The sequence below is a fragment of the Triturus cristatus genome, chromosome 7 (genome assembly GCF_964204655.1).
Source record: "Triturus cristatus chromosome 7, aTriCri1.1, whole genome shotgun sequence".
Lineage (NCBI taxonomy): Eukaryota > Metazoa > Chordata > Amphibia > Caudata > Salamandridae > Triturus > Triturus cristatus.
This window is the reverse complement of record NC_140590.1, coordinates 325454927-325527015: the sequence shown is the minus strand read 5'-3', so window position 1 is coordinate 325527015 and position 72089 is coordinate 325454927. Positions and strand designations below refer to the sequence as shown.

The 72089-nt window shown below is 45.9% G+C and overlaps 1 protein-coding gene and 1 pseudogene across 1 annotated transcript; both read right to left on the bottom strand.

The window, feature by feature from the left end:
• Positions 1-17252: 17252 nt before the first annotated feature.
• On the bottom strand, positions 17253-58415 carry LOC146809583 (T-cell-interacting, activating receptor on myeloid cells protein 1-like). The gene is made up of 6 exons (XM_085616426.1): positions 58370-58415; positions 57486-57521; positions 49993-50283; positions 39005-39292; positions 32127-32438; positions 17253-17696 (listed from the first exon to the last, which is right to left on the bottom strand). Exons 1-6 carry the CDS (start codon positions 58401-58403, stop codon positions 17572-17574), a joined length of 1086 nt encoding a protein of 361 aa, XP_085472552.1. The 5' UTR covers positions 58404-58415; the 3' UTR covers positions 17253-17571.
• LOC146809584 (28S ribosomal RNA) lies at positions 35406-36860 on the bottom strand (annotated as a pseudogene).
• Positions 58416-72089: the final 13674 nt, after the last annotated feature.

Sequence of the window (72089 nt, the reverse complement as noted above, 5' to 3'; positions counted from 1 at the left end):
ATGATCCAAGCTATAAACACAAACAAAGTGCTCCAATGTCTTTCTCTGTGTGATTACACTGTCGGGGCTCAGGAGGAAGAACGGGAGGGGGCCGCAATTCCTGCTTTCTCCATGATTTGAGTGTGCAGTGTGGAAATTGCGTAATGTCATTCCTATCTTTGGCCTAATAAAAACACTGCAGCTGCAGTAGGGCTCTTGCTTCACGTCCTGGTCAAGGGCGTGCTGTGCTTTATCGCAGGCATGGAGGGAGGGAGGGACGGTCTCGGCTGCAGCTCCGGCCTCATACAGTGCACCTGTTATTACTAGTGAGCGAGAGGTGTTGAGGTGGTGGTATTGGTGGTGGTGGTGGTTTGGTGGTGGCAGTATTAGTGGTGGTATTATTATTGGTGGTGGTGGTGATATTGGTGGTGCTGGTATTGGTGGTGCTCGTATTGGTAGTGGTATTGGTGGTGGTGGTAGAGGTGGTATTGGTGGAATTGCGGGTGGTATTGGGTTTGGTGGTGGTGATATTGGTGGTGGTATTGGTATTGGTATTGGTGGTGGTGGTACTGGTATTGGCGGTGGTGGTATTGGTGGTGGTGGTATTGGTGGTGATGGTATTGGTGGTGATGGTATTGGTATTAGTGGTATTGGTGTTGGTATTGGTGGTGGTGGTATTGGTGGTGGAATTGGTGGTGGTATTGGTGGTGGTGGTATTGTGTAGGTGGTGGTATTGGTATTGGTGGTGGTGGTATGGTGGTGGTATTGGTGGCGGCATTGGTTGTGGTATTGGCTGTGGTATTGGTATTGGTGTTGTGGTATTGGTGGTGGTGGTGGTTTTGGTGGTGGTGGTATTGGTACTGGTGGTGGTGTTGGCAGTGGTGCTATTGGCGGTGGTATTGGTGGTGGTTTTGGTATTGGTGGTGATGGTGGTATTGATGGTGGTGATGGTATTGGTGGAGGGGATGGTATTGGTGGTAGTGATATTTGCAGTGGTGATGGCATTGGTGGTGGTGATATTGGTGGTGTTGGTGGTATTGGTGGTGGTATTGGTTGTGGTTGTGGTGGTGGTTGTGGTGGTGGTGGTGGTGGTATTGGTGGTGTTGTTGGTATTGGTGGTATTTGTGGTGGTGGTATTGGTGGTGCTTGTAATGGTGTTATTGGTGGTGGTGGTATTGTATTGGTGGTATTGGTATTGGTGGTGGTATTGGTGGTGGTATTGGTGGTGGTGGTATTGGCGGAGGTATTGGTATTGGTGGTGGTGGTGGTATTGGTAGGTGTATTGGTGACAGTGGTATTGGTGGTAGTGGTGGTGGTGGTGGTGGTGGTATTGGTACTGGTGGTGGTGGTATTGTTGGTGGTGGTATTGGTGGTGGTATTGGTGGTGGTGGTGGTGGTGATGGTGGTATTGGTGGTAGTGGTGGTATTGGTGGAGGTGGTGGTATTGATGGTGGTGGTATTGGTGGTGGTGGAATTGGTGGTGGTTGAATTGGTATTGGTGGTGGTGGTATTGGTAGTGGTGGTATTGGTGGTGGTAATGGTGGTGGTGGTATTGGTGGTATTGGTATTGATGGTGGTGGTATTGGTGGTGGTATTGGTGGTGGTATTAGTGGTGGTGGTATTGGTGGTGGTGGGGGTATTGGTGGTAGTGGTATTAGTGGTGGTATTGGTGGTGGTATTAGTGGTGGTATTGGGGGTGGTGCTATTAGTGGTATTTGTATTGGTGGTGGTGTTGTTGGTATTGGTAGTGGTGGTGGGGTGGTGGTATTAGTACTGGAGGTATTGGTGGTGGTATTGGCGGTGATATTGGTATTGGTGGTGGTGGTATTGGTGGTAGTTTTGGTGGTGGTGGTTGTATTGGTGGTGGAGGTAGTGGTGGTATTGGTTGTGATGTTATTGGTGATAGTGGTGGCATTGGTGGCGGCATTGGTGGTGGCATTGGTGGAGGTGGTGGTATTGTTGTTAATAAAACAAACTTTTGAAAACAACCCGTGAGGTGTCTTTAGTACAGATGACATGTAACACAGATGTGCTGTTGTCAGCTTCAGCCCATTAGCACACAATTATGTGCTACGTGGAATTCACTTCACTTAATTCGCTAATCATTTCTAAATACATTTTACTGGGCAGTGGTGGTATTGGTGGTAGTACTGGTGGTATTGGTGGTGGTGTTGGTGGTATTGGTGGTGGTGGTATTGATTGTATTTGTGATGGTCTTGGTGGTGGTGGTGGTAGTAGGTGGTGGTAGTAGGTGGTGGTGGTATTGGTGGTGGTAGTGGTATTGGTGGTATTGGTATTGGTGGTATAGGTTTTGGTGGTGTTCGTATTGTATTGGTGGTTGTTGTACTGGTGGTGGTGGTATTGGTATTAGTGGTGGTACTGGTTGTGGTGGTATTGGTGGTTGTGGTATTGGTGGTGATAATGTTGGTCATGGTATTGGTTGTGGTGTTATTGGTGGTGGTGGTACTGGTGGTGGTATTGGTGGTAGAATTGGTGGTGGTATTGGTGGTGGTATTGTTGGTATTGGTGGTGGTGGTGGTATTGATATTGGTGGTTGTACTGGCATTGGTGATATTGGTGGTGGTGGTGGTATTGGTGGTGGTGGTGGTTTTGGTGGAATTGGTGGTGGTATTGGTTTTGGTGGTGGTGATATTGGTGGCAGTGGTACTGGTATTGGCTGTGGTGGTATTGGGGGGTGATGATATTGGTGGTGGTGGTATTGGTATTAGTGGTATTGGTGGTGGTATTGCTGGTGGTGATATTGGTAGTGGTAGTATTGGTGGTGGTGGTATTGGTGGTGGTATTGTGTAGGTGGTGGTATTGGTAGTATTGGTGGTATTGGTGGTATTGGTGGTGGTATTGGTTTTGGTGGTGGTGGTGGTGGTGGTATTGGTGGTAGTGGTATTGGTATTGGTGGGGGTGTATTGGTGATGGTATTAGTCGTGGTGTTACTGGTGGTATTAGTGGTGGTAGTACTGGTGGTGGTATTGGTGGTGGTATTGGTGGTGGTGCTATTGGTGGTATTTGTATTGGTGGTGGTGGTATTGGTATTGGTGTTGGTAGTGTTGGTGGTATTGGTGGTGGTATTGGCGGCGATATTGGTATTGGTGGTGGTGGTATTGGTGGTGGTGTTATATTGGTGGTATTGTTGGTGGTGGTAGTGGTGGTAGTGGTGGTATTGGTTGTGATGTTATTGGTGGTGGTGGCATTGGTGGTGGTATTGGTGATGGTATTGGTGGAGGTGGTGGTATTGGTGGTGCTGGTATTGGTGGTGGTGGTGTTGTTAATAAAACAAGCTTTTGAAAACAACCCGTGAGGTGTTTTTAGTGCAGATGACATGTAACACAGATGTGCTGTTGTCAGCTTCAGCCCATTAGCAAACGATATGTGCTACCTGGTATTCGCTTGACTTAATTTGTTAATCACTTCTAAATCCATTTTACTGGGTGGTGGTATTGGTGGTAATACTGGGGTATTGGTGGTGTTGGTGTTGGTAGTATCGGTGATGGTGGTTTTGGTTGTATTGATGGTGGTATTGGTGGTGGTGGTATTGGTGTTGGTGGTTGTATTGGTATTGGTGATATTGGTGGTGGTGTTGGTACTGGGGGTTGTATTGGTGGTGGTGGTATTGGTGTTGGTAGTATTGGTGGTTGTATTGCTGGTGATATTGGTATTGCTAGTGGTGACGGTATTGGTCTTGGTGGGGGTGGTATTGGTGGTAGTTGTTTTGGTGGTGGTATTGGTAGTGGTGGTATTGGTGGTGGTTGTATTGGTGGTAGTGGTGGTATTGGTGGTGGTGGTATTGGTATTGGCAGTGGTATTGGTGCTGGTGGTGGTATTGGTGGTGGTCGTGGTCATGATGGTATTGGTGGTGTTGAAATTGTTGGTGGTATTGGTGGTATTAGTGGTGATATTGGTGGTAGTACTGGTGGTGGTGGGGATAGTGGTGGTGGTATTGGTATTGGCAGAGGTATTGGTGGTGGTATTGGTGGGTGTATTGGAGGTGGTGTAATTGGTATTGGTGGTGGTATTGGTGGTAGTGGTGGTATTGGTGGTGGTGGTAGTGGTATTGGTGGTGGTATTGGTAGTGGTGGTATTGATATTGACAGTGGTACTGGTATTGGTGGTGGTGGTTGGAGGTATTGGTGGTGGTGGTATTGGTGGTATTGGTGGTGGTGATATTGGTGGTGGCATTCGTGGTGCTGATATTGGTGGTGGTATTAGTGGTGGTATTGGTGGTGGTGGTGGTATTGGTGGTGTTGGTGTTGGTAGTATCGGTGATGGTGGTTTTGGTTGTATTGATGGTGGTGGAATTGGTGGTATTGGTGGTGGTGGTATTGGTGTTGGTGGTTGTATTGGTATTGGTGATATTGGTGGTGGTGTTGGTACTGGGGGTTGTATTGGTGGTGGTGGTATTGGTGTTGGTAGTATTGGTGGTTGTATTGCTGGTGATATTGGTATTGCTAGTGGTGACGGTATTGGTCTTGGTGGGGGTGGTATTGGTGGTAGTTGTTTTGGTGGTGGTATTGGTAGTGGTGGTATTGGTGGTGGTTGTCTTGGTGGTAGTGGTGGTATTGGTGGTGGTGGTATTGGTATTGGCAGTGGTATTGGTGCTGGTGCTGGTGGTGGTATTGGTGGTGGTCGTGGTCATGATGGTATTGGTGGTGTTGAAATTGTTGGTGGTATTGGTGGTATTAGTGGTGATATTGGTGGTAGTACTGGTGGTGGTGGGGATAGTGGTGGTGGTATTGGTATTGGCAGAGGTATTGGTGGTGGTATTGGTGGGTGTATTGGAGGTGGTGTAATTGGTATTGGTGGTGGTATTGGTGGTAGTGGTGGTATTGGTGGTGGTGGTATTAGCACTGGTGGTATTGTTGGTGGTGGTATTGGCACTGGTGGTAGTGGTATTGGTGGTGGTATTGGTAGTGGTGGTATTGATATTGACAGTGGTACTGGTATTGGTGGTGGTGGTTGGAGGTATTGGTGGTGGTGGTATTGGTGGTATTGGTGGTGGTGATATAGGTGGTGGCATTAGTGGTGCTGATATTGGTGGTGGTATTAGTGGTGGTATTGGTGGTGGTGGTGGTATTGGTGGTGGTTGTGGTATTGGTGGTGGTGGTGCTGGTTGGTGGTGGTAGTATTGGTAGTGGTGGTGGTGGAATTGGTGGTGGTGCAATTGGTATTGGTGGTGATGGTCGTGGTATTGGTGGTTGTGATATTGGTGGTGGTGGCATTGGTTTTGGTGGTATTGGTGGTGTTATTGGTATTGACGGTGTGGTATTGGTGGTGGTGGTATTGGTGGTGGTGGTATTGGTGGTGGTGGTACTGGTGGTAGTGATGGTATTGGTGATATTGGTGGTGGTATTAGCAGTGGTATTGGTGGTAGTACTGGTGGTGGTGGTATTGGTGGTGGAATTGGTGGTAGTATTGGTGGTTGTGGTGGGATTCGGGTGGGATTGGTGGTGGTGCTATTGGTGGTATTTGTATTGGTGGTGGTGGTATTGGTTTTGGTGGTGGTGGTATTGGTGGTGGTGGTATTGTTGGTGGTGATATTGGTGGTGTGGTTATATTGGTGGTATTGGTGGTGGTGGTATTGATGGTGATGGCATTGGTGGTAGTGGTATTGGTGGTGGTGATGGTGGTATTGGTATTGATGGTGGTATTGGTGGTGGTGGTGGCATTGGTGGTGGTAAGGGTATTGGTGATATTGGTGGTGGTATTGGTGGTACTAGTGGTGGTATTGGTGGTAGTACTGGTGGCGGTAGTGGTATTGGTGGTGGTACTGGTGGTGGTGGTGGTATTGGTGGTAGTATTGCTAGTGGTGGTGGTATTGGTGGTGGTGCTATTGGTGGTATTTGTATTGGTGGTGGTGATATTTGTGGTGGTGGTATTGGTGGTGGTGGTATTGGTGGTGTTGGCATTGGTGGTGGTGGTGCTGTTGTTAATAAAACAAGCTTTTGCAAACAACCTGTCAGGTGACTTTAGTGCAGATGACATGTAACACTAATGTGCTTTTATGAGCTCCAGCCCATTAGCACACAATTATATGCTACCTGGAATTCACTTGACTTAATTCGCTAATCATTTCTAAATCCATTTTACTGGGTGGTGGTGGTATTGGGGGTAGTATTGGTGGTATTGCTGATGGAGGTGTTGGTGGTATTGGTGGTATTGGGGGTGGTGGTATTGGTTGTATTGGTGGTGGTGGTATTGGTATTGGTGGTGGTGGTGGTATTGTTGGTGGTATTGGTAGTAGTGGTAGTATGTGGTGGTGGTATTGGTGGTGGTGGTTGTATTGGTGGTGATGGTATTGTTTGTGATGGTATTTGTGGTGGTATTGGTGGTGGTGGAGTTGGTGGTATTGATGATGGTGGTATTGGTGGTATTGGTGGTGGTGGTATTGGCGGTGGCATTGGTATTGGGGGTGGTGGTATTGGTCATGGTGTTATTGGTGGTGGTGGTATTGGTGGTATTGGTGGTATTGGTGGTGGTGGTATTGGCGGTGGCATTGGTATTGGGGGTGGTGGTATTGGTCGTGGTGTTATTGGTGGTGGTGGTATTGGTGGTCTGGGGAGAGCAAGATGGACCCTGTGTGATTCCTCACTTTACTGCCGCCTGCGCCACTGTTTTTTTTGGCCATCTGCTATGCGGCCTGAGTTCGTGACCACACAGCGAGATCGGACTTTGTTGGTGCTGACGCTGGCTACTAGCTGCTGTTCCCGGCGCCCCTGCGGTTCTTTTCTTTTTCATTTGGAAGTGCCGCGAAAGCTGCCGAGTACTCTCCTGAAGCCTCGAAAGAAGTTGATTGCTTCATGTTAGAAGGCGACCCCAGGGGAGTCAGGGAGGTTACCTGAACACTCTGAGACCTACCCTCGGGGTATCGTAGCCGGGCACTGGCGGGAGACTCCTCAGGGGGAAGAGTCTCGTATCTAGGATCGCACACACGGCACCACACGACACAGAGATACCACACGGTAGGTTCTTGGGAACAGATCTTTATCTTTTCAGTTTCGTCAGACCTTTATGATCACCAAGGTAGACATGTACAAAATAGAGCTCGGGCTCAGAGAGTCTCGGTAGGGAAGGGGGTAGCGGGACAGTCTTTGGGGGATCCGGATAGATGCAGGGGCGTACCCAACGCACAGCTCACAATCCTCGAGCCAGGGGATACGCTGCGGTCCAGCCGGACCAGAGGAGTCTTTAGGAGCCACGAGTCACTCAGCGGGGCTCAGGCCCAAGTTCGGAGGTCTTACGATCTTCAGGGGAGCCGCGAGTCACTCAGCAGGGCTCATCACAAGTTCGGAGGTCTTACGATCTTCAGGGGAGCCGCGAGTCACTCTGCAGGGCTCAGCACAAGTTCGGAGGTCTTACGATCTTCAGGGGAGCCGCGAGTCACTCAGCAGGGCTCAGCACAAGTTCGGAGGTCTTACGATCTTCAGGGGAGCCGCGAGTCACTCAGCAGGGCTCAGGTGTTCCAAGGTTGCAAGGGAACCGCGACCACGTCAGCAGGGCTCTCGTCGTTCCAGAGTTGAATCTGCCAGATAGCCCCAGAGCACCCCTTGATATAGGTCAGCTCCTCTTTGATGTCCGGGGTCCGTGTAGGCAGGGGTCTTAGCGCCTGGGGGCCGCTCGTTGGAGTTTCCTGCCAGGTTGTCCTTTGATCCTTTCAGGGCCGGGTCGGGAGGAGTCCCAGACACCCAGCAGGCGTGGAGCCAGCCCTCAGGGAGGCCAGAGGGCTGATCGAAACCCATCTCCCGAGGGGAGGCCAGAGGTGTGATGGAAACTGCTCCTCCCTCTCTCACTCTATGGGAGCGCGATGTTCCCCTGCCGGGGTGGCGCCTCTAGGCCGGGGTTGTGCTGGGGCCGGGCGGCCATCGTGGGTGCAGGAAGTGGGCACGCGGGCCCGGTGGTGCTGGGAAGATGGAGGGCACGGACAGGGAAGTCCGGGTCGGGTGTGTGTGGGTCCTGGTGGGCAGGGCCGGCTAGGCCGTGTACTGGGGACTGAATGAGGTGTACGGGTCCGGGGGTGTGGCCAGGGGTCAGGGATGGCCATGCCACAAGGCCGGGTCTAACACTTCAAGTCGTGGGAGAGTTGTGGCTGGGATCGCTTTGGGAGCATCCTTGGGTCACCGAAGCTGCAGGTGTGGTTGGCCCGGTCTTGGCACCCTTTTGGATTTTTGTGCTTCTGGCTGGCCTCTTTGGCTATACGATGGAGCTCTTTTTCTAACACGCCAGACCCGGACCCGGAGGCTTTTGCAGCGGACCTTGGCAAACCCGATTTGGTCCTTGATTTGTGTGCCGGTGAGTGGGGTATGGCCTCCCGAGGGGTTAGGGGGGTCAAATGCAAACCAGTAGCTATCCCTAGCTCTGGTGTTACTGTTGGGCCCACCTCTGTCGCAATTGAACGCACTCCCAAAAACAAAAGAGAGATTGCGGGCTCTAAAAAGTATTTGAATAAATCTCACCTCAGGGGCCCCCATAGGATGGAAGCACCTCACAACCTTCGGTAGCCAAACTTTTTTCTTCTGCTGGAACGGGCTTGGGAAACGGGGTGAAGCCTGCATTCAACTCCCACACAGAAAGCAGCCTGGCAATCCCCGCTATAGCTGTTCAGACTGGGCTTCCAGACCTGTATATGATTTCACCCTCACTAACAGCTGAGACTTGTGAACTAGAAACCACTCAGTTAGATCCAAGCCAGGGGGTTATGCTAACTGATAATCTTACACCTAACATGAATAGAGAAATCTTAATTCCTCTCTCTCAGACTGACACTGACGTGGCTCCTACTGTAAGCTCGACCCAGGCCCAAAACATCTGGGGCCCCGTGTCCTCTGACTTGAATGATCTTAAAAACACCAACGCACAATGGCTCACAAACCCTGGCTCCCCTGACCCTTTGGGAGAACACTTTTTTTCGGTGTCAGACAGGTCAAATTCCCCGGAAGAAGCAAGCTCTGTATCTACCACTGATAGTGATATCTCGGAATCTAACTATAGCACTGCATCCAAAGAGGGAAAAAATACAGTTCGCAAACAGAAATGCCAGGTGGTAAAGGGTAAAAGAAAGAAGCATGATAAAGAGGATCACCTTAAATGGGATTATTCTGGGACCCATCTATCTTTCTCCCAGATTGATGAATCCAGCAAAACGAACTGTGCTACACAAGCTACTCAAGAGCACCATGAAGAACCAACTTTAGCTGCTATCTTGGCTTCTATTAAACAATCTCAGGAGGAAGCCCGAGCTGACAATCACCAGGCCAAGAGTGCGGCTAAAAAACTGCAGGGGAGTATCCGAAAGATTAATAAAACCTGCACAGATGTCTGTGAGAGAGTGACGATGGTAGAAGCTCGAACTGAAAGTCTTGAAACAGACGGTGTGCTGCTTAAAAATCAAGGTACTACCCAAAGTGATCGGCTATCTGACGTTGTATGGAAACTGGAAGATCAGGAAAATAGGCAACATAGAAACAACCTCCGCCTTCTCGAGATCCCCAAAGGCGTTGAGGGGGAAGATCCCCGGCGTTACATCATCAAGCTCCTAAAGGGGGCCTTCCCCGACCAGACCGAGTGGTGTTGGGAGCACGAAATCCAACGAGCTCACTGTTTCCCCCCTTATGATTAAAAAACAGTCAGGCAGCCTTAATGACTCTGGAAGACCACGGGCGTTCCTGGTTTTCTTTGGGAATTTTCTTTCAAGACAGCTAATTTTTGATCAAGCCAGGCAATACTCCCAGAAATCTTTTGAAGGGGTATCTTTTTTTGCCAAACCAGATTTTTGTCACTCCACTGTGGAGCGAAGATGGCAATTTCGTCAGCTAATAACCCCCTTCCAACAGTTGGGGGCCCAGGTTTTCCTCATGAACCCTGCTAAACTGAAGGTTATTATTCATGGCGCTTCACGATTTTTCATGTCAGAGATCAAATCACAAGAATATCTTGCAGAACTTAAAGTTTAAAAAATGTTAAAGTAACTACAATTGGTATCGGGACTGGTATAGTCAAACTTTTAAATTACACTTAGCCTAATATAAGGCATATATCTCTTGTTTTTGTCCTACCTTTTTCTTCTTTGCCTTTTATTTTTTTTTGCGGTTGATTCTATTTATGCCGCATGTTTATTTTCGAAAGGTATTTCCCTTGGCGGGGTGTTATTTCAGGGTTTATCATTCAGGAAGTTCCTGATTGCTCATGTTCGGGGGGGAGGGTGGGTGGTTGCGGGCAGGTTGTCAGGGGTGGGATGGGGGGGTTGGTAGTCCCCGAAGGAAAGGCCGAATTATGATAGCTGCTCAAATTTCATTAACAGGTTTATATTGTAATAATGTGACTTACGCATCCCAAAGGTTCGCTCTGTGGGCGTTGTTGATATTTTTCTATTTTCCTTATTCACAGGAGATTTGATCTATGGATTTAATGTTACCATATTTCGATGAATACTACAAATCTTAAACTTTTATCCATAAACATTTGTGGGATAAACGATATCCGAAAAAGGCAAAAGCTAGCCCAAAGTTTACGGCTGTTGGGGGCTAATTTAGTTTGTCTCCAAGAGAAACACATAGAAGGGTCCCAATTGTATCTATTGAATAGCTTAGGCTATAAAGTTATTGGGGGAACTACACAAGAGACCCGTACCAGGGGTGTAGACATTCTAGCCCGGTATAACTATCTCCCTCAATCCATTCGAACTAAATCAGATTCCCAAGGGAGATGGATGGTTACCGAATGTTGTATTACAGCTACATTCTTATTTACCTTATGTTCTATCTATGGGAGTGTTTTAGATGACCCTGCTATGATTAATCAAATCTCCGCCGAACTGGTTCACTGGCCCCTGCCTATCATCCTGTGTGGGGATCTCAATATTAATTTACCTTCTAACTGGGGAGATAACCCACAATGCCTCCAGACCTCCCGCAAACCTAAAGTGCTTTTGGCTCTTAAGAATCTCTTACACACCCATGGGCTGGTGGATGTATGTTCTCATCTCTATCCTAACTTACCCGGTTACACATTTTTTTCTGCTCCCCACAAATCATTTGCCCGTTTGGATTTTTTCTGGTGTCCTCATCCCTAATTCATTATAGTAAAATTGAATTACTCCCCCGTATTCTTTCTGATCACAATCCCCTAAGTCTTAATATCAGGGGGCTGATTACATGTAAGGAAACCTCTTCCTGGAGATTTGAAAGAGCACTCCTACAGGATGATGGTTATCAGTCCCATATGAAACAATGGATAAAGTTTTTTCTTGACAACAATCTTGGCACATCCCCTACTATGGTAGTTTGCGATACGCTAAAAGCCTGTGTTCGTGGGGAAACTTTTCAATATTCGCTCAAGAAAAATAAATTAGAGAAAGCCCATTTGATGGAACTACAAATTCAACTAGCTAAAATGGAGGAAAAATGTATTTCAGTCATTCAGTCCAATGGTTAGACCGACCCTGCACAATTGGCAGTTGCGCCTGCCAGGGCAGAGATTTGCTCAGTACTGGCCGCCTCCAAATGGCCTGTGGCTCGGGAGAAAACATATGAATGCAGTGAAAGAATTGACCATCAGTTGGCTATGAGAACTAAGTTGCAGGTTTTGGCCAGCGAAATAAAAAAAATTAAAACATCTGCAGGAACTACTGCAGCCTTCTGTAAAATTTTTCAAGACCTATATTCTGAAAGTGTGGGCAAACAACCAGACCTTAGCTGCCACCTAGATACCTATCTAGATTAAATTTCATTAGCAACACTGAGTAGAGAAGAGCGCAAGCTACTTGAACTCGCTCCATCTTGGGAAGAGATTGTTAGAGCTCTGCATAGCCTGCCAGATGGGAAAGCTGCCGGGCCTGACTGTATTCCAGTGGAATTTTACAAGGTTTTTTTCCCACAAGTTAAAGTTATTCTTAACAATGTAGTGACTCAAATCTTTCAGGGTGTCTCTCTCCCTCAATCTTGGTCTACAGCCAAGATTATAGTGTTCCCCAAAAAAGATAAACCGCCAACGGAAATCGGCTCATAAGGGCCAATCACCCTAATTAATGGTGACTCAAAAGCGTACTCTAAAATTCTTGCATCGCGGCAGAATCGAAGGTCTAGTATCGAGGTGGCAGCATGGCTTTATCCCTGCTAAGGGTAGAACTGAACATATTCGAAGACTCATTACTCTGCTTGACGCCTCACAGGTTTCAGGAGACCCAATAGCCGTAATCTTTCTAGATGCCGAAAAAGCATTTGATCGGGTCTCCTGGAATTACTTGTGGGGCGTCATGCAGAGAATGAACTTTCGGATCAATGCCACTCAAGCTATTAAGGCATTATATATTACCCCCATGGCTAGGGTATCCATCAATGGGGGACTGACGGAACCGATTAAAATCATGTGGGGGACCTGTCAAGGTTGTCCCTGCTCCCCATTGCTTTTCGCCATCTATATTGATCCGCTTACTAAGAAACTAGAAGCCAACCAGGCTATACCACCTGTGAGCAGATTCGGCCTAGAATCTAAAATCATGGCCTATGCCGATGATTTGGCCCTGGTTACACCGGATCCAAAGAATGCCATTCCAGTAATCGAAGCTGAGGCTCATCTATTCGGCTCCCTATCCGGATATCAGCTAAATAAAGGAAAAACTCAAATTATAACCAACAGCAAGGTTATTTGGAATGATGAAAGGGTAGTGGTCAGAGCCAAATATCTGGGTATTAACATCTTAGCCGATACTGATCTCATAGTAAGTCATAATACAGACCGCTTATTGCAGAGTCAAGGAAAGCTCTGAATCGCCTCTACAATTTACATCTTTCTATCGTTGGGCGCTGCAATTTGTTAAAAATGATTTCTTCCCCAAAAAATATTATATCTATTTAGGGCTATACCCTTAGAGTTTAATAAGCCGACACTCGCAAGGTTTGAAAGGTTATTCTCCCAATTTGTATGGGCATTCTCCCAACCTAGAAGGGCATTCAAATTCTTGTCTCTACCTCAGGACAGAGGGGGATGGGCCCTCCCCAATTTAAAACTCTATTATTGGGCTACAGTCCTGCCAACATGCCCCATATTATTACAAGATTTCCCCCCTTCGCCAGTTGTTGGTTTGCCTTCACCTTTTGAACTCCTGCTTGGACCCGACGCTTGGGGCTGCCTGTTGCTGCAGTTAGAACTGGGTTACTATAAAAGGGTGAAGTTTAAGTCCCTTCTTGGAGTTTTTAAGGTTTTTTCAGCCATACACAAGTTTCTTGGTATTGGCAGACTAAACTTCTATACCCCTATTAGAAATAACTCTAACCTCCCGGATATCTTTAGCTCATCCTATCTCCAAAACTGGATTGATAAAGGAGTAAAGAAACTAGGAGACCTCTGTTCAGCTGACGAGATCTTGGCGTTTGAAGATCTTCAATCCCTTTATAATCTAGACAAGAGGGAATACTTTAAGTACTTAGCTGTTAAATCTTTTTTTTTACGAAAGACTGGGGGCCCGTCAGGCTTCACCAAGTGTAATCTGATAGAGAGGTTCTGTGGAGATTCAATACCACGTATTGGAGTTATTTATAACATATTTAACACCTTGATGCCTAATGATCTGCTTTTAATATCCACTAAGTGGCAACAGAAATTGGACATCACCAATAATGCTTTCTTACTTGAAGTCGAATTCGCACAAAGCGATTTGCTATCCTCTAATCTTCAGGCGCAGTTTTATAAGACTTGTTTTTTTTATATTTTACTCCTAGCAAGATTGCAAAAGGGGGCACCGGTAAAGGAACTTACTGCCCTCGCTGCACTGAGTTTAAAGCTGATTCAATCCATATGTTTGTCACATGTGTTAAATTAGAACCATTAATAAATAAAATCCAACACTTTCTGGGACAGGTGCTATCTCATAATCTTGTGCTGGCTCCTTCAACGATAATGTTGGGTATAACGGAATCGATTGACCGAAAGAAGGGAGGGGCACTAATATTCATTGCCATGGCCGTTCTTAGGCTGTGCATTGCTTCTACTTGGTTGGATCCTGACCCCCCCAGTCTTTAAACATTGGCTAGCCTGTTTTTACTCAATTCACTCATTAGAGAAGGCAATCTATGCTAAAAAGGGACTCAGATAAAAAAAAAGGGACTAGTAATCTGGGGTCCCCTTTCTCACTGGTTAACCCACCACGGATAATAGTGGGAGAGATTAAAGAACACGCCATTTCTCCCTACATTTATTTATGTATGAGACAATTTTCTTAGTTTAGTATGGTTGCTTTGGTATATATATATATTTTTTTTTTTTCTTTTTCTTTTTTTCTCTCTCTGGGAAACTAGATAAATAGTTATCCTGTCGTGATGCCCTATTTTTTATTATGGTACTGTTGCACTGGTCACTTTATTGATTGTTCTTTCTTAAAGGTGTGAACATGAATTCTTATCTACTTAAGGTTCTTGCTGCTGTGGGCTAAAATCTGCCCAAATAAATGTTTGATCCTAATGTATCATACAATGGGATATTTATGATAAGATTGTATTTTACTACTCCTCTTTGTAAAGTATTTGTCTTTTTTTCAGTGCAATTGAAAAATAAAAAATAAAACAACCCGTCAGGTGACTTTAGTGCAGATGACATGTAACACCGATGTGCTGTTGTGAGCTCCAGCCCATTAGCACACAATTATGTGCTACCTGGAATTCACTTGACTTAATTCGCTAATCATTTCTAAATCCATTTTACTGGGTGGTGGTGGTATTGGGGGTAGTATTGGTGGTATTGCTGATGGAGGTGTTGGTGGTATTGGTGGTATTGGGGGTGGTGGTATTGGTTGCATTGGTGGTGGTGGTATTGGTGGTGGTGGTATTGTTGGTGGTATTGGTGGTGGTGGTAGTATGGGGTGGTGGTATTGGTGGTGGTGGTTGTATTGGTGGTGGTGGTATTGTTTGTGATGGTATTTGTGGTGGTATTTGTGGAGTTGGTGGTATTGATGATGGTGGTATTGGTGGTATAGGTTTTGGTGGTGTCATTGGTATTGGTGGTGGTGGTATTGGTGGTGGTGGTATTGGCGGTGGCATTGGTGGTGGTGTTATTAGTCGTGGTGTTATTGGTGGTGGTGGTATTGGTGGTGGTATTGCTGGTGGTATTGGTGGTGGTGGTATTGGTATTGGTGGTTGTATTGGCATTGGTGATATTGGTGGTGGTGGTATTGGTGGATGTATTGGTGGTGATATTGGTATTGGTGGTGGTGATATTGATGGTATTGGTATTGGTGATGATATTGGTGGTGGTGGTTGTATTGGTGGTGGTAGTATTGGTATTGGTGGTGGTGGTATTGGTAGTATTCATTGGTGTGGTGTTGGTCGTGGTGGTATTGGTGGTGGTATTGGTGGTGGTGGTATTGGTATTGGAGGTGGTGGTATTGGTGGTTGTATTGGTGGTGATATTGGTATTGGTGGTGGTATTGGTTGTATTGGTATTGGTGGGGGTGGTACTGGTGGTGGTTGTATCGGTGGTGGTAATGGTGGTAGTGGTGATATTGGTGGAGGTGGTGTTGGTGGTGATATTGGTGGTATTCATGGTGGTGGTGGTATTGGTGGTATTGGTGGTATTGGTGATGGTGGTATTGATGTTATTGGGGTTGGTATTGGTGGTGGTGGTATTGGTGGTATTGGTATTGGTGGTGGTGGTGGTATTGGTGGTGGTGGTATTGGTGGTAGTGGTATTGGTGATGGTAGTGGTGGTGGTATTGGTGGTGCTTGTGGTGGTATTGGTGGCTGTGGAGGTATTGGTGGTGGTGATAGTATTGGTGGTAGTATTAGTATTGGTGGTGGTATTGGTGGCGGTATTAGTATTGGTGGAGGTATTGGTGGTAGTGGTATCGGTGGTGGTATTGGTCCTGGTATTGGAGGTGGTATTGGTAGTGGTGGCAGTAGTATTGGTGGTGGTGGTATTGGTGGTATTTGTGATGTTATTGGTGGTATTTTTGTTGGTGGTGGTGGTATTGTAAATCAGCAGCCTCAGATCTCGTTACAGCCATTGCCTGACCAACACCCCCAAAAAAACAAAAGAAAGAGTGTCACAATCTGTCATATGCCAGGTGGAGAGTACCCACTTCTCTAACAGCACTCACATACTCGCTCCAAAACACAAAAATATACCAAAAAGCAACTTTGAAGTCAACAAAGTTAGTTTACAGGAGGTCCATTAACTCCTCAAAGTGGTTCAAAGATTTAAAATCTCCAAATGACTTTTGATACAATCCTCAAAACATCATAAAAGGACTGAACCACTCTACGAGGGGCGTAGGTTCGGGGGAGATTTTGGGGTGTGACACACCGCAAATAAATACATTCTTGTCTTGGTATTCTGTCTGTTTGTCGTCATCAATATACATTTTCCAAAGCAGTCTATACAGATTTATGAATAGTGAATGATAACATCACAACATCCATTGCAAGACGCGCAAGTGGCATTCCTGTAAGTGCTTTAAAGAAAGAAGCAACACCAATTGTAACATTCAGCCAAACTAGATTCACATTACTATATTTACATTACTAGTTTCACATTGCTGGGCGGATGTGACCTGACGCAGTACACTGATGCTCTGATAGGCCATCGCAGAACTGGATGTCGCGTCTCAAAATTCTCCACATTGCTACACACAGTCTGGCTCTGAACATGAAGTCCGCCATTGAACAGGAGATCTCACCTTAGTCTTTGTATTCCCACCTTATAAACCAAAGGGCCGCCTTCTTACAATAATTCGTACCTTATAGCATGAAACCCCAGTTTGCACCAGGAATGCTTGCTCTTCGGCAGACAGTTGTGTCTTGTGATAGGCCGACCATCTTTATTTCAGGAATGTTTTTCTGGCAAAAGTTCTACCTTATAACAGGAAGGCCGGTCTTGCAGGATGTGGTACTATCTTGTAACTAGAAAATCCAGACTGTAAAAGCAAGGTTGGATTCGTAATAGAAAGTCCTCCATATTAGCTGGAAATTCTCGAAAATGATTGTAGTTAGTGCCTGTTTTGATGGAGTGTGTCAAAATATACATATTCAAGAAAAAAACTAACCAGGGTCGTGGAGGGAATTAAGGCTAAAATTAAAATGAATTTAAGGCAAATGTAGACTGAACAGAGTTAAACATCTCTAACACACACATATTTTGATCAAAATGTGCTTCCAGTAATTTACATAAGAACACAGCAGGAGCATACAAGACTAACCCTTCTCACCCACTGGAGATGATCTCTCATCAGTAAATGGCACTTTCTCGCTCTTCTCTGAATACATAGTTCAACAGCGATAAATAAATAATTTATTGTGAAATAAATGCACCTATGTTTACATGAATGCCAGCAATCTCGGGTAACGATATCTTTGATGGACTCAAAGACCTTTATGTCCTCTGGAAAAAAGTCACTAAATCGTGTATCAGCTGTCGTTTCCAAAAATTGGTCCCATGGAGCAAAGTGTGCAGTGATGTCATACAATTCTTTGGATGTGACGAGGTGAAGCTATCACTTACTACTAAGTATTGCATTATTTTTGAGAGCGAGGTGGTTTCTTTCCATCAGAAAGTCTCAACTATTGTACAACAGAATGTGTAGGTCTACGTTCATCCTCACTCAACTCCTTTTTCAAGGCAAGCTTGAATGACGAAGATCACCGCCACCAGCAGGACGAGAGCGGCCAGTCCAATACGTACTACATTTTCTGTGCTGATAGAGGTTTCCTCCGTTTCAGGGTCTGGAATAACAAAGGGGGAAAAAAACAAGAAGGATAAGTCAATGCTGAAAGATCAAAATGTTATTAGCAGGAAGTAATATGTAATAAAGCAGTTGGTGATAACCAGAGGTAAACCAAGCTAGCGTGAAATCAGACCAGTGCTTTGAACAGCTTGGGAGGGCTCAAACAGAGGTGGTCACATGTCACGCATATATACAGGAAGGAGACGAGGATGTCACTCATTGGCTGCATGAACAGGTTACTTACCACTGGGAAAGGCAAGGATGATGGGAGCCGTTTCTTATAACGCAACCATGGAGTATATGTCGGGTCCATGTAAGAACATATCCAGCAAACAATATCCTTCTAAAGAACGTATACCCTGATGAGTTTTCCTGAGTAGGAAATTTGTTGCAGTGGTGACAGGATACCTCTCTGCCAACCTGTTTTTCCGCCCAACTCACTTAGAGGCAGGCGGGTGAACTGAAAGTATGTCAACGATGGAGTCTACTTTGGCTTTGTTGCTGATACACTCCTCCGACAGCTCAACACCATACAGGGATGTCGCATTTTACCTATTCGACTACCTGCCATATCTAGAGTGGGCAGTCGGATGTTTTTTTGTTTTTTTTTTGCTGTCGATCACCGCCAAGGGCCAGCAAAACAAATAATGACTTACACGCAATGGGAGGAACCTCCGATGGTGTGGGGGGGCCCTAGTTTCACATTCATAAATACAAAACTCTCACTTTGGGTGTTTGTTTTTACAAAATGTAAATTGGTGTAAAAGTTCAACGGAGGATCTTTATGTTTGACAGAGCTGTCCATCAAACATTTACATCGTTGACAGGAACTGCCATAACGTTGTTTCTTGCCAATGTTAAGAGATGTCCGACTGACCAGCTGACAACTCTAACGTTGGTGGTTGGGAATCCATTAGAGCGATGGAGTATTTTTGCCCTGGTGTAGATCATGCCTAAATCATGCCTGTAGACTCTAAAATGTAGGATGTCAAAATCTCTAACTTTCATAACGTCTGCCTCAAAAGATTTAGGGGCATATGTATCAAAAACCGTATTTGCGATTCTCAAATAGCGTTTCTTTGAGAATCACTATTTGAGAATTGCAAAACGGGATGTATTTAAAAATTCGCACATATTTTGCGAATTCTTAATATTCCTTAATTGCGATTAGCAAACTGCGAAATCGCAATTAAGGAATACCTTCCCATTCATTCCTATGGGCCAGGAGGCCCATAGGAATGAATGGGAAGTAATTCTCCAATTGCGATTCGTAATTTGCTAATCGCAAATTGAGAATAATTTCAAAGGTGCAAGGGTGTGATGATGACACCCTGATGCACCCCTGAAATGAGCATGTGTGCGCATATGGCGCACATACATGCCATAAGGGCATGTATGTGCGCCACATGGCACTTTGAAAAATGCCAAAAAGTGCATTTTTCAAAGAAATCGCAAATTACCACCAACTTGAAGTTGGTGGTAATTTGCGATTTCTTAAGGTGAAATTCCACAACTTGGGTGCTTGTTACATAGCATTTAAGGAATCGCAATTTGCGATTCCTTAAATGCTTACGCAAAATTAAGGAATCGCAAAATTAGCGATTCCTTAATAATGCGATGCGAAAATGGCTCATACATCGCGTTTTGCGATTTTGTATTCGCAAACGCTGTTTTTTAGCGATTTGCAGCGTTTGCGAATACAAAATCGTTTGATACATATGCCCCTTAGACCGGTAATAAATTCATAAAGTTACTTCCTATATATAGTAGGGACGGGTTTGTTTACTATCCTGCCTCTGACCCTCTCATATTTTGGGCCAATTGCTTGATATTTGGATATTGAATTCTGTGTGGGCTAAAAAAGTTTATAGAGTAAATGTACGGAGATTTAGTAGTCTCCGTTTTTTCCCACTCGATGGAACAGATTCAAAATATGTAAATGTACACCAGAAGATCATTCCGATTTTTGAGTGAAGATTTACACATTTTGGGCCAGATGTACGACGGGATTTTACATACACAAACAGGTTTGCAACCTGTTTGAGCATGCAAAAACCTACAGGGCCATGTACAAACCCTATTTAGCAAGTCGCAATTTATTTGCGACTCGTTAAATAGGATTTGCGACTCGCTATTAGGAAGGGGCATTCCCTTCCTAATAGCGACCCCAAATGACATGTATGACTGTTTTGCGACTGGAGGTCTGCTGAGCCCAGAAGGCCACAAGACCTGGGAGGGCCAGCCATTCCCAATGGGGTCTCAAATTGCGAGTGCCTCATTAATATTCATGAGGCATGGAATTTGCGACCCCATTGGGAATCGCAATCAGTGTCGCAGACACTGTTGTACATGGCAATTTGTGAGTCACAAATTGCTTGGTCGTACATCTGGCCCTTTGGGATTTTCAAAGAATTCTAGGCTTACTTGTGGAAAGCTGAAACAGCTGCAGCTTTTCAAGAGCAACTGTAAAAAGTTACACATAACTGTAAATAATGTGTAAAAGCCTACTCAAAATGTTCTATTGCTAACTTTGCTTTCTGTTTCTTTCTCCAGAAAGCTCTTTTTTGTCCACCCCACAAATTTTTTGTGTGTTCCCTGTCAATTGCCACCCTTAAAGCATAGTTAATCCTGCCCTTCAGGGGGGCGTGGCCAGGAGGGTCAAGATGGCGGTTGCACTTTAGAAGTGCTCCGGACCCATCCGTCATCCGCTCCTTCATCCACCTCCATCGGATAGTTCTCACCTTGCACCCCGGCTGACTGGCTATCCTGCACCATCAAGCCATCCCTAAAAGCAGTGTGGGTGACATACATGTGCCGCGGGCAGCCCTTGCGGAGCATCCTACCTCGCGGCGCTCACAAGATGGCGGCTTCGGCATGGTGATCTCCCGGCCCGCCGCGGCCCTGAACTCTGAAGCTTCTCCTATTGCGACCAGAGATGGGAGGATCCCTGAGAGTTGCTGGTGGCATACCGCTTGGTCTTTGTGGTGCCTCTTCCTCCCCTCGGCAACAAACTGTGCCTGGCTAACTGAGAGGCGCCGGGGAAGGCCCAGGGAGGCCCGGACGGCCGCGTGTCCCGCTGCGGACCTGAGATGCTGAGGCGTGGCAGTGCGTGATTGTCCGTCGACCGGGCGGCAGAGAGAGGTGGGCGAGGTTCGCCGCCTCTCCCGATGCCCCCTTGCCGCTCCGTCCTGATTGGGGTCTCTGCGAGTGATCGGGCCTGAGATATGGGTCTGCGGCTGGTGGCCAGGTGTGGCCGGGCCCATACAGCAACTGAATGCCGCGGTATTGGCAGTGAGCTTCCCAGCTTCCCCCCGCTTGGTCTTTGCGGTGCCTCTTTGTAGGAAGGTGGAATCTGACTATATGGTTGCCCCCACTTTTTTCCTGGTGTTTGAATGGTTTTTGACTAGTCTGGCTGGGATCCTGCTATCCAGGACCCCAGCCTATCTGCTTACTCCCTAAACAACTTGGTGTGCATATTATATGCACTAGTGATTGGATACTGTGGTACCTTATCAGCCCCTAGTATATAGTACCTTAGGTACCTAGGGCATTGGTACTTCACAGGCCTACCAGGGGCTGTAGCATGTATTATGCCACCCCTGGGAAGCACTCACAATCTGACACCACAGGCCTGCTACTGCAGCCTGTGTGAGGTAGTGTTAGCACTCCTCACTGAGGTATAGGTTCCTATATCTCACCATACACACACATATAAACCTATCAGTCACCCCTATGGTAGGCCCTATCAATCCCAAGGGCAGGGTGCTTGGTTTACTATGTGAGGGGGTGCTCCTGCCTGAGCAGGGCCCCTCTGCAGCTGGCAGAGTCTATTCTCTGCTGCTGTTTGTGGATGCGGTTAAACCATATACTCTTAAGTGCATTATAACCTCGCGGTAAATGCTAACTTTGGAATGACTGTATCAAAACATGTCGTGTTTGGTGTCAAACAACTTGGAATCCTACCCCCACACCAGTAACTGGTGTGGGAGTAGGATCCCACCCTTCTAGAGGGGACGACATGTACACCCTGTACTACACGGTAGAAATCATGTAGAGCCCTGGCATCACAAAATCGATGCCACCAGCACAGACACCGGGCTGCCCTCCTGCTGCTGACCGAAACTCGCAGTGGAGGGAGCTCAACAAAGGGTTTCCTGTCACAGGGAGGTGTCACCACCTCCCAGACAGGATTTAGTGTATTGGAGCTGGGTGGGTGCACTCTTACAGTGCTTTGAAGTCCTGCACTGGGGGAGCAGTAGGCTCCTCTGTGCATATGCCAGCTCAAACCGGTTCAGGGGCTGCCTGCCCCTGTCCTGGCTCGAAACTGGACAAAGGGGAGTGGGTGTAACCACCCACTACCCTGGCCCTCCTAGAGGAGTGGCCATAGAGCTAGTCCCTCCCATCTTATCAGTATAAGATACCACACATTGCCAATGCAATTTAGATTACACCTGGACGACGCTCACCGAAGAAGAATCCTGGCCCTTCAACTTTCTGCTATCTTTAGAAGACCGAAGGATCTCCCTTGGAGTCAAGGAGTGACTCCCCTGCTTGGCAGGCACCTAAAGGACTGAACAACGGTTGCAAACTTTACCGCTCCCGCCGGAGCCCGTAGTCCCTGCATCCCCTAAAGCTGATTTCCTGACCTCTTGTTGGCCATTTTGAGTCCCCAGCGAAGCTGTGGCGTCTGGACCCCACGAGTGACGAGGTACAGCAATACCAGGGAACCGTGCACTAATTTCGAGTGCAAGCCCTGAACGACAAACTACAAACTTGTGCTTTGGACCACTTAATGTCCAAGTCCCTAGCAAGTCTGGAACCCAAGATCAGCGGCCTACCTCGTCCCGAGTGACCGTGGGCTGCTCCTGAAGTTTCCCTGCAAAGGCGTCTTTGCGGTTGCTTGCCCGTTGGCTAGTAGCCTGCCCGAAGACTTTCTGAACTGCTCCAAGGGTTCGCCTAGTTGCTCTGGGCCTGCCCTCATTTACCCTTGCTGGGTAAGTCCATCGGACCTTGCTGGTCTGAACCATCTAAGATCTTCATTCTACACAAGACTTGCAGTTGCCAAGGTTTGTTGGCTCCGATCCAAGTGCCGATACCGCCATCAGCTGCAGACGTTGTGGGACCCTCCAAATCCAGCTGCTGGTCTTCCTCGATCTCTCCTGGACCACGTGGGCGAAGAGACAAAACACCATCAGCGACGTGAAGAAACTCGACAGTTGTGGTCATCTATCCTGAAGGCCACCGGTCACTGGCAAGTGACTCTGAACTCTGTCCCCTCAATTTCTAGGTCGCCTGCAACTCCAATCCATCGTTGGATTTCCACGGACACTTCACCCGACGACACAAGCAGCAAGACTTCAACGATTCCCATTGAAAACAGCATCGCGACCCGACACCAAAGGACACCTGTGCAGCCGGCTTCCCTGGGTGAGGTAACTCTGGCATTACGGTGCCCAAGTGTGCATTGGCTATCGAAGTACTTACCCTGTAAGTTCTTTGCTTGTTGTCCATTCAGAAGTGCCCTAGAACTGTAAAATAATAACCGGGACATATTGCCATTGAAATCAATGAGAAACCCGCGTGTGTGTTTAGACACTGCACGCGTCCTCTGTGGGCTGACTACTTACCTGTAAATACTGCAGCAGTGAAGCCCCAGCGATTCCCAAGGCCCTAGGCCTCTTCAATTTGCAAGTCGAGTTGTTTATACCATTTTTTTAATATATGGTCTGGTACGCCCCTAGGGCTACAGCCATCTTTGTGCTTAATTTATTGAGAACTGTTGATCTTTTGAATGTTTACCTGGCTCTAATCTCATAAAGAGATTAGTAGAATATATTTAGAAATAAATACATATATATTATAAGGTAAAACAAGCTGCTTTACATTCCTCAGAGACTTAGCCTGAAGGCTGCTCTCCACAGCTACCACTAGGATAGCTTTCTTTAAAAGGTTGTCTTTAAACCTATCTACCAAGAGTCGAATTGGACTGGTGCAAGGTGGCCACTATAACTAGTGACCAGCATATGCCAGGCCAACTTCTCACACTCTTCCTCCCCTGTAACAAACTGTGCCCGGCTAACTGAGAGGTGCTGGGGAAGGCCGGGAGAGGCCCTGCCGGCCGCGTAGCCCGCGGCGGATCAGTGATGCGGAGGAGCGGCAATGCATGATCGGCCGTCGACCGGGTGGCGGAGAGAGGTGAGCGAGGAGCGCCGCCTCCCCTGATGCCCTCTTGATGCTCCATCCTGGTTGGGGTCTCTGTGGGTGATCAGGCCTGAGATCTGTGCCCGCGGCTGGCGGCCCGGTGTGGCCGGGCCCGTACAGCAACTGAATACAGCAACTAAGTGCCGCAGTATTGGCTGTGGGCCTCCCCGCCTCACCGCCATCATAAGGGGTCGGGACCGGTGCTGTGGGGACCCTGCGCAGGACACGGGCCCCCCCTCTTGGGAGCTGACAGCATGCTGGGAGTGGGTGCACGGCCAGTGGCAGACCACCACACTGCCCAGCAGCAGGCGGACAAGGTGAGGAGTTGGAGTGTCCGCTTGACCCTGGATGGTGGGGGTTCGTCCGTCGATCGGGCGGCAGGGGCTCATATACTTAGGCCCCCCCCCACTGTGCCCCGTGATCCCCAAACGTAGATCCAACACTGTAGAATTGTCTCCACTTCCTCGCGTGCTTGCACCATTCCGTCCACACCGACCACCCATGCTAGGTGTCCTGTCCTTTCCCCACTTTCCCAATGGCTGATACCTTTACAGCGCAGGCGTCGCTTCACATCATGTCTTGGAATGTTAATGGCTTGCTAGATAAGGTAAAGCGCACAGCGGTCCTACGCTATGTCCAGCGTCACACTGTAGACATACTGCTGCTCCAGGAGACCCACCTGGCAGGCAACCACTGCCCTTTCTTGGCGCGCTATGGTTATGGTGGAGTCTGGCACTCTGGCTTCAACTGGGGATCCCGAGGGGTGGCCGTCCTGGTGCGATGTGGTCTTCCACTCGTGGTGAGGAAAGTAACTCATGACCCTAAGAGTTGTTTCGTCGTCTTGGAGGGGAACCTTGGAGACCGGTCTCTGAACTTGGTCGCTGTATATTCCCCCACCTCCCTACTGACCTCCTCACTTCAGTCTCTCGCTACACTGGTTGCCTCCCTGCTTCTGGGGACCACCATCGTTGGGGGTGATTTCAACGCGGTTACGTTTTCTTCCCGGCCATGGACTGTCGGGCAATTCGAGATGTCACCATCCTTCCTAGAGGGCTATCGGACCACTCTTCAGTGGCGATGCGGATGGGCAGCCTCCCTACCTCGTTGTGTCCGATCTGGCAGATGAACGCCGGGTTCCCCTAGGACAAGGAATTCAGGGAACAAGTGGGAACCGAGCTCCGCCATTATTTTACCACCAATCACTGGTCGGTTTCCTCTCCTGGCACCCTATGGGAAGCCGGAAAGGCCACCATCCGAGGCTTCGCTAAAGGCCAGCTCAAACTTAAACGTGTGAAGCAGGACTCCAGCCTCAAACTTTTGGAGGCCCAGGCTGTCCTAATCGAGGCTCAACCCCAGCAAGAGAGAACTGAAGCCCAAGAGAGGAGACTGGCGTTGCTGAGGGACGAGATTAAGCAGACCTCCCTAGAAGCTGCCAAAATGCTGTGGCGGTCCTCCGTCGTGCATGTGTATGGGTGGGGAGATAAAAATGGGAAACTCCTTCACCGTCTGGCCACTTATCCGATGGCCAATCGTATCATCTCTGAGGTGATTGGCTCAGACGGAGTGATCCAGCGAGCCCCCGCTGCAGTGGCCCAATGCTTCGCCTCCTACTACTCTACTCTTTATTCTGCACAGCCGCCCCCTCTCTCGCTCCCAGAACTCCTTCAGCGCGAACAGTTTCCCTCATTTGACTCAGTGAGTCTGAGGTAGAGGCGCTGGACCTCCCTGTCACCCCAGAGTAGATTAGTGATGCAATTTCGCGTATGGCTGCAGGTAAGACGCCAGACGGACTCCAGCAGGAATTCTATGCGTCCTTCCAGGAAACGCTGATTCCCCACCTTCTAGAGGTGTATCAGGAGGCGTCTTATCAAGGCTCATTTCGCCCTGAGACGGATACGGCCACCATTGTGGTGATCCCTAAGTCCCAGCCTCCCTCGAAGCACTGCTCTGATTACCACCCCATTTCCCTCATTAACACGTAGCTCAAAATATTTGCCTAGCCAAACTGGTCCACCCTGACCAGTGCGGATTTATGCCCTCCCAGGGAACCTGGCACTGCCTCAGGTGTCTCCACCTCGCTCTAGCGAATCGACAACAACTGACCCTTTACTTATCTCTCCTTCTCGTAGATTTCGAGAAAGCATTCGACTCGGGGGATTGGCGATACCTGGAGGCGGTATTAATGGAAATGGGTTTTGGAACCCCTTTCCGCTGCCTGGTTAAGGCGCTTAACTGTAAACCAAGAGCCCAGGTCAACGGAGCCCTGTTGCACCCCTTTCCCTTCGGAAGAGGCACGAGGCAGGGATATCCCCTCTCGCCCCTCCTATTCGCGTTGGCAATGGAGCCCTTTGCCTGCCTTGTCCGATCCGACCAGCTCCTCACGGGATGGCGATGGCCTGATGTAGAGAAAGATAAGATCGCCCTGTACACTAATGATGTTCTGTTATTCCTAGCAGATCCAGCTCGGTCAGGTCCCCATTGCCTCCGGGCCTTGAGTCTTTTTGAACAAACCTCCGACCTCCGATTGAACTGGGCTAAGTCCGTCCTGGTCCCCCTTCACCTTTCGAGAGAGTGCTTTGATTGGCAGTCGTCGATACCTCTTTGGCAACAGTCCTTTAAGTATCTGGGAATCCGGGTCGCCCACCTCCCCGATCTCACTTGGCAACTCAACGTCACCCCATTAGTTAAAAAGGCTCGGGCTGATGTCCTCAAGTGGCAAACTCTGCCACTGAACTCTATGGGCAGGATAGCTCTGTTTAAAATGATGATCCTGCCCAGATTCCTTTATATGCTTCAGAACACACACCTCTCCTTCTCAAGGTCGTGGTTCCAGGAGCTGGACCGCATGGCCACTAGGTTCTTGTGGGGAGGCCTAGGCTGGCCCTCGCCCAGTGCCGGATCCCCCCCTATGACGGCGGCCTGGGGATGAAGAATCTCTACCTTCACTATTTAGCGACTCGGCTCCTCACCGTGCATGATTGGTTTAACGGTGGCTGGTCTGACCCAGCATACTGCTTGGAGCTCCACACCCTGGGCTTGGCTAACATTCAAAGGAAAACAAAAAGCAATCCCTAGCACTCGTACTGAAAATAAATGTTTTAGAAATATTACGAGTTTTCACACAAACAATTTCAAAACACATTAGCAAAAGAATGAGTTAGTCTTTCTTCACTCTTCTAGTTCGTTGTTTATTGGTTTCTATTCTTCACAGTATTTCCAGTCAGCCAACACGTGTTTCGTCGCCACAAGAGAATGTAGTCCCGCGACTTTTTCAAGGCTGTGTTTACAGAAAGAATAAAAAGAACTAGCGTATGTCCTGAATAAGAACGCATCAGAGCATTTAACAATAAAACACCCACAGGTGGAACTAGCCAAAGAAATGTGAAGAGCTAGCCAATATTCAGATACATAATATACTTTAGAAGTCATTTGACAACGGCCTAACAGTATAGCTGAAAAGCTAGAAGAATCAACTATGACCCTAATTAAGATGGAGAGAGTTTAGAAAGTGCTATTTGTGCATATGATCGTACGATCATGGTTTTCATTGTTAAAAATAAGTAAAGGTATGAGTTAATTAATTGAAAAATAAAGGATAGATCACAAACAGGTTTGTTAATACGTACAAACTTTTCAGAGCATTCCTGGTATTCCCGCTACCTGCGAATATACTACAATGCTGGCGCTGTAATATGGGTGAGTAAAATAATGTATATGTGTCTATTTACATTTAGTGAATAAAAACATGAATTGGCACTTGAAAGTCAAGCCATGTATATGTATTGATTGAATGTTGGCAATCAGACCATATGTTTTACCATTACTGTATTGATTTAGGGTCTATCCCAATACAAGGAGTCCACTACATCATGGGGCGTTATATCATCAATGCTACATCATGGTTTTCATTGTTAAAAATAAGTAAAGGTATGAGTTAATTAATTGAAAAATAAAGATAATTTAGTCAAATAATATTCTAAAAGTATTGGCATAGCCAATAGGTCTCGCCTTTGGGACCTTATAAGTATTTATTTATGCAGTACAATATCCTTGGTGCAACAACATCAACTGTTGCATGGCTAAACACTTATAAGGTCCCAAAGGCGAGACCTATTGGCTATGCCAATGCTTGTTTTAACTAGTGGCCTATCTCCTGTAATTATTGTGCTCCGGTGATTCATCCCATGCAGTTAGTATACCTTGCTTGCCCTGGCATATCCCATGTAATAAGCATGCTATGGTGGTCTGTTCCATACAGCTAGTGTGCAGTGTCCCGCTCATGCAGTTAGTGTGCTCCACCTGTTTGCTCTACTTGACCCATTCTTTGTACTTAGGGTTCTTAGGTAGAGCTCCCTAGGTCAGGGGAGAGAGAAGGCGGGCCAAGCACCCGCCTTTGGCCAATTGCGTGCTGTCTTTCTTAGAAAGCGATAGCAAAGGGGATGATGGACGGAGCGCTTGAGCAAATCAAACACTCACCCCCAGTGAACTGATCTGGGTTTAATCCATCATTATTCTTTAGCTCACTCCACCACCCCAGTTCAGACATGGCCATATGCAAATCAGTCTGACCCTGTGCCTCATGGGAACAGTCCAGCCCGAACTGCCAAGCCATATCTCCCCTGGACCGGAAACAAGCATCCTGGGACCGGTTTCGGGTTCATAACCCTCATCAGCCAGGCTATCTTGAATCCAGTGGCATAGTGAGCAAGGGACCCACTTCTGGGCATACCATGCCAACTTAGGGCGAACAAAGCGATACCAAAGGGGATGATGGTCGGAGCGCTTGAGCAAATCAAACACTCACCCCCAGACAACTGATCTGGGTTTAATCATCATTCTTTAGCTCACTCCACCACCCCAGTTCAGACATGGCCATATGCAAATCAGTCTGACCCTGTGCCTCATGGGAACAGTCCAGCCCGAACTGCCAAGCCATGTCTTCCCTGGACCGGAAACAAGCATCCTGGGACTGGTTTCGGGTTCATAACCCTCATCAGCCAGGCTATCTTGAATCCAGTGGCAATGTGAGCAAGGGACCCACGTCTGGGCATACCCTGCCAACTTAGGGCGAACAAAGCGATACCAAACACTCACCCCAGTCAACTGATCTGGGTTTAATCCATCATCATTCTTTAGCTCACTCCACCACCCCAGTTCAGACATGGCCATATGTAAATCAGTCTGACCCTGTGCCTCATGGGAACAGTCCAGCCCGAACTGCCAAGCCATGTCTTCCCTGGACCGGAAACAAGCATCCTGGGACCGGTTTCAGGGTCATAACCCTCATCAGCCAGGCTATCTTGAAACCAGTGGCAAAGTGAGCAAGGGACCCACGCCTGGGCATACCCTGCGAACTTAGGGCGAACAAAGCGATACCAAAGGGGATGATGGACGGAGCGCTTGAGCAAATCAAACACTCACCCCCAGTCAACTGATCTGGGTTTAATCCATCATCATTCTTTAGCTCACTCCACCACCCCAGTTCAGACATGGCTATATGCAAATCAGTCTGACCCTGTGCCTCATGGGAACAGTCCAGCCCGAACTGCCAAGCCATGTCTTCCCTGGACCGGAAACAAGCATCCTGGGACCGGTTTCGGGTTCATAACCCTCATCAGTCAGGCTATCTTGAACCTTGAATCCAGTGGCAAGGTGAGCAAGGGACCCACATCTGGGCATACCCTGCCAACTTAGGGCGAACAAAGCGATACCAAAAGACGCACGCAAAGGCCAATAGCGTGTGACCAAAAAAACAAACACACGCACAAGCGTGTGGTCCGAGTTTGAAGCCCTTACATAAAGCCTCGCATGTGGTGGTGGATATGTAGTGCCCTCGTCATTCCAAATAATAGCATACACCTATTTTAGAGGCTTTAAAGAAATTAATATGACTACTTATTGGACTGATTTAATATTGTGTCACCAGGCCACTTGTAACAGACAGAGTTCTGTGGAAATCTGTATGCTTCGGCGGAACTCTCATTTGGAAAACATTAGTAATTTCCACTAATTTTCAAACTGAGTAGAAGTGTGGGGAGCTAAATCCTCTTGAAGACCTCTAACGTACAGACACGGCTGTGGAAGAGTAGGTCATATAGCAAATATTTCCTTGCTTGTGGACTTTTTACTGCCTCTCCCTCAATGTGGCGGCTCTCCAATGAAGGCTGTATTCAATGCTTAGGAGGGAGACCCAGTGAAGGTTATGGAGGTAAATCAGTGTAGATGGTGAAGTTTCTTTTAAAGCAAGGCCAGCATTGAAATCTAAAGAAGTATCTACTTTAAGAGGGTGAATATGGTTTAGATGAACATGGCATTATCCAAACGTGGGTCATTTAAGGCACTGCAGATGGTTGAGGATGTAACAAGCCCCTATAATGCCATCAAAGACTAATAAATCACAAGCCTTAGTGGTTTGTACATGGCACCAGAGCCCAGACAGGACATTATTGGTCCATAATACAACCAGAACATTATGAATGTGTTTCTATTTAGGACGTGAAAAGTCTTTTAGGCTTCTAATTGGCTGAGCATCTGTAATATAAAGTCACTATGTCCATCTCTTGTAGTATTGGAAATAAATCAAGAATAAGACATCATTTCTGTGATTACGGATTGAGAAACCACTCATGTAAGTACAATTCTAATGGCCAGACAAGTAATATCAAAGAATACTAAGACTTATTACTCCCCCCACATTACAGTTCATTGACTGATAATATGAAAACTCCCAACACTGATACTGTAGCCCCAACTTTTAAGTGGGGCTTTATGACATTCATTTAATCTTAGACTTTTGTTTTGTTGGTTAGAGTCACAACACCTGTGTGGTTGGCTACTTCTGCTCTTCATTTCAATTTATTATTGAGTATTTCCCTTTTAGGAAACGTAAAAATCAGTTTTAATTATATGAACTCACTTAAGTCATTCAAACTTTCTTATGCGCGTTATGGACAGCTGGAGAGATTTATGCTGTATTGCACAGTCCGAAAACTGATTTTTTCTATAATTATTTGTGACAAGCAATATCAGGTGCAGTTAGATTTTATAAATAAGGTGTTATAACTGAACTGCTGTTTCTTAAGTTAATGTTCATTTCGCTGACATGACATAGGCCCGAGTGCAATTTGTTAGGTAAGCGTATTCTTGCATAAATCCCATTTCAATGGTTTCTGATATAGAAGAGTGTTTGGAGCAGATAAGGTATCCGGGGAACTGTGAAACTGGACATACAATGCGCTACAAACATTTACCACATTATTTCTTAGACTGTGAAATACAGTGAGCAGATATCTTGCATTACTTTTGTGTGTGACGGTATATGACGCTATAATTCACGTAATAGGCATTATGTTTGCTAAAATATACCCATGTATTATGCGTGCAGTAAAAAGGAACCACATTTTGCCCACATGTAGGTGGCCATTCACTGTTTGCAAACATTCACAACTTTGTCAGCATTGAAGTGCTACACAGTTTCTCTGACTGTCACATAAACGCTAGGCATGAATAGTGTCCATCATCATGTCTACAATGTATGAGTTGAGGTCGGTGTTCTTGCTGATAAATGTTATACTTATTTCAAAGATGCAATTTTTCACCCCCTCCCAGAATCGCTGTTACAATCAAAGATGCGTGGGGGTGGGTAGGTACACGCCAAGGGAGGCGGGCATGATCGTATGTTGCAATTTGTATAACCAGGCAGAAATGTCTGAAATTACGAAGATGTGCGAGTCAGTGCCTCGCCGGGAGTTCGATGTTATCAGTCTGTCCCTGGTCTGAGTGGAATCACAGAATCCCAAGGAAACTCATGACATGGGGCCACGACAGGGCCTGGCATCAGCACAGGGAAGGACCCACGTGACAGACTCAAGATTCACCCTCACCCCTAAGACCACTGTAATGACAGCCAATAAAAATCATGTGAGAAATGTGTGGATGGGAGTGCTCTGTGGGCCCTTCCCAGAGGCACATGGACTGTATGAGCTACTGCTTAGGAAAGGAAGCGTTCTGTCACTTAGGCTTGTTCAAAAAGAAGCACTGTGTTTTACAATATGAACTTTGGAAAGTGCATTAGATATGTTAACTAATAACTTATTTTTGTGATATGTTCATGTGGTTCATTACCACCTCGGACAAGTAAAAAAGTCTAGACGCTTTCCAGAGTTTAAAGGGAACAGAACGTTTTGTAGGTGTGGGACTGTTATCAGGAAGCACTGCAAACGCTCACCTGCTTTGCTGGAGGCTACATGTCCTTGGCCTGTGTGTGCAACAACCTCCGTGCCCTCGTCTGCCTTGTAGAAGCAGCCATACTTCTCTCTGGGGCCGTCCAGCGTCAGCTGCGTGATGTCAAAGGTCATCTGAAACGTGCCCGCCTGCTGGCCGGGAGCCCTCTGTCTAGCCAGGGGTTCTTGCTCTCTTTCTCTGTACAGATAGACCCAGCCACCTCCAGACTCTCCTGGAGTGATGGAGCAGTTCACAGACATCCCCCAGGCTGCTTGGAAAGGTATCGCCTGTGGGTTCGCGGGCTCATAGGGCACACCTATTCAAGCAGGGAAAACAAGCAAACATGCACGTCAGCGTGGGGTTAGTCAGAACTTATGTCTGAAACATTCCCACTAAAGGAAAGTAAGGGAAACCGGTATATCTTGCTTATGTATTTATGCATCTCCCCTGTTATCTTTGGTCCTAGCTGCTCAGCCAGAGTGAGTGTTCTGAGTGAAATGTTGGTGTGATGGAGATGAATGGAATGTTTTAGTGCCTGTGTGGTGATGTGTGACAGTTTTAGTATGGGCTGAGCAGCAGGCAGGGTGCTCCTGGTGGGGCTGCTGTACATGGATTACCAACGTGCAACTAAGACTAATAAATAATCTACAAAGACACTCCTCAGCCACTTGTCTTACATCCGAACAGTTACCATCTTTCTACCCATTTTCTAAACTACACACTATTCTTGTGCCTCTACTGTAAATTGAACGAGTCAATTTCAGTGGAGGGGTACAACCCCACATAAAACCTAATTAGGACTCAAGCTCTTGTTTGCGCCTGAGTCGGGTTGCAGTTTGGAAGCAAGTCGCATAGCGTTGCAAATTGTGAGGGCAAATAGTGCACATTCTAAGGTTGTGTCACGCATCAGAACAAGGAGATATTACTGGTATGTTATCTGCATTCCAAAGTCTAAAACTCAAACTTACACGGTAATTGACCTCACAGTAAATCTGCAACAGTTAGAATGAGCTTCCTCACCTCCTATTTGCCCCATGGATGGGTATGTGGAACATCAAAGAGAGGCTCAGATTTCATAAATTGTCTGTGTGCAAATTGTTGCAAAACAGTAATACTTTACCACCAGTTTAAAACTGGTAGTAATCAATTCTCAAAGGGGAAGGTGTCCCAAGGGCCCTCTTCTCCTTTGAGAATGTAAATAAAAATATTTTTAGGAGCAGGCAGTAGTCCCACGGACCACTGCCTCTTCTCGAAATGTAAACTTCGAGGTTTCATTTTTTTCTTTTTAAATGCATCCTGTTTTCTTTTAAGCAAAACAGGCTACATTAAAAACAAAATCCTTTAGTAAAAAGCAGGCACGGACATGGTGGTCTGCTGACCTCAGCAGATCACCATCCCTGTGATGGCTGTGATTCCTAATGGGTCGCAAGCTGCGACCTACCTCATTTAATATTCATGACGTATATCGATTTGCGACCCAAAAGGAATCTCTAAATGAAACTCAGTGAGTTTCCTACATTAAGAATAGCGATTTCCTAATTGCGATTCGGAGAGAATTGCAATTAGGAAATCAGTATTCCCAATGTTTGTACATCGGGCCCTAAATCATTTGTCAAGACTGACAAGTTTGCAGTTGTTGCAAACTGCCGTCTTAGGCAGGGGCCAGAGAACACATTTTGAAGACATACTTGCTTTTTGTAAGGTATCTAGAACTTATCCAAGTCCATCTCACACAGATGACTCACTGCGTGTCACTGCGATGAAATGATTTTTAGGCAGTAGTGGATGATGAGGGCCTGGTTGCTGGCACAACATGTTAGCATGATTACTGACCCAATAACTGTTTGATGGTCACACATTTGTTAATTACAGGAATTAGCATTCCATCCCATTTCAACACATGGCAACACATGCACATAGAAGCTTTACTTTAACATTAATAAAGAGGGAATCTAATTTTATTTCCATTGTTAACAAATCTTGAACAAATACAAAAAAAGTAGGCTTGGGTGTAGTTTAAATAAGAAAGGCTGGGCTAGTGACGTGGTTCACTGAGATGGCACACCCATACTCGTCTGTTGGCTGGATCAGCCTTGAGAATTAAATGTCACTGGTGCTGTTTCTACCCACATGAAGCTGACAAGCTAGCTGGTGGGCATCTTGAAACCTGGCAAAACGTTGGGGGTGGGGCACCACACTGCCCAGGGCAGGGTAGGAAGTACGGCCTGCTAGCTGGCACCACCAGTCTGCAGGGACTGGGACTCCAATGTGGGCATTAAGGGGGTTATTCAGCCTGCTGGAGCCCCAGACTCCTACAGTGTCTGATGCCACCCTGGCCAAGGTAGGGAAGGTGGTTCTGCCCAGTGCCTGGAGCCTGGCATACTAGGATTGGGCCCCCCACAGATGAAAGCCAGGATTTAGCCCACCTCTCATGGAGGATTAGGGGAGTTGTTCTGCATGCAGGAGTCCCAGACTTCTCTCCTGTCCGATGCCACCCTGCCCAGGGATCTGCCTGATTGATAATCTCAATGGGGTAACCTTGTAATGTGCAGAACCTGGGGATAGGTATGTTATGTGAACAGTGGTTCTGCCACATCAATACATTTCATTTTGTGTCCCCCATGGGTGGCACGATCAAAAATGATATACCTGGGCCTTCAACTTGGGTCCCATCTCTGCTCCTTACCCTGAAGGGGCATGAGGCTCCTCACAACTCTGCAGCCACAATGCCCTGGGTAGGGACAGTTACCCCTATTCATTGGCTAAGAGTGCCCTAGGTCGATGCCATCCATCTTCCTGGTTCCCGAGCATGCAGAGCTAAGGATGGTTAAGCTGCTAGCCAATCGTCTCCCATCTCCACATGGGCCTGCTTGTAAATATGTTTTTCCTTGACTATTAAGCTCCCATGAAGTGGAGTCTTACAGAATCCAGGGGGAAGACACAAGTCAGAGTTAGCTGCACTGGCCTGCCCGCTCATCATCTGGTAACCAGCCCCCAACCAGGCATCTGGCAGCTGCAGCTGACAATGAGAGCAGTGCTCAGGAGGCTTCTTCCTCCAGCCACGAACCAGCTTCTTGCCTCCATGAAACTCCACTGATGCCCACTCTGGTCACCCTGTTGACCTGCAAAAGATTATGCCACCATCCTGGTCTGGCAGTGCAGGGCGGGAGGGGGAGGTGCCCATGCTGCACTGCGTGTGATGGAGGCAGCCTACCATGGGCCCACACTCTGTCTCTCCCATCAGCTTGGTGGCAGAGAGACCCAAGGGGGCATGAGCCCCCACAGACTGAAACTGAGGATGACATTCAACAGATCACAGCAAGGCATCTGCCGTGCTACTCAATAAAACTCTGACCCAGAAGGAGGTCATCTATAAATGATTTAGCATTAGGCACCCCACGAACATGTAGTGCACTAAGGACGATGGAGGAAGTCCCCTTCCATCTGTGCTCTAGTTCCCAAGCAAGCGGCTCTATGCACCTGCCCAAAAGCGTGCTATCTCATGCCATCTTAGGCTCCATGACACTGTGGTATCATTAACGTTTGGGGGGATTCCGATTTGGAGGCGTTCAGTCATAATCCTACAGATGGTAGCTTGACCCCCTTGGCTCCCCAGCCAAGCACATACACTAAATGTCTGAACCTGTGGTTCCTCTCATATTGAGCAGGATTACTATTGCAGCAGCACATTATCAGTGGTTTAAAACAAACCTGTCTCACAACTGTCTAAGCCCTGCTCATGTTCCTTAATAGTGGGTGAACAATCCAAATACTTGTGAATTCTGCTTCGCAATGATGGGAAGAGCCGACATCAAAGGATCAACGCTTGGCCACCACAAGCCAATTATCCTTGTGGTAACTTTTCTTACACCTCCGGTCCAAAAATTGTAGCAGGATCATGATGCACTACTTTCAACGTCTGTATTCAGACTTAAAATCGAGATCAATTGAGCTTTTGTCCTTCTGCTCTGCTGGAGGTTTCTGTCCTCCCTGAGATCACCTTCGGATACCTTCTTTATCGTTTGACTGGTGTAGCGCCCCAGTCAAACGCCCTATCTTCTACTGTCCCTGGAACGAGTTGCGCCTTGCAGGAGCCGGGTGCTTGGAGCCAGAAGCAAGAGCCCCACAGGGTTTGCCTCACCACTTAAGTGTAAAAACTATAAGAGTAGTGGTATTTCACCAGCAGCCTAAAGGTGTCCCACTTATTCCACACCTCTCGTGTTTCTTCATAGTGCCAGGCTTGAGTCAAGCTCAACAGGATCATCTTTCCCCACTGATTGTGCCAAGCCTGTTCCCTTGGCCATGGTTTTGCTAGATAGTAGCTAGGGACAGTTTGAATCTCATTCATCCATTCATGCACATCACAAACTAAATGATGAGGCAGGTGGCTATTCTTGTACCACCACGCAGTGGCTCATTCTGGGTTGTTACTGCTGTCCATCAGCGTCAAATCGGACTTGCTTCCAACAACACAACAATTGTTCCAGAGTACAGCTATGTTTAAAGCTGTCCTCACAGGAACATGAATCACATATCAGATAGCCTTAATAGAGTCTTAGTTACACCCGCCGTTTAGCCGAGTTTCATTGAATTTCTTCACTTTCAGATCACTGGGCAGAAATCATATTGCACCAACAAGTGCCTTGAGCCCTCGTGATGCCTTGTTTTAATTAAACAGTTGGATTTCCCGGGTCTGCACCATTTGTAAGTCAGCTGCTAGGTTCCCTAAATTGTTCCAGCCAGAGTCTATGCACTTCAGAAACCTGCTACAGACATGGGTATGGCCAGGCACAAGATTGAAACCATCTCCCCCGGAGACCAGCAAGAGCTCACTGGCTCCGGAACCACAATGAGTTCCAAGGCTCAGGCCCCCTCAGGGTGCTCTGCCCTTCACAAAGAAAAGAGAGCTCTCCCCAGGGCTCCCACTAGATTCTTCAGGATTGTTTGTGTTACCGCACTGGAAGCTGCAAAGGCTCCTGTCTCTACCACTCCAGGTTCAAGATCTGAACCAGTCTTTCTTTTGAGCAGCTGATGGCATTGGAGGCCATCGCCCCTCCCTCTTGAATGGCACTTGCCCATCTTCTAGGACTGACTGGCTCAACTGCTGTTACACATGGAACCCTTCTCCACTTCGGCCTTCAAAGTACTCATTTGAGTATTTGCTACTACCACAAGGATTTTCAGCTGCAACTGCTCCACTTGGGCCTCCGCCCCAGGCTTTAGTGTGTACCACAGCAGCTCTCCTACTCATCACAGTAGGAGGTGGACTTAGCTCTCATGGCTCCCAGCACTGGCGATGACCAGGTATGTGGCCCAACGCTCCAGCACCATTCATTTTCAGGGCTAGTTGATTCGGCTGGTGAGTTGGTACACAATCCTTCGTGGATTTTGATGTCCATGACCACTGTACTGCTGTCTATATCAACCAACACTTTTTCTGGGGTCTGATGAACGTTAGCATTGGGCACCATAAGCCAGCATTCTGTTCATCCTACAGCACCAGTTCTGCTTACCAAAAGTAGCCTACTGAGAAATCGCATTCCATGCCGTTTCCAGACTAGTGAGCCAGGTTTTTTACCCATTTAAAGTTTGAGAATAGGCTGAGATTATTTCAGCATCCAGACCTCTAATCATTTGCTTTACCAGATAAAGCTGGGGTTTATGAGCGCCAGCTATACTGAGAGAACCTTAGTAGGGCACCAGCTACTTGATTGTTCAATTAGTCTTTCGTGCCTACGCCCACGTCCTACCCTGGCACTTCGAGCTGGACTGTTCTCATTGGAGCAGGGTCGAGACTGATTTGCATATGGCTGGTTCAAAACTGAAATGGCATGGTGTGCAAATTAATGATGGACTGGTATGTGGCCTGAATAATTACCAGTGGTTGAGATTAATTCAAGCATTTCAACTATCACTTTTTTGTATACTTTAGTGGACAAATTTCATGGGCACCACAAGGGCGGGCCCTCTTTTGCAGAGGGGATTTGCGGCAGCACACCTTTTCCCAGTTTGGAGACCAAAGTCCGCAGGGGCCAGCATGGAAACCAGCACTTCTGGGAAGGCTGGGGACCTTCCCAGCCGAACAAGTGAGCACCCATGGTGGTACACCAGCCGCACAAGTGAGCGCCCTTGGTGGTGCACACGGGCAGCGGTGGGAAATCACAGACAGCCACACGCGGCACACAGCCAATCACGTGTTGACCCCAGACTTCTACGGGCATCACAGACCTGTTATTGCCCAACTCATGTGGCTAAACACCACTTGTCCTTCTAAGAATGCCAACCACCGGGGGTCATGTAACTAGTTAGCTTGCAGGAGTCTAGTTCATTATCGGAGTTAACCAGACAAATTGTTCCATCAACCATACACCACCACTCCTGAAAACAAACCTACAGAGTTTTGTTTCTTCATCAAAATACAATGTGGAAGTCCTAATAACACCACAAAAATATACAAGATAGGACACGTAGCAAAATAGAAACCCTGAAACTGTGATATTTAATTATACATTACCTCTGCTCATCCTTAACTAACTAAATCACCTTGCTCCCTGAAATTGGGGTAGTACGTGAGCCTGGGAGGACTGACAGTGGCAACGGGCATTCTGCTTGGTAAAGTTGTCAACTATCTGTCTGGATGTCTACAGCCAGCAATATTCATCTTTCCCACCCGACACAGAAACTTTACATAAATCGGCTCAATAAAAAGGATGTTATTATATTGTAAAGAATAACCTCAAACCTGCCTTTAGCATAACTGTACTAAAAATAAAATCCTTATGTAGTGTCATTGGTCGACAATAAAGTGCAATGACACACAATGGAGCGAGTTTACACTGCGAAAAACTAAAAAATAAAGAAATAGTAAATGTCTCTGTGTACCTGTTACTCTCAGTTGTAGAACATCACTGGCTTCTGACCACAAGCCATTTCCACCCCTTCTGTAATAAAAGCAGTTGTAGAGTCCTCTATGCAAAGGGCCCACATTCTGTAGAGGAAACTTGGCGATCGGTAACTGGTCCTTGGGCTCCTGTTCCTCGATTAACGTTTGGCCCTTATAGAGCGCAAACACCATGTTATGCCAAAGCCCCTGGCAGCAGATAGTCGCAGATCCACCATTCAGAATAGGGTTGCTTGGGATTAAAAATATAGTGGGCTTGGGGTACTGCTCTGCAAGTCAACAGAAGGACAGAAAAAAGAAAGTGTGAAGAATAACTGGTGAACATAATAAATAAGACAAATTAGACTAGGATCCTGGAAAAACGGTACAAGTGCCAACATGCTGGTTCCTCGGTTAGACCCCTGACGGACAAATGATTGACTCTGCCCTGCTGGCCTTTCAAAGTAAATAGAGTATTCTACTGTTTCTCATCCGTGCTCCCTCTGTTATTTAGGTTTATAACAGAAATAGAAAAGTAACTACTATCACCCTAAATTGTTACATGCTCATTTTTAGATCTGGCTTGACAGTGCAGCTTTCTGAGTGTGAGCTTACCAAGAGCCTACAGGAAAGTACAGCGCACCCACTACTTACCATTGATTGGGTTTACTGTCACCCTCATTTGCTTGCTTCATATTTGATGGTTTTCCTTGTCCCAGATCGTCCATCTTGTGTTAGTCACTCCCCTGGAGCATAGCCGCTTTCTTTCCCATTTCTCTGAGTGTCTGGCTTCTATTCTTCCACAGTTCACTCTTAAGGAACTGCTATTTTTCTTTTTAGTTTAACACTGCATAAGAGTGCGTGTGTTTTTGTGTTTTCTCCAGTTTGTGCTTCTGCCGCCCAAGATACCTGTCCCCCATGCTGCAGTCTCCCTTGTGTGCTGCAAAGTTCTTCCCCTCGCCAAACTCCCTCATGCTCCATGTTGTTTTCGACATTGTGGGCTTCTACCCTCACCCTCATGTTGTTTCTACCTCATGTGCTGCTTTTCTCCTCCACCAAACCTACTCTCCTTTGCTTCCCACCCCCAGGTGCTCCACATTGGCTTTCACTCCCTTTGCCACCCACCTGGTCCTTAAGCTAATGGATATTTTGTTTATTTAGAGGGCCAGGAAGCAAATTGTGGCTGGTCCCTCTGCCTTTAAAAAGTGCTTTCATTCTACTTTAATTTCATATTTTCGTTATTTATCAATCTATTTCAGAATGGTACTTAATAAAAATGGCACCTGGGCCATTTCCTAGGCATGCATGCATGGTGATGCTTGCACGCCCCACTATATGACGTGGTGGACTGTGACATCACGCCTTTTCTTGATTTTATTTTTTTACCTTAGCCCATATAGCATAGCTTCTTGTTGATGCTGTCCACCTTCAATACAACAGATCCCAAAGGCAAGATTTGCTTTACCAATGCTTACTTTATTTAGTTTTTCCCCGAAGCAGAGTATGCTAAAATATTTTATTTGTCTAAATGCCAGCCAGATCTTTTCATGGACATCATTTAGGAGTCTCCGGGAGTCGCAGCCACGACCCCTAGCTTGTCCCTTGTGACCACTGGCACAGCCTTTGCCACCCCTGGCCTCAGGGGTGGCAGAATCAGTTCCAAGAACTCACAGGGGCGCCACATTCCTTATTCTCTCCTTGTTTTTCATTATCCTAATAGTGAATAATATTCTAATATTCACTAAGAGTGTAGCACACTTAGGACCTATGGTAGTAAGTAGAGATGGTTTCAAATGTATGTTGTAAGAGTGCTTGCTAGTGAGAGCATGTTTAAATGAGAGAGAACGTGTGTATGTGTGAGAAACTGTTTCTGTATGTGGAAGCATGTGTGTGAGTGAAAGTGAACAGGAGCCAAGTGGCAGGTAGTGTGTGAGACTGAGGCCTAGATTTACTGTTCTTTGATGTGACGCAACGATACACTAAAGTTGCTATGCTGCCTTGAGTCAAAAGGAGATAGAAAAATGTGCCATATCCAACAAAGATATAGCACATTTATTCTCTCCCAGTGTGCTGCCGCAATTTTGGCAGCTATGTACCAATGCACATAACCTTGTGCCAAAGTGCACGGTGAATGTATTCTCTGAAGCATATGTTCTGAATGGGGGTCCCTTCCAGTACAACAACTGTGCTTTAAGGGGTTTCTGCTTTGTATCTTTGCTGTACAATACAGCACACGAACAAAGTTCGAAAAACAAGAAGAAAAGAAAACATTTCTCCTTGTTATGCCTGCCTCGAGTAGGCATAGATTTTGGCACAAGTTCCTGTTTTGTAAGTAGGGATTTGCATCAAAACCAATGGGTGGTTGCATGGAAACCCCAATGCACCATCCATGGAGCACCCTTTTGATACAAAATAATGCAAAGCAGTGCATATCACAACTTTGTTTACTTTGTGATACTATCTAACCCAAATCCTGAATTGTTTTGATGTTAGGTCATGTGGCATGCCTTTCTGGGAAAGAAATCACGGTCGGGGGTCATACTATGTCACTTACTGTGAGGTCAAATGGTATGTGATGTCACACATGCCCATGGACTTTTTGATATGTTTTAAGAATTGCTGTTTTTCTTTAAATATATATTTCTCTCCTTTTAGGTTTTGGGTAGACAGCACATGAGGTGTCTCTTCGAGACATGTTGTTTACATTCAGTGTGCTTACAGCCCGCTCATGGCTTACCATTGGAAAGCTTCAGTGTCGCTCACATTTGCTTTGTTTCTATTGTCATGGCATGCATGTGTCATGTCCTCTTCTTGTGTTTGGCCCTTCCCTGGAGCAAGGACCATGTGCTTGTGTCCTTTCATTGCTCCCGTTTTTGCCCCAATTATTTTTAGGTCTCGCCTACGCAGTGCGCATGCACTGCATAGGAGACCTTTAGCAGTCGTGCAGCTCTTTTTACAAAGCACATACTCGTGCTTGTGGCGGCATACGCCTTGCGGGAGTGCGCAGTGGCACGCCACAAGCACGAGTATGTGCTTTGAAAAAGAGCAGACTGCTCTCTCCAGCGTGCTGCCTCTCTCTCCCGCTGCAGCGCAAGGCGCGTGCGCTTGTTCACTCTTGAGGCTCAAACGTCATAGAGGTCTTGATGACAACGTGTACATTTTGCAACCAAGACAGATTCGTGGCATACTTAGGCGCCTTTATTCCAAATCTAGTACTGGCCTCTCTGCCTCTTAAGTGTATAGGCTCACAAAGACTAGTTTAGGAATTTTGAGAAATAATAACTTACACTAGGCAGCCTACACAGATGATTACATGGTGAGGAGTACAGCTTTAGCAGAGGACAGGTGTTGATTTATAGATGTATTTGCACAAAGTAACAAAAAGTGTGAGATGCAAAATACGCAACAAGCTTGCAGGACGCCTCTTGGAAACCTGTTCTCCCCTTAGATACCAACACTATCATTTAACTGCCAAGTTAATCATGCAAGATCCCATTTGTTATCCCAAAGGAACAGCCCCGCCCCTTCCAGTCTGAACAGAGCGTGCAGCGGCTGTTCACTGGCCTGGGTATGAGGATAATGCCGCGGTCAGAGCTGGCCGCGGCGGGCATGCTTACAAGAACGCCTCTGTTTCTGCTGCTGCATCACTAATGCTGGCGGCACAGCCGAGCTAAGGTTGGACAGCACATCTTCTCACGCCAGCGGTGTCTGCAATGCAAATGACATCACCGCGTGCTCCGAGGATAATCTCCCAGCACATTTATATTCATTCCATATACTTGCAGCATGTTCGATGTTAAAGGTTGTCCCTCGCTTACATTTACCTTTTCATTTTATCATTTACAATGTTGGCCTGCAATAGAAAAGTTATCGGACTTTAATGTTAGGAAGCAGCTATTTCTGCAGTCATTTGCATAACCCTCACACTGTTGAAAGAATGAAATGACTTCAGTTAAAAGGCCTTCTGTGGTCGGTCTGAACTCGGCTGACTTAAAACAGTCTTTGTGTTACCACACACACAGATCTTTACATTACGTACTTCATTTACATTTATTAAAAAATGATAACCTAGACCAAAAATCTGATTTTATTTTTAAGGGGATGTTGGTCCTGGTCATTTAGCATTTACTGTGTAGGCGATTGTGAATCATTGTAGGGTTAAGTCTCAACTTATTAAACCTTCTACACAACATAAATATGGTGAAAAAGAAAAACGCCATGGGTTTAAGTAAATTTGGAAGCTTATGAAATAATAGGTATACGACAAGTGGCTGGGTTACTCACAGGGTGCACTTTCTTTGTTAGCGCCGCGGCGCACCTTACTGAAGGTGCACCGGGCTCAACCAGGGAAAGTATGTCCTGTCATGGTGAATGCTCCTCCAGACAGCTTCTTTGCCTTTGCACCTGTGTCCATAATACGGCACGAGCGCAGAAGCAAAGAGATTCCCTCTTTTGTGTGGTGACTCGTCCCCATGCAAATGAGGGAACACCCTCTTGCAATGGCACCGGAGTCGGTGTGCGCCAGTGCTTTTATTACAGAAGGGGCTGCACAATTGTCTGCGGCCCCTTCTGTACTGCTAAAGTGTCCTGGAGATGCACAAAGTATTGACTAATACAGCCCCCGATGCTTTCCTTTTCCCCAGCCAGCCAGCCAGCCATCTAGTGGACAGATTGAAAGCGACTTCTGTTGAATCGTCATTAAGGCAGTGCAGCCACCACTGTTCATGCTTTTGTACAATCCAGAGCAAAGAGATAATTTTGGGGGCATCACTGATGAATTAGTTAACCTTTATTTTGAATGTATATAATTTCTTGAATAATTATATTCAGTAACCTTAGCTATTTTTTTATTCAACTGTTCATTTTTTACATTTAAATTAAATCAATCCTATTAGCTTTTTTCTTGCCAACTAGTCTCATGATGCTGATTGCCAAAACCCTTTTTCTAATCACATTTAAGAGCGGGTAGCCACTCGCGAGGGAGCTCTGACTAAGTTCATTATTTGTTAAAGCGTACGCATTTATAAAATCTCGTGGCACAGCCCACAGGGAGCTGTCACCACTTGAATATCATGTCAGAGAAGGACACACTCTTTCACAGAGGAGCATATACAGAATTAATTTCCAATCCCTCTCCTTTCTCTACAATTTCTTTGAGTACCACAGCCAAGCAACAAAATGAATCCGATAAACTAATACGCTTACGGAAAAAACATATAAGGACTGAATTACATGGCTACTTTCTACTAGAACACCTTAAAGCAGGTACCATTCCCTGGGGCTTGCCGGTTAAAAACGTCCCAGTTATTTTTACAGACCCTGAATACAAAAAGGGCTTCAGCTGCATTAGCACGAAATGCAGCCGTGACTTGATGGTCAACACAATAGAAACAGCGCAACGCATTTGCAAAAAACAAGCAAATGAGCTCGAAGAACACATCTAGGCAATTATGAACATACTCTCTCCTCTTTTTATCTTTCTATCTCTTGCACCCTTCTATTATATTTCCCCTTGTTCTTTTTCTCTATCTTTCTCTTCTTTTTATCTCCCATTTTCTTTCTCTAGTTCCTCCTCCTTTCTTCTCCCTCTTTATTTGTCTTTCCTTTTCTCTACTGCACTCTCTGTTCTTTTCCTGTCTTCTCTTCCTCTACCTCTCTTCCTATTTATCCCCCTGCTTCGCTCAGTCTTCTTCTCCTTTCCTCTAGCTGGACTGTGAATATTTCAGTCATCTCTATAGATAGGTGCTGCGTGTGTGTGCGTGTATGCTAATAGTGTGCAGTATATCAATGTTGTCCGGTACTCCTCTCTATTTCAGCTCACGTTTCTGTTTGTGCCTATCTATCTATCTATCTATCTATCTATCTATCTATCTATCTATCTATCTATGGTTTTTAGTACTTAAAAATGGCAGTCAACAAACAAGCATTGGCATAGCCAATAGGTCTCACCTTTGGGACCTTATAAGTGTTTAGCCATGCAACAGTTGATGTTGTTCCACCAAGGATATTGTGCTCCATAACTAAATACTTATACGGCCCCAAAGGCGAGACCTATTGGCTATGCCAATGCTTGTTTGATTTGTCTTCAAGCACTCCATAAGAGTACTTGGGTTGGTCCATCATTCAAGAACATGACAGGAGATTGTATCGTAATTAACTTCAGAAACCCCACCACAGTTAAATCTATTCTTGGCAGAAACAATACTTATTTTTGCCCTCCTACCATCATAACCCCATTGCCATTGGGTTATTTCTACAGACCCCACCACAGACCACCCAGTCCTGCTCTACCATCTTATCCACTGCAAAATAGATTCAGTGTACTATCTGAGCTGGGCTCCCTGGACTGACCATCAGCTACCACCCCAGACTTAGCAACCAGAAATCATATTAATACACTTGGCCCTGTGGGTGAACTGTCAATTTACCCCACTTCAACGGTGTCTAATGGCACTAAAGCGCTTGCGTTGTCACTCCATCCTAAAATAACTACCCATGCCACGCCCATACTGCACCATAAATTCACAATTCTGAGTTGGAACATTGCAGGTCTCAATGCGAAATTGAAAATCAGGGACTGGGCAGACTGGGTCATCAATTTTGACATTTTAATGTTCTAAGAAACTTGGTGCACTAGTTCCTTACTTTTTGAGGGCTACAGTTGTCATAACCAAACTGTACCGATCCCGGTCATGGGTAGACCTAGTGGGGGACTATCCATTTGGGTCAAAATCGGGGCAGAAGTTAAAATTGAACCGTTGGAAACTATTGACATGAGTTTTCAGGCCCTGCTTTATATTAGTAGGATAAAATTATGTCTAAATAATTTCTATAACAACGATTTCACAACACATCCCAACACTAATTTTATAAAATTGTTTGATTTTATCGATGAAATTGTAGACGGTCAAAAGTATGGTAAACTTGATGGTATATGCTTAGGAGGAGATTTTAACGCACACATTTATCCCAGAACCCCCCCTTGTAAAAGAGGTGAAGAATTGTCTAACCATCTAGCCACACGGGACCTAGTTAATGTCATGGAGAAGGCAAATACTACTGCAAATAAAGGTCCTGTGGCCACCTATGTCGGGCGTGGGAGTTCAACCACAATAGATTATGTATTCATAACCTCCCTGCTCGTGGACCTCTTATTAGAGGCCGCAGTGGTTAGTACCATATATAGTGACCATCACCCTATTTTATCTTGTTTTAAATCTATTAAAAAAGTGGTGAACCGTAGAGAAATTGGGGCTAAAAACTTATCAGTGTCAACAGACAAACTTAGGGTGGTCTGGAAGGGGATTGACAATAAGGGGGTTTAGCTCGCATCATAAAGACGCATCCTTCATTAATATCCATCTGTCTATCTACTGATAGTTCTGGACATGATATCGTTGAGGCATTTACAGGGCTGTGTAAGGCTATAAAAAAGGAGATTTCCAAACCAGTCCCAGCCAATAACACCAAAAATCCAAGGTGGTTCGACAACTCATGTTCCAAAGCAAATTGGGAACTAAGGGTTGCCCTCACAGCTGAACCACCAGACCAGTTACTGGTGACGACTCTGAGGTCTAGATACAAGCGTACCTTAAAAACAAGATCTGAAGAGCTTTTAAAAGCCCATTGGGAATCCCTTGTGCGCACAGCGGCAATGAAGGATGCTGCTGGGTTCTGGAGTGAGGTTAAGAATCTGAGATCAATTGGATCTAATATCACCCCCATAAATTGTAATATATTAGGGGATGTGTGGGTGGAGCATTTTTCAAATATTTACGCGGCACCGCACTCTTCCATGGAAAATTCTCAGCCCCTTATGACACTGAATATTTCTATAAAGGAGGTGGAAGATGCCATCTCACAAAGTGCAGGGAACAAAGCTCCTGGCCCCGATGGATTATCTATTGACTTAATCAAATCAGAGCCTGAATTTTGGTCACCTTTATTGTGCAATATCTTTAATAATTTATCTAACACTCCACTGCCAGGTTCTTGGTCCAATAGTATTATCGTTCCAATTTTCAAAAAAGGCAACAGACTTGACCCTGGCAGTTATCGCCCAATATCTCTAATCGATAATACTTTGAAGATTTTAGGCAGGGTTATTTTTAATAAGATCAGAACCTGGGCTGAAGAAAATATGATCCTACATCCATGCCAGCTAGGCTTTAGAAGCAATGTAGGGACCGTGGAGCAATGCTTAAATTTAAATTTATTATTAGCCAAATACACCATTGCTAAAAAATCCCCACTGTATTTAGGATTTATGGATTTAAGTTCTGCTTTTGATTTTGTTAACCGCTCCCGTTTATGGTCAGTTTTGCTGAGTTATGGCTTAGATGAACCCTTGGTTTATTTTTTGGCCCACTTACACAGTGACTTAAAAGCCCGTGTCCGAATAAATAATGATGGTGAGGTTTCGGGTGAGATTTTAATTGGCAGGGGGGTCAGACAAGGCTATGTCTTGGCCCCCTTGCTTTTTATTCTGTATATAAATGAATTAAGCAAATCCTTGTGTAACCTAACTAGCGATGTTCCGCACATTAACGGCAAACCACTCCCCGCACTCCTTTATGCGGATGATGCAGTCCTTATGGGCCGCACACCCAATGCACTGCGCACTTTAATTTCAGGTTTTGTCTCATACATGGCCGATCTTGGCTTATGTACTAATTTTAAAAAATCCTATATAATGTCCTGCGGCCCAAAGAAACATAAAATTCGTTACATCATGTCAGGGAACAATGTTTTAAATAGCACTTGCACTTTTCCTTATTTAGGCCTGTTGTTTTCCGATTTCGGATCCTGGCAACCTCATGTTGCCAGAGGGAGGAATAAATTGGGTAAAGCTATTCATTCTATAATCATCCTCCATCAACCTAAACATGCTGAGGTTATTATGCCACTTCTACAAATTTATAGAACCCAGTGCTTACCAACAGGAACCTATGGCGCAGAGGTGTGGGGATACTCGAACTGTAACAATATACAGATTGAAGAGAATAAATTCTGTAGGAAGGTTTTGGGGGGGGTCATTTCGGCCCCATCTTACGTGTGCCACAGAGAACTGAATCTCCCCTACATAGAGGACTTCATAAAATGTAGACTCGCTCTGTTTTGGCTGAAAATATGGCGTAATCCTGCTGCTTCCTTGACCCGTGATATTTTCTCGGACTGCCTAAAGAGCGAGCGGGCCAATTATATACCTTGGCTCAGGGCAGTCGAGAAAAGTTTAGTAAGCGTGGAGATGGGGCACCTATTTTTAGCACCCCAAACTATTGATCGTATGCATAAGAATTTAGTAAAAAGGGCGTTGTATGACCTGTACCAAGGAAATAGAGAAAAGACTGAGTTTGTAAAGCCAGCCATCCTTAGGTACATCCCCATTCAGGAACCATGTGGTAGGCCCCACAATATGCCCCAGGGTTACCTGCGAAAGAAACTGGGTAGATGGAATAGGAGTTTGCTGTTTCGGTTCAGGGACGGGAGTATTGTAAATTAGTTTGCTTCCCCTTAGGCTATATTAAAAATCTGGGAAATCTAAGCTGTCCCTGTAACCTAGGCGGCAAACAAAGCCTGTTACATTTTACATTCTTTTGTGGTTTCTATGTAAAATATACCAAACATTACCTAATCCCGTATTTTAGAGAGCGTGCCTTGACGGATTTTATCCTAGCATTTAGAGATTTATTGTTGTTAAGCTCCGATGATGTAATCTTTAGAGTTAGTCGTTTCTTCCAATCCGCTGTCCGATCTCGAGCAACAATGAACATGGCCTGATAAGTTTGTAATATCTCTGCACTATTTGCACATTGCATATTTGCACCAGTGGTTGTTCCCTTGCACATGTTATAGCCAACAATGCTTGTTTTTATTGTTTTATCGGGATGATTGTTGTGATTTATATGTACTTTTATGGATGTAATTTTTAGAGTTAGTCGTTTCTTTCAATTCGCTGTCCGATCTTGAGCAACAATGAATACGGCCTGATAAGTTTGTACTATTTCTGCATTATTTGCACATTGCATATTTGCACCAATGGTTGTTCCCTTGCACATGTTATAGCTAACAATGCTTGTCATTATTGTTTTATAGGGATGATTGTTGTGATTTACATGTACTTTTATGATTGTTGTGATTTACATGTACTTTTATGGATGTTTTTTAATATATCCGAATAAAGATCATTTGAATTGAATTGAAGAGTACTTGTGTTTTCAGGCCACCTCCCATATCCCTGTCTATGTAGCTTTTTTCTTCTACTACGCATCTCCCGCCCATTTCGCTTTTTACCCCTTCAACACACCTTCATGTCACTATTATCCCTCCTTCCCCTCTGCTGCATCCATTTCTTATTCTTAACGTCCCTGTTTCATCTGCCACCCGCCTGCCCTTGTTCGTGTTGTCTGTTTTCTTGGGGATTCCAAAATGTTTACTTCAAAAGCTGATCCGTTGAAATATGCAAGGCCCCAGGCCAAAGGCAGAACGGGCCCCTAACCTGTCACATTCACCCTGGTATCTACATGGGCAATCTGTTGTAAGGGAACTGACTTAGGCTTGTCGAAAATATGTGTGGTGTTGCCTAAATCCAGAGGCCAGGAAGTACAGTTGGTGTGATGTGGCACAGCTAACCACAAGGCTTGGAACATTTATGCAAAGTGTGGAGAATGTTTTAGCAAATACTAAATGCCTTTGTTATTTACCTTCTACCCACCCGCCGTCCACACCCTCCCGTGTTGTGTTGGTTGCACCGCCCCTGTGTTGTATAGTTTGTCCTGCCCCTCCTGCCCGGTAAAAAGCCCTATGACATGGCCATACTTAGCACTCTTTTCCATGCCTTCAACCATGCTGAACAGCAGCTGCGCTGCTATACAACATGGCTAGAAGACATTGAAATTGACAGCGCCAATAGCTCTCGCATTTTCTGGACCTATTGGCTTTGCCAATGCTTGTTTACGAATTTCTGGTACTCTCCGTCAGTTGGACTTACCGAGGGTGACATTGACAGCCCGGCTGATGTTGGAGTATTTCAGACTTCCAGATGTTCGTGTTGAGTACTGGCATCTGTACTGCTGTCCAGGGCCCAGGGTGACATTACCAACAATGAAGACCACACTGTGATCAGTATGTGGGGCCTTCTTGACTCTCACCGGCTTTGGAGCGCCCTCTCGAAACAGTCTGAACTGGCAGCCTCTGTACTCTCCTGGCGCTGAGCAGTCTATCTCATATGCAGCCCCTGTACTGGGGTCAACCCGCCAAGTGATGGAGGGAGCGGGGAGATCTACAAGACAGAAGTAAGAATGGTGGGAAAACATTCCAAGGTAAACGCAGTCTGCCCACCTCTGCCCAAGTGTATAACAATCACCATCATTATCTTAAACCGAACTTTGAAAGAAAAGACTTCCCACTGATTTCTAATCGAGTTTTAGATCCCAGTAAAATGTGATTTTTGTTTCTTCTCTAGGTAGTGACATTGAAGTGCAAGAAGTTTTTACAACTTTGAAATGAATACTTTAACTTTTTCCAGACTTTAAGATAACTTTCATGATGTTTGTAAGTGCTGGGCCTGTTCACTAAAAAGTCCTAAAATAATTTTATTACATGTTAATTCAATTGGGATGTTTGCATAAAGATCCTTCGAGTTTATACAGTTTTTCTTTCCTGTGAAAACAGAGCCAGTGTGTGCTGATGAGCCGCTTCACCTTATTCGAGCCAATAACATTCGTCGAAACGGTTCAGAGAGCAAAAGTGCAGTTCAGAGGGAGGCTTATTCCGCGGATGGGTGAGTGGAGCAGAGTTTCACCCGCCCTTCTGAGCTAGATCAAGAGAAGATGATCAGACTCAGTAAAATAACTGCTTATACTTCCAAATCTACATCCAGAGCCCTCTTCTCTGTTACCTAGCACTTGTCATACATACAGTGCATGTGAAATCCGACTGCACATGTGATAGTTGAGTGACAGTGCATGTTTGATGGGTGTTAAAAGAGTGAATGAAAAGGCTGTAGCAGAGAAACAGCGCTGCTCCAAGTCGAAAACTCAACATCATGGATTCAGGCATCTCCTGCCTCCTTCCTTATCCTTCTTGGCTATCTTCAGCATTCAGTACGGTAAATCATTGGATGCGTCTGAAGACACTCAAGGATCGGACAGGAATGGATGGAGTGGTCCTCAAATGGTTCACTTTGACTAACGGACAGATCGTAGAGGTTAAAAATAGACACCAGTTTCTCAACAAGCATTGGCATAGCCAATAAGTCTCGCCTTTGGGACCGTATACGTATTTAATCATGCAGCACAATATCCTTGGTGCAACATCAACTGTTGCATGGCTAAACACTTATAATGTCCCAAGGGCGAGACCTACTGTCTATGCCAATGCTTGTTCATCTTGCTCTGGTATTTACAAGTGAGTGCAGCAATACACCTAGAAAGATGTGGCAGTCTCAGAAAGATGAGGCAGTCGCAGGTTCCTCGCATTGCGTTGTGAATTCCTATTCAGCCCAATGCTAAAGCATCTTTGCATATACAAATACATATAATGTGCATTTATGCATACATAAATTTAAGGCAGTAGCGGAAATACATTTCAAAACTTGATTGCCAAGGCACACCCACTCCCCAAACACACCCATGCATTTGTGGGTGGTCCCAACCCCTTTCCACCATGGCTGGGTCTCTGGAGTCATCCTAACATAATTATAGCTGCAAAGACTATGGAAAAGTTCTTGAATACCGACAACTCCATGTTCTTAGAGAGTTCCCGCTCTAGAACACCCATTTCCCAGTTAGAGGATACACTTTACTCACATGGACAAGTAGGTGTGAGTGAATCTCTCAGATTTATATCCACATTTTTGGATTCTCAAATGTACATTTACACGTGTGCCCCTACGTTGAACCTCGGTACACAAATTGCTCAAATGGTTTTGGGAATTCGGGTCCAGTATAAGTAATATTGCCCCAGTGCACGCGCTGTTCCAATGTCGCCAAAGACAAGACATTGAGCAGGGAGCTGCAGGAGGGCTCAAGTTGAGAGCAGTGCAGTAATCTTAAAGCCGGATGCTGCAAACCATGCCACGTGGCCCTGTCCTGCGCTGTACACAGTTCATGGAACTAGCTTGACCAGTAGAAATTGACCCTCCTTTCATATTATCACGGTGCAGCGAAGAGGGTTCCCTGTTCTATTTCTTTAAAATGTTGCACAAAGGCCTTCCAGTGGAATTACTCAACAGATTCAAATTCTGATTGACCACTGCAGCAGTGATTACACAATCAAGAAAACTATTGCTGCTTAGGAAAGTGTGTATGACTGTACAGTGTTTGCGAGACTCACAGGTGAGGCCTCCGCTCTCAGGTTCCACCAAGTCTGTGGAATTAATAAGATGTAAACACAGACATTCCACAACCCAAGTGTGCAAAAAACATCCAGAGAGTCAGCGCTGAGTTCATACAGTACACAAGTCAGTAAGGTAACTCAGTGAGTTGAGCGACCACTACAGAGATTTGTGTCTACTGTGCAGGTCAAGGGTTCATATCCTTGGGTTCTGAGCAGCCTTTCATCTTTCTGAGGTCGATAAGACGAATACAATTCAGATGGAAAATAACCACGTGTTATTTCTAGTGTAACTCAGTGTTGTTGTTACATTTCTTAAGGCCAAGTCTGCCTTTCTGAGAGCAGGCCGTGTGACTGGCCGTGCAAGGGATGCTGGTCTAATGATTGAAGACATGGGGGTTCTGCTCTCTAGGGATTCCCCTGTTATCTCAAAACCGTCCAAGCAAAAGTTAGGGGAGAGCTGTACAGACTGCATGGAGCCTGTGACATACCAGCTGGACATCAGGATTAAGCGGTGGATACTTCTACTGATCCTAATCACCGCCGCCGGCCTAGGAGCATTGTTTCCCTTCACCCGCATACTTCACGGGTAAAGCCGCGCTGGGATTGGCCCCAGCGTCGCGGGTTGCTGGGCAACAGGGAGCCTCGTCCGGAGGAAGCAGTCCCAAGGAAGCGCCCGGTACCTTCTAACGACCGGTGCTTCACTATGCCCGCAAAAAAGATCAGAGTGTGCTCAGGACAGGAGAGTGCCACCGGAAAGGAAGCTGCTTCGCTGAAGGAGCAGCGCGGACTACCAAGGCCTCTCTCTCTCAGGTAAAACAAAGATGGCGTCTGGCTGTCCACATGCGCATGCATTTGCATGCGCATGTGGACAGCCCGACGCCATCTTTGTCCCTCTGTACGCGTGCACATGTTGAATTGATTGCAAAAAGTCCTCGCATGGCGAGGGCAGCGCTGTGCGCTGTTTTCACCAGGCGAGACCTAAAAACGGTTGCCTTACCACAAGGGGTGCCTCAGGGATCCATTCTGGTCTCTTTCCTCTTCAGGTTTTACATCGAACCACTGGGAGAGTCATACTAAAGAAATCTGGGATCCTTTATCATCCATATGCAGATCATACACAAATATATCTAAAGGACTCCTCGTCTAATGACATCTCCCACCTAAGTCAGACCCTGCAATCTGTTCAAGGCTGAATGACTGTCAATCACCAAAATCCTCACCTCCTTATCTCATTCATCACTGCGTGTAAATACGGGAGGGACTATTTAGCATCCCAAACCTACCATCGTCAACAGTGGTAAATTGATAGGAGTCATACTTGACAAGAGACTCAATTTACAGTCACTTATCAACACCAGGACTAGGTGTGCACACTATCAATTGCATCTGCTCTAGGGGATTCGGCACTTCATTCGAGAACAAGATCTCAAGACTCTTGTTCAATCACTGATGCTTTCAAGGATCAACTATTGTAAGTCCCTCCTAGCTGGTTTTTCAAAGTGTATATTGCCCCATTAAAAGCAGTACTACATGCTGCAGCACAATTTGTTTCTGACACCAAAAAGGTTGACCATATCACACTGATACGTCTTATGTGTCAATGGCTTCCCATTGAGGCCAGGGCTATGTAGAAACGGCCAAGCTATGCTCTCTGCATTCCTTTATGTAGACTACACTACAACACTACTGCTAGAACTGTCAACCTTAAGAAGGAAAGCGCTACTGCTACATCCTTCTCAGGAAGAGCTATTAGAATCTGGAACTCTTTACCTCCGAGATTATGTACCACTACATCCCCTCCTATCTTCTGGTTCAAACAGAAAGCTCTTCACTTTGAAAGATACCTCAATTCATTACTGTTGTCAGTACCGCTCACCCAAACTGTTTTTGCTTGACAAGGTCACTGCCCGCTGATATTTGCTTTTGATCTAGAGCCTCTCCACTCCTCTTTCTTGCTTCTTAATTCAACACCCTTCAACTGTGATCTTTGCGATATGGCTTACAGATTTCAGAGGACTTGGGGCCTGAATACAAGGGACCGGTGAACCCATGGTGGAGGTGCGGGGGTGGTCGGGGACCGCCCCACCAGCGGGCCTTATTACGAGTAGAACGGTCGGACCATTTTGAGACAGCCACAACTGCCAGGGATCCGCAATCCCTAGCGGTCTTTCGGCGGTCTGGGGAAGCAATATGTGTGGAAGTGCCAAGGATATTGCGAGTTTCCCCACCCCCAGCCTTTTCATGGTGGTAAGCCCACCATGAAAGGGCTGGCAGTGGGGAAACAAAGGGGCCCTACAGGGCCCCCTGTTGCCCCTGTGCATGGGGATGCATGCAGGGGGACACATGTTGTGCCCCCCGGTCTTCATGCACCCCCTTTCCTGCATGACATGGACTGACACAGTTCATGCCCTGTAGGAATGGCCTTAAGCGATTGTGGTGCCTTTTCAATAGGAACCGCAGTGGGCCTGTCGCGCCGCTCGTCCGACCGCCAGTCAACGAGGAAACTCGTACTCTGGTGGGCAGGCAGCAGTCAACTTTGGGGGTATGGGAGCGGGGCGCTGGCATGGCGGCCCACTCCCAGACCGCCAAATTCGTAATCAGGCCCTTAAGATTTTATACTAGCCTTATATTACTGCTTACCCTTGACTTTGTATGATACTTTATTTAACTTCATACTTGCTTGCATACTGACACTCTAGCTGTATTGCTGGTGTAATTTAATATTCGTTTCTAATGTGCTACTTCAGTTGTAAATGCTGTCACACTGGATAACGCCTGTGCTATTTAAAAGTGCATAAATAAACATAGTTAGTAACCAAGTTAGACTTGCGCACCGAAATAGCTTTATTTGCGAGTTCAAAACTACTTTTCTGATTCAGGAAAAGTTAGTTTAGCACTGGTAAATGGATTTATTCACTCCAAAGTTTTGTATGAGTAAATCTAAAATCAGGGGTTGGTCTACAGACCTAAATGTACAAAATTATTCCAGGTCATCAGGGATATTGTTTTCCGGGTTTGGATAGTCCTTAAGAATCAAATGCATTCTGGGAGTTGCAGGATTATCTCAAGCCAATCCACCATTTGGTAAATTTGTAGGGAACTGGAATGCCGTGTGAGCTTATGAACATAAACTTGCCTTGACTCCTTCCAGCCACGGGTAAGGTCAGCGATTTACTTCTGTCAAGGGAAGAAGCAAATTCCTTTCTAGAAATCTGCCCCAATATTGATGAGGATTTGTGCAAGGGGCTTCATCACAGGTAAAATGTTGTCCCTAGTGCGCGTGCATTTGTATTAGTGCTGCCGATCTCTTCATTCGAAAATACACTCATGTAAATTTTTGCAAAAACGGAATGCAAAAAAACTTTCAAGGCGTACATCAGTCAACATATAACTGTTGCAGATTTCTAGCTCAGGTCTGTAGACAATCTTAGGCATACCTGACAGCTGCAAAATCCCGACATTGCTCAATTACATTGCAGAAGTAGTCCAACAGATGTGTCATGCTAACACACCCGAAAACATCAGATTGTTTTTTGTTTAAAGATTTTGTCTGAGGAAGCTGACAACTCTTAAATAGTCTATAGTCTCTCTGGCTTTTTCATACTATCATATAGTTTGCTCTTGAGCATGTACTACTTCAATAGTGGAGCAATGCTAGGGTTTCTGAATATTCACATGACCCAACTGTACCTAAATCTCAATCTCTATCGTCTGGATCATCAGCAGGCCTCCTGAAAGCCTGTCCTTACGGCCATAGAAGTCCAAACTTGGACATCTAAATGCTTAAGGGGCGACTCACAAAAGCATTTATGGAAATGTGGAATAACACTTCAGGAGCACTGTTTTACATATTCTTACAGGCCTTTGTGAATCTGCCCAGACATGTCCAACTCACTCTTACTGAAAGTGCAAAGGTACAGTCCTTTCTATTTGTACAAATTGTATATGAATATTCAACCAATATTCCAGTTTTATTCCCATTTGAGACCTTATGGGGCCTATTCTCAAAGGTATGTAAGGGTAAATGAAAGGTCCCATGGAGTCTCACTTAATCTGTAAAGATCACATGTATGACAGCATTTGTGTCTAAATCGAACACAAACTCAAGGGTGCACCACTGGTTATTAATGCTGCTCTATATACTATACGCACTCTCCCACTGTGTTATGTTTGCATGTATATTACGGAACTTGCACATAAGTGGCAGATTTTTACAGGAGAATAAAGTGCAAGAAAAGAAAAAGTCCAGGATACATGGAGATCTAGACAAAGTATGAGAGGACGTCAGGGCGGCAAAGAAAGAAAATAAGAAGCAGAAAAGGAGAGAGAGCAAAAAGAAAATGGTATATAGAGGAAGTGGATTTAACAGAAAGGAAAGGGAAGATAAACTATTCGAGACTAATAGGCTGGAAGAAGAAAGAATGGAAGAAAAAAGAAATAAGAAGGAGAAAAAGAATCTGACATACAACTGAGGAAAGAAACAAAACGATGAGGCAGCAAAAACGACAGAGAAGTAAAGAAACAAGAAGACAAGCTGGTAATGTATGCAAGAATATAAAGCAGAGAGATTTAGAAAGGATTAAAAAGGAAAGAGAATAACAGAAAAGAGAAAAAATTAAGAAAATAAGTAGTCAAAAGTCAAAACATAATTTGGGGGGAAGTAAGTCTAACACATTTATAATACGTTGGGAAGAAAAGTGTAGCAAAAAAGAAGATTGTATGAAATAAATAAAGCGTAGCAAGAAAAAAAAAGTGGGAAATTAAAATAAAGAGGGGCGGAAAACAAAGGTGAGGGAAAAAGTGGCACAAGTTACAAGTAAGCCAATAATAAAATCAGGGAAAGAAGACCGAACGGTTTAAGCGGCGCGTAGAGTGACTGAAAAAAGACAGAAAAGGAGTTCAGCCTTCACACTGAGAGAAATCCCAAATATTCTATAGGGCAAATAAATCTATAAAAGCCAAGAACTGCACTGATTTTGAGCATGGCTTGTAGCACTTAGGGCTGGCATAGGTTTAAAGTACGCAGCGAAGAAGTGAATTGAACAAACAACTTCGAAACTTAGAAAACAGCCGTCTGTTTAAAATGCAGACACTGAAGTTAGTTTAGCAAAGTTTGAACAGCAGATGCGCGGCAGGTGTACTTACTGTGGACAGCACTGGACGTCTGGAGTGGGAAGCAAACTGTAGGGAAGGAGAACAGACCATTAACGTCTTGGAAAGCTCACTGAAACCAAAGTGTGGTGCTGATGGCGGTCACTTATAGATCATGTGCTCGAGGGAACAGTGCCAGCCCTTTTTCGCATCCCCCATCCTTATTTATTATGCCCATCCATAAACACAGGACAGCGGTGTGTACTGCGGCCAGCTGTTGCCACCAAATGTCCCCAGAATGCAAAGGATTCAAATATTTAGAGCATGAAATGACTCTGTGGAATCAATTAAGTATGCTAAGCAATACTCTTTCTGTACCAATGACTCCCTGAAATCAATATTCATTCTTGAGGAAGGCTGACATTTTAATATTAATTTTAATTTCATTTAATTTACAAACAAGGCAGATCCCACTGCTCTCCATGCTTCTTGCTTGGCAAAGAGCTTCATTCTGGATCCTAAGCTTGAACCCAAACTAGTTTCTCCCATGCTGTTTTCAGAAGCCCTTCTGCACCCGCTTCAGTGTGGACCATAAGGATGATTGGTTACATGGCACAGACTACCCCTCAGAAGCACATTGGTGGAGAGGTGTGGTACAGCAGCCAAGGCAGCTGGCTTTCGGAGTACAGGGTTCCCGGTTCGGTCCTCGGCTCTGGCAGCAGCTCAGCTCAGGACCATGGGACTCTGGGCAATAGCTCCCTTAATTTCAACGACGGCCCCCAGCGCCTTGAGACCCATAAGGGTGAGTAGTTCGCGCTTTCCAAATACGGAGGTGACACCGAGCTGGCTCAGGTGGCCTCGCCCACCCAGAAGAGGCCACAGGTGGGCCAAGAAGTGACTAGCAGAAGCAGCTCAGAGCCACTGAGCCTCATACTCACGAACTGCCAGAAGGACAGGGACTGTTCTCGACATGGTGACTCCTGAACACTCATCTGACGCAGCCCGGCTCAAAGATATATATAGAAGCTTAGGAGGAAGTGGGATGACGGGGGAGTGACAATGCACGGAGAGACACAAGTAGCACGCGCTGGATGTGAGCTATCATCTTTGAGAAATTCTCCATTCTCAATTACTCTTTTACAGTAATAATTTATGGAGCTAGGCAATGGTACCTACACAGCACAAACCTACCAGGGAAGCAAAGTAGAACCGTATAAAGCAAAGGGGGCGACGGCAAGGCTGGAAGGGGGATGATGCTGGAGTACGTGCAATGGCAAGGGAGGCGAGACACGGGACTGGAGGCTGAGGGACTCTAGCATTACCACGGGCTGATGAGGTGCTCTTGGAAGAGATGAGTCCTAGGTTACTTTCTGAATGCAGGAGTGATGGTGCGAGCCTCACGTTACAGGGGAACCTTGTGGTTGTGTGGACTCCTAGGGGCAGATTTACAAGCCCCTTGCGCCACTTTTGCGTCACTTTTCCCATGTTAAAACTGACGCAAAAGTGGCGAATGGGGCTTGTAAATCTGCCCCTTAGTGCGTAAAGATTGGTCTCCTTTACACGCCCAATCGAGGCTTTAGAAATCTTGTGGCTCCTACGTGTATGCTCTCTAGCTGATGTGATTGGCTTAGCACTGAAGAAATGGACTAGCTTAGCGTCACATTTACCAGGCATGTAAAACACTGGGTACGGTGCATTCATTTCAGTGGAAGAGACTGGAACATATTTCTAATAGCATGTGTTCACTTTGGAATGCTGCAGATAGTCACGTGCAACGAAAGTGCAATGTAGCGATTGGCCCAGGGGCCCCAGCCGGGTCTGTGTCGGAACCCAGCCCATGCTCAGGCTAGTGACGACTCCTGCAGCTACTGCGCATGTGCAGGACTCATGCCTCTTGCCTCGGCCTCTTGCAGGGTGCTTGCCCGATGAAAATGCTGGACTTCGTTTTCATGATGATTGAACCAACATGATTCCCTCTGTAAATACCGGGCCATAGGTACGAGTCACACAACCCATGAGAGCTGGTAAAAGAAACCAAACACGTTATGAAAACTTCTATCTCCTATTTAAAGGGGGGGGGGGGAATAAAAATGACCTGGTCACTGTCGGTCCTCTTTGACTACGGCTTTGCTGAGCTCACTCATTGCATTATATAATTACTTCTGAATAACTCCCCCGACTCATTGACGCATTGTGCAACATGTATTCAGGACTAAGCCCTGTCATAGATCGCTTTTACAGTCTTACTGTACATGTACCCCCAGTTTTTAGCTTTAGTAACAGGTATTGTGGTTTGGGTTATTCTTGTGGGTCAGATCAAGTATCGTTGATGGCCAGCTGTATAAGGATATTTCTCACTTGTGTAATGCAGGTCGACATCATGCATGCTCAAGAGGTCCACCCAAGGCGAGGGCCCATTGATCCTCCAAGCTTAGAGCTATGTTCCAAAGATACTCACAGAACAATTTATTCAACATTAGCATTTCGGCTGATCATCCCTCTTGCATAAAAAGCTTCAAAGTTATGGAACATGACATTGGTTTGGGAAAGGCATGGTTCTTCCTTAACTAATGATGCAGAAACACATCCACTAAAGAACAAATTCTACTTACTGCGAGGAATTTATGAACAGTAGACAATTTGGGACCCATTGCAGCTATGAAACAGAACCTAGCACTCGAGTCAATGATAGTAGGCACAACCGCACCTTCACTTCTCCTGTGGGAAGGGAGAAGAGTTTGCTGGAGAAGCTATTAAAAATTGGCTCTCTAAGATGTTTCATTGGTTGACGATTAACCAATTAAAATGCAATCTGGATAAGACAGAGATTGTGGCCTTCGGTCGATCTTTGACAGATCTATGGAGATCCCTTTGGCCCAAAGGACGCTCCCCTCCCTGGTTTTCAACAGGATGCCATAAAGAACTTAGGCATTGAATTTGATAGGGCCTGCTCCCTTCAACCACTATTCTGCTTCGGGCTGCTACGGATGTTGAAAAACTTCCTGCGCTTACTGTCAGAGGGTTCCAAGAGAAAGGTAATCCAAGCATTATTGACTTCCAAATTCGACTACAGGAATGCTCTTTACTTGCGTCTCCCTGAGTACCTTCTGGGTAGACCTGAGGTGGTGCAGAATTCGGCAGGCGGGTATCTGAGAGAATATTCATGACTATGTCCCTTCTAGAACTCTACGTTCCTCCTCTGAACATTTGGCTGGGGTTCCCAAAATTCGTTGGTTTAGAACAGGTGGCAGATCTTTCTCATATCTTGGGCTGGTCACATGGAATAAACTCCCTTTGGATCTGTGGACCACAATTGATCTCCCCATTTTTAAGAGAAAACTAAATGCATGGCTCTTCCAACAAACTTCATAGGACAATCATTGCTGGTGCTGTTATGCCTGATTTAGCGCCTGGACACTTTTCAAGTAGCTGTGCAGTGTATAAATCTCATTAACATAACATAACATGCGCGTTACTTATTCTAGTTCAATCCACTCCAAGCATAAGCGTGCCTAAACCACTGCATTAACCCAGGAATCACATTCCATTACAAATCAACCACAAACCCAAAACACTTCCCATATCAGCAACTTCCACAGGCACCCAACCAAATGCAATCATGAAATAATTCAATATAAATCCATGCATTCTGTCCCTCATTCATCCTGACCCTACTTCAGAAGTTTGCATAGTGACCAACATCGGGATAACAGGGCCTCTCTGATCCACCACACATGAGAAGAAAACACCTCCACATAGGTCACACGGCATCTGAAAATCCTTCTAATCAAGCAGTCCCCACAGTGTAGCATGATACCCGTCTGCTAATATGTTTTAGCACCTTAATATGGGTATCAATTGCAATATAAATCAAAGTGCAATACAAATACAAGACAGTAGAGCCTAGTTTGGTAATGCTTTAACATTGGAGCTCCAGGCTCCAAAAACAGTAACACTTGAGTACATCTTTTCACATGTATGCAAGTCTACAGTACAAAAGAGACATTCACATATGCATCTAAACACAACAGACACCCTCAAACCATATACTCTCAGTGAAATCCAAAACAGAGGGCATTGTGACGCAACAAAGGATACCTTTGATTGGCATAAGACATAGCAATGAAAACACATTTCCTACAATACCTGCTTCTTTACCACTGCTAAATATGTTCACCCTCACTGCTGACGCTTTTATGTACCATGTGTACTTGAAACCCTGCTGGTTGATAACACTCTCAAATACCCCACCAGTCATGGCAGCAGTGGCCGTTATTGCTATGTTAGTTTGCACCAATTGATCCAACAAGGTCATATTGTAAATAAGTTACACAAAGAGGCAAATATAGTGAACACTCATTATATGGAAGTGTGAAAGATTTTTATGGCTTTATATTTTGTGCATCATTAACAACGTGCAGATTGTACTTTCTCACACGATTACACATGTATACTGTACTGTTGCTTTTGAAACAAATTCTCTAGATGTATAGGAATACGTTTTTCTAAAATGTGTAATCCGGGCCTTAATTTAGGTATATGCATCATCTTTTCGGAAATGGAAGACACCCTGACAGTCATTCTCTGGCATCCCACCCCTCCCCCCTCCCATGTCTCTTCTTGCAAATTCTGCAGCACACAGTTAATCTGAGATGTACTGATTTGTTTCCACTATCATTATTTATTCTGGCCTCAATTAACTTTCCCCAGCTCAGTCACAAACAGCAACTCTTGTTCTAAGGTTCTTTCTCTGGTTCACAGTGCCCTATTCACTCATATAACATCTTATTATTAGTGTATCTCGTTTCTAGTTTGCTCTAGCATCTCCGAATGGCATTAGCATAGAGAGGGCTGAATAATTATTCATGTAGTGCTTAAGTGCTTAAGTGTTAAGAGACTATGACGTGTATTTTTCATGTGCTCTGATTTGCCAATGCAATTATATATTCACTTACACCATAGTGATTCTGCAGTTTCTGTAGTTATGTTTGCGAAAATAATGATTAAAAACTCTTGATTTTGGTGGTGACCAAGAAGACTTTCCTGTTCTATTAGTGATTCTGTCTGTTATCCTCCTGAATTTGCTGCCCACTTATGACTTTTGCCTTTTCATTGAGAGCCTTCACAGCACTGACTCTGTGCTGCTTGTTTTTGAATTTTGTAATAAAACACTTTAACATTTTATTATTTTATTACGTGGGCCCATTTACTTAATTTACATTTACCACTGTCTCTGATCCAGTGAATGTTAGCATTTTTGTTGAGAATTTTTTTTGGGGTGTCTAGAATTTTGGGGTTCCCTGTGCCCACAGACGTCAGGTATCACAATTTGGTAGAATCAATCTTGCACACCTTGCTATCTTAAGGCATGCACAGCTATCAAGGGTCATTCAGCAATACGTTTTATAAAAACCCATAGAAAACTGATAGGTCTCAATACATTTTGAAACAATTAAAATGCAGCTATTAGATCATACCAAGTTCTGGAGCAAGGAGAAATGAGTTTGGCTACAATCGGTAGTGATTTTTTAAAAATGATTGAAAAAGAAAGGGTTTGCAGCCTCAAGCTAAAATTAATCCTGTATGCAGTAACTACCACATACATTGAGCAGAATCATAGAAGTCATTGACCAAAAGGAAGTGAATGCTCATGAATGCCCCAGAGGTACCTATTGGACAAGAGCAATGGTTTAAACATATAGCCATCGTCCCAGTGAAGAGTAGGATGGTGCAGTGATACAGCCTGTGAAGTTCTGGATAGAAGTTAAGAAGATAGAGATGTCTTTACAATCCATATTCATGGATGTCACTCTAGTAGTGCTACTTACAAATTTGTGCCAAAAGGCGTGTTGTTCTACCACCATGACTTAGTGCAATGGTTATTCCCATCCACATTATTAGGTTGACCTCAGGAAGTTGCTGGCCAATGTCTCTATTGGATGAAGTGGCAAACACGGTCAAAATGTATTTGCTAATAAAGTAGAAAAAATGCAAAGAGAGGAAAATATTTTTATTGTGAACTGTCAGGTAGGTTTTAGACTAGGGATCAGCACAGATGAGCAAGGTATAAACTTTGTAATGCAGTCGCCCTCAAAAGTGGACGCTATATATAGGCTTCTTGGCCTTGATGCCGGAATTTTATAAAGCGAACAGATGTTTTTGAGGAAGTCCCTCTACAGCTGTCAGGTTCCAACAGATCGATGAACCAAGGTCATTAATCTTGTACAGTCAATTCTTCAAGTGTGCGGTACTGCAATGGTGGAGAACAACTGACAGCTATAGAGTTTGGTAGAGGTTCAGACATGGGTGTGCCTCCTTGTGCTGTTTATTTTAAAACTTGTATTAATGGCCTTGGCCACACGTGCTGTCTACTGATGCTGGCTGTGCAATAGATAATGGGATCTTGCTTCCTTGCCGGCTCTTTGCTGATGATCCAATTTTGCTGGTGAGGGCCTGGAACTCATTAGACCATTTGTTGAATTCTTTTGAGATTTACAGTGAACATAAGAAGTTAGTGGTCAATGAATATAAATGTGAACTAACGTCCATGGTAGACCATTCACTCCACAGAATGTTTTCCACTTAATTGAAAATAGTAAATTATAAATAAACTGTCACGTGGTTACTAGAGACATTATCGACATCTTTAAGTTAGCATGAGCCCAATAGCCATGATGATGCTTTTGTGCACGACACTGCATGTCTTTATTTTGAACGACTCTGTTTATGCCTTTCGCATGAGAACTCTCTGCGGTGCTCGTTCTCTGCCTGCCCCTGGAGTTTAGTCTGAACACAGTGAGCAAGGTCGATAAACACTGACTCTTGTTATTCTGTTCTGGTCAGGCCCTAGCACTTAGACAAAACATACCAATGCTGCTGTTTCTGCTGGAGGATCGTACATTGATATTATGTGGATGCACATTTAGGCAACACACACTTGGAAAGGGACCTTTCCAGGGAGAAGAGCAACCTGCACCTGTGATGTAGAAATACGATCTATGGCCTGAGGTATGGGTCTGCTGACTTAGCCCAGAGAACTTCTATTATATAATAATACTTCTGCTTACCATGGGGAGGGTGGTTAGGCCTTATAGTCCTTTATCCACTGTCTTTATAAAATGATATCTCCCTTTATGATATATGGCCTTTCTGCAATGCTAACTGTATTGATATTATGGATTTTGCTGCTGGTGGTGGCTCGTATACAGCATTTTAGAGCATGTTAGTTAAAATAAATATTTTCAACTATTTTCGTGTTTCTGTCAGATCTTATTGTGGACAAGTACGAGAATGTGAGTGAAAAGGTGTGTCTTGTTACTGTGATTCCTGAGAGATATGGGAGTGTTGTGTTTGGGGGTGTCTAATCATTGGTTTTTTCTCCATCTGTGAGTAGGAGAGTGAGTAAGACACTATAGCTAGTCGGTCCTGGGCTCGTGGGCACTAAGGTGGTAGGAAGGCTTAGCCCCTATACAACGAGGTCCCATAATCCTGAACATAGTTCAGTGTCTGTGCAGAATTCCTGCAACAAAACCTGTTTACTTGGCAATGCGCAACAACAGGAGTCTGTACAAATTTGAGTATGCATTTCCGGAGAAATAGTTCCCATGCTAGGTCTGTTGACAGTGAGATGTTGTGTGAAAGAGCACTGTCCGCACCATTAGATATTTTAGGATACAAAACACAATCTTGAAGACTGTATAAAACGGAATTATGGGTGGTGAAAAAGATGGCCAATTGGCTCATCTTCAGAAAATTGATTTGAGGAAAAAAATGTATAATACCTAATTCCACCTATTTGAAATATTTTGAATTATGATATGGTGAATAACTGTTTTGCTAAATATGAAGTGTTTGCTCTGTACTTCATTAAACAAAGGGTTAACTGGACAGCTGCTGTATCTCAATAAAGTTTAAGAGAGCCCTTGCCTCTTGAGAATGCGTAATATAGCCCTGAATTACATGAGTGAGAAGTATCCTTAGCAAAACCAAAGGGGATGATGGCCGGAATGTTGAACATTGCAAGCACTCACCCCCAGTCAACTGATCTGGGTTTAATCCATCATAATTTTTTAACTCACTCCGCCACCCCAGTTCAGACATGGCCATATGCAAATCAGTCTGACCCTGTGCCTCATGGGAACAGTCCAGCCTGAACTGCCAAGCCATGTCTTCCCTGGACCGGAAACAAGCATCCTGGGACCGGTTCGGGTTCATAACCCTCATCAGCCAGGCTATCTTGAATCCAGTGGCAAAGTGAGCAAGGGACCCACGTCTGGGCATACCCTGCCAACTTAGGGCGAACAAAGCAAAACCAAAGGGGATGATGGACAGAGTGTTGAACATTGCAAGCACTCACCCTCAGACAACTGATCTGGGTTTAATCCCATGAGGCACAGGGTCAGACTGATTTGCATATGGCCATGTCTGAACTGGGGTGGCGGAGTGAGCTAAAGAATAATGATGGATTAAACCCAGATCAGTTGACTGGGGGTAAGGGCTTGCAATGTTCAATACTCAGTCCATCATCACCTTTGGTTTTGCTTTGAGAAGTATCCTTATACAGCTGCCATCAACGATATTTTATCCGACCCACAAGAATAACCCAAACCACTACAGCTGTTACTAAAGCTAAATACTAGGAGCAGATGTACAGTAAAATTGTAAAAGCTATTTATTGTACAGGGCTTAGGGCCTCTTTACAATGACAGTGGGACCGCCACCTCCAGCCCGTTGGTGGCGATCCCACTGCCATTGGACCCTGCATTACTGCCCGCCGCATTATGATGGCGGGCGGATGCTTGGCGTTTGGAGAGACCGACTACCATGGACAGAGTGTAATGCCTACAATGGTGGCGGTGCCTGCTCCGGCACCGCCGTAGGTATTATAATGTCAGTTTCTGCTGGCCGTTTCGTGGCGGTTTACTCGCCATGAAAAGGCAGGCGGAAAGGCACATTGGGGGCCCGTAGAGGTCCCTCCTTCCTCCCTGGTCCTCCGACATGGGCCATGGGGGACACCTACGGTGCCCCTTACATATCCCTGCACCATGTGGCAGGCACCGCATGGTGCCTGCCACATATTGCAGGGATATGTACAGAGGGTATCTTTTGTACTGCGGCGTGTGCTGCAGCCCGCAGCACACGCCGCAATACAAAAGATACACATTGCGTCCGCCTTGAAGGCAGTCGCATCGTGATAACGGTTGCGGGACCGCCCACAGCCAGTTGGGCGGTCCCGTTTCCAAAGGGATGGCGGCCGGACATAAGTCTAACCGCCATCCTAATCAGGCCCTTAGTCCTGAATACATGTTGCAGAAGGAGTCAATGAGTCGGGAGAGTTATTTTGAAGAAATTATATAATGCAATGAGTCAACTCTATAAAGCCGCAGTCAAGGAGGTCTGACAGTGACCAGCATATTTATTTTGCCCGCTTTACCTAGGAGCTAAACATTTTCATAATATGTTTGCTTTCTTTGACCTGCTCTCATGAGATGTGAAATTCATACCTATGGTTGTATGACAGAGGCACACATGGCTAAACCATGCGTGCCTCTACCATGCAGCCCCAACAATGAATGCGTCTAAACAATGCATTCCTTTATCACGCATGCCTTTACCATGCAATTTTGTGGTAAAGGCATGACTGGTAAAGGGATGTGTGGTAAAGATCACACCCTAACCACCCTGTCTTGAGCCCTAAACACCACCGACCCCCCCAAGCCCTAAACACTACTCGACCCCCCAAGCCCTAACCACTACCCAACCCCCTGTGAGCCCTAAACAGCACCCGACCCCCCAGAGCCCTTAACACTACCCCTAATCCCCATGAGTCCTAAGCACTACCCCAATACCCCCTGAGCCCTAAACACTACCTAACCCGAGCTATAAACACTATCCTGATCCCCCGAGCCCTAAACACTGCCCCAACCCCTCGAAACCCCTGAGCCCTAAACACTACCCGACCCCCCTGAGTCCGGTATTCAGACAAAATATCGAAAAGAAGTTATCGCCATACCAAAATATTGTGTCCAAAATATTGTGAAATGGAAATATCGTCAGCAAGAATATCATTGGCAAGATTATCGATTTTAAGGTAAGTAATATTGATTTTTAAAATATCGAAGTCATTAATATTGTATGTGCAGGTTTTAGGGTTTATAGGGGTAAAGGGTGGGAAGTAATTTATTTTTAATTAATTAATAATTAGTTGTTAATAATTAATTGATAGTTAATTATGTTAATTGTGTAATATTTTTTTTATGTGGCGCGGGTTGTGGGGTTTATAGGGGTGAAGGGTGGGGAGTAAACCAATTTAAATTATTAATTTGTTGTTAAATACTATTAATTATTTAATTGACAATTAATTGTTTTAATTGTGTAATTATTTTTTTTAAGTTTAATTTTAGGTGTGGGTTGTGGAATTTATAGGGCCAATGGGTGTGAAGTTAATAGATTTTAATCAATTAATATTTAGGGGTCTATTAGGATGGCGGTCGGAAAACCATCCCGACCACCACGGTAGCGGAAATTAACCGTCCGCTGGTACCGCAGGAAAACTGGCGGTCCGATAAGGATCAACCGCAGCAAAATTTAAACCGCGGTGGAACAATCCCATGAAAGACTGCCGGCAGCGTACGGCGCTGGTGAAAATCTGTTCGCGGCGGTCGGATTTGCGGCATAAACACACAATATCGCCGCTAGGCCAGCGGAGTGACCGCACGTAAAATTAGGATTTCATTGAGGTGACAGCGGGATGATCGGCTGTTCCCGACCGCTGCGATCGCAAACAGCGATGAATGGGAGAGCTGGCGGAAGGGCTGTTGCATAGCTACCACCGCGGACGATCCGTGACAAATATGGCAGTCAACAAAAAAACACACAACAAGGCCACCAAGTGCACACATCAACCTATCCCAGCCCCCAAAAGCACCAGACACACCCCAATGACACACCCCCATGGCAACCTAAAAAATACAAAGCCCAGGACAACCCACACACACCTGACAGCAATACTCCATTTTGACACACCCACATAGCTGAGTATGAAACCATCCCCTTCCCTGACCAGAATCATTTGCACAACTCCAGCCCTCAAGGAACTAAACCCTGCAGCACATTGGATAGGCAAAACACAACATATCTCACCAGCACAACAACACACACACACACACACACCACCTACACCACCACCCTCACAACTGCACCTCAAACCAGTTGCACATCACACACCATGGCACAAAAGAAAATGTCCACATTCACTGACTGTGAGTTGTCAGTCATGGCAGATGAGATAATCAGAGTAGGACCATAATTGTTTGGTCATCTGGTCCAACAGACACCATTAGCCACCAGAGCACAAATGCGGGCTAGGATAGTCGACAAGGTCAATGCAGAAGGGACCACCCCGCGCACCAAGCAGGAAATCATGAAGCAGTGGCATGACCTGAAGAGGATGGTGAAACAGAAGAACAACAAGAACGGTCAGCTGGCTCAGATGACTGGCGTTGGCCCTCCTATTCCACCAAGAACATTCACTGCCGGGGAGCAGAAGGTGTTTGCCATACTGCATCCAGAGAGTCTCACAGGAGTACCTGGGGGAATGGAGGCTGGTAAGTACAAACAAATGTCTACCATTACACTGCTATGTCCTGTCTTGCACAACTACAAAGCTACACCTCCTAGGCCCAATTCCATTCATCTGCACCGCACTCTCCCCAACACATGTCTCACAGATCCAGCATTCACTCCCTCAGATTCACCCCATAGGTAGCTAGCAACATTACCATGGGGGCATGTGTACAGGCACCAGCACCACAACTCCCACCAAGCCCCCTTGTCCCACAGCTCAGAAAGATGTAGCACACCCCCCAGCCAGAAGCATGTGGCAGCCATTACATTGCCCTCATCAAACGTACAGGTAGGTAGCCATCTTAACAGGGAGGGGTGTCTGTGGGTGGGAGGCCATCACTACATCTCCCAACAGGCCCCCTTGTCCCACCCCTGAGAAGGATGGAGCACTCCACCCCACCCAGAAGCATGTGGCAGCCATTACATTGCCCTCATCAAACTTACAGGTATGTAGCCATCTTAACAGGGAGGGGTGTCTGTGGGTAGGAGGCCAGCACTACAACTCCCAACAGGCCCCCTTGTCCCACCCCTGAGCAGGATGGAGCACTCCACCCCACCCAGAAGCATGTGGCAGCCATTACATTGCCCTCATCAAACTTACAGTAGGTAAACACTTCAAGATCTGGAAGCGGTGGGCTGATTATAGGGGCATTTTCCTTGCACCGGTTCCTGCGGATGGAGACTTGGGGCCTATTTGAATGTCACGTGTGGTGCTGTGCTCTAATTGTACTGAGATGGTTCTGGTGGTGTCTGGTGGTGGTGCGGTCCGGGGGGGGGGTGAGGTTGGGGGTTGGGAAGGGTGGGGGGTTTTCTTGTTGATGATGTATGAATAGCTCTCCATTGTTCCTTTATATGATAAACTGTCAAGAGCTGTTGCTAGCTACTATGTGGCAGATCCCCTGGGTATACAGGGGCCTGCAGCCTTTGCCTTCTTGACCAATAGAAAGTGTTGTTAAAAAAAACTTACAGTAGGTAGCCATCTTAACAGGGAGGGGTGTCTGTGGGTGGGAGGCCAGCACTACAACTCCCAACAGGCCCCCATGTCCCACCCCTGAGCAGGATGTAGCACTCCCCCCCCACCCAGAAGCATGTGGCAGCCATTACATTGCCCTCATCAAACTTACAGTAGGTAAACACTTCAAGATCTGGAAGCGGTGGGCTGATTATAGGGGCATTTTCCTTGCACCGGTTCCTGCGGATGGAGACTTGGGGCCTATTTGAATGTCACGCGTGGTGCTGTGCTCTAATTGTACTGAGATGGTTCTGGTGGTGTCTGGTGGTGGTGCGGTCCGGGGGGGGTTGAGGTTGGGGGTTGGGAAGGGTGGGGGGTTTTCTTGTTGATGATGTATGAATAGCTCTCCATTGTTCCTTTATATGATAAACTGTCAAGAGCTGTTGCTAGCTACTATGTGGCAGATCCCCTGGGTATACAGGGGCCTGCAGCCTTTGCCTTCTTGACCAATAGAAAGTGTTGTTAAAAAAAACTTACAGTAGGTAGCCATCTTAACAGGGAGGGGTGTCTGTGGGTGGGAGGCCAGCACTACAACTCCCAACAGGCCCCCATGTCCCACCCCTGAGCAGGATGTAGCACTCCCCCCCCACCCAGAAGCATGTGGCAGCCATTGTATCAGTGGTGGTCACTCCACCCCAACCGAAAAGTGTAGTCAAGAACTTGGGGGTCCTGATGGACAACGCCCTCTCTTTCGAGCTTCATGCCAAAAAGGTGGCGGGTACATGCTTCGGCCATCTAGATGGTCTTAAACCCATTCTGGAGTTTTTTGATGCTTCCACACAACACGTAATCATTCAATCGGTGGCTTTGTCACGTCTCGATTATTGCAATAGACTGCTACTTGGCGTAAATAAAACTGTCACTAAGTGACTTCAAAGGGCACAGAATACGGCTGCCCGCATTCTCTTCGCCCTTCCTAAGCATTGTCATACATCCCATCTTCTGCGCCGTTTTCACTGGCTGCCTATCGAACAGAGAATTCAGTTTAAAACTCTCTGCACCACCCATAAGATCTTACAAGGCCAGGACCCCCAGATATTGCAGGGGCTCTGTACAGTATATGTTGCAGCGCGAGCACTGCGCTCCGCAGACCTACATCTGGCCTGCACGACCCGGGTGCATAGGAGCAGAGCTGGCGGCGCTCTTTTAGTGCTTTAGCCCCTGCCCTATGGAACTCCATTCCACTTGCGGCACGCAGCACACAAGATCATTGGGCATTTAGAAAACAGATCAAAACCTGGCTGTTTTCATCCATCTAGCACCGCGGTGTGTGCGCATGGTGCGCACATGATCCTTGGGCTTTAGAAACAGATTAATCCTGGTGGTCTTTTCATCTGCCTAGCTTCACCTTCCCTGGCCTCCGTCTGCTAGTGCTGGGACGCCCCGGTGTTGGGGCAGCATGCACTATACAAATATATCTAACATAACATCTCACCAACCAAACTTATTGGTAGGTAGCCTTCATAACAGGGAGGGGTGTCTGTGGGTGAGAGGCCAGTACTACAACTCACAATAGGCCCCCATGTCCCACCCCTGAGCAGGATGTAGCACTCCCCCCACCCAGAAGCATGTGGCAGCCATTGTATCCCACCAACCAAACTTACAGGTAGGTAGCCATCTTAACAGGGAGGGGTGTGTGTGCGTGGGAGGCCAGCACTACAACTCCCAACAGGCACCCATGTCCCACCCCTGAGCAGGATGTAGCACTCCCCCTGCCCTCATCAAACTTACAGGCAGGTAGCCATCTTAACAGGGAGGGGTGTTTGGGTGTGGGAGGCCTGCACCATAACTCCCAACAGGCCCACTTGTCCCCCCCCCTGAGCAGGATGGAGCACTCTAACCCACCCAGAAGCTTGTGGCAGCCATTACATTGCTCCATCAAACTTACAGGTAGCTAGCCATCTTAACATTGAGGGGTGTCTGTGGGTGGGAGGTCAGCACTACAACTCCCAACAGGCCCCCAAGTCCCACCCCTGAGCAGGATGTAGCACTCCCCCCACCCAGAAGCATGTGGCAGCCAT

What these genes read in the sequence shown, in the direction of transcription:
- LOC146809583 (XM_085616426.1), bottom strand. Translation starts at nt 58,403, where the DNA reads ATGTCGAGAACAGTCCCTGTCCTTCTGGCAGTTC. An exon ending in GACGTCCAGTGCTGTCCACA is followed by an intron (nt 50,284 to 57,485) that starts GTAAGTACACCT and finishes TCTGTCTTGTAG; the next exon opens with ATCTCCCCGCTCCCTCCATC. An exon ending in GGCTGTCAATGTCACCCTCG is followed by an intron (nt 39,293 to 49,992) that starts GTAAGTCCAACT and finishes GTTGACTTGCAG; the next exon opens with AGCAGTACCCCAAGCCCACT.